General features: G+C 44.6%; 1 protein-coding gene and 1 long non-coding RNA gene across 2 annotated transcripts in view; one reads left to right on the top strand and one right to left on the bottom strand.

Annotated features, from left to right (window-relative positions):
• Positions 1-9,789: 9,789 nt before the first annotated feature.
• Positions 9,790-43,433, bottom strand: LOC102555049 (uncharacterized). Its single transcript, XR_359801.5, has 5 exons — positions 43,309-43,433; positions 31,543-31,636; positions 14,828-30,932; positions 13,764-13,979; positions 9,790-13,170 (listed from the first exon to the last, which is right to left on the bottom strand). It is a non-coding gene; the product is annotated as an uncharacterized LOC102555049 (long non-coding RNA).
• A 10,443-nt stretch (positions 43,434-53,876) lies between these two features.
• Positions 53,877-68,688, top strand: part of Nid2 (nidogen 2) — a 55,726-nt gene continuing 40,914 nt past the window's right edge. The window contains exons 1-3 of the mRNA NM_001012005.2: positions 53,877-54,127; positions 54,827-55,135; positions 65,002-65,234. Coding sequence (NP_001012005.2) covers positions 53,900-54,127; positions 54,827-55,135; positions 65,002-65,234 — 770 coding nt within the window. The 5' untranslated portion in view covers positions 53,877-53,899. The remainder of the gene's footprint in view (positions 54,128-54,826; positions 55,136-65,001; positions 65,235-68,688) is intronic.

Below are 68,688 nucleotides of genomic sequence, written 5' to 3'. Positions count from 1 at the left end.
TGGCCTTGTTGGAGTAGGTGTGGCCTTGTTGGAGTAGGTGCATCACTCTGGCTTTAGGCTTTATGACCCTCATCATAGCTTCCTGGAAGTCAGTCTTCTGCTAGCAGCGTCCAGATGAAGATGTAGAACTCTCAGCTCCTCCTGCACCATGTCTGCCTGGATGCTTTTACCTTGATGATAATGGACTGAAACTGAACCTGAGTAAGCCAGACCAACTAATGTTGTCTTTACAGGAGTAGCCTTGGTCATGGTGTCTGTTCACAGCAGTAAAACCCTAACTAAGATGCTGACAGTGTCATGGGCCCTGGGGAAGAACCCACCACTGTTATTCTGCTTCAAGGACACAGTAATAAAATGACTCCCAGTGTACATTGATGGGGCATTGCCCCTCCTCCTTAGAGAAGCTTTTCACAACAAATAAATGGTAAGTAACACCAAGACTCACCCCTGGTCAGAGCAAGAGACTTTGGAATTCTCATCCCTTAAGGGGAACCTCTGGATCACATTCCCCCCTTCAAGGCTCAGGGATCTGTGTGGAAGAGGGAAACAGAAAGCTTATAAGAGCCAGAGGTGGTGGATGACCTCATGGAGGCCATGTTTTCTAGATGCAACAGGACAGACACACATAAGAACTTAGAGACTGTGACAGCAGCACACACAAGATCTGCAAAGGCTCAAACTAGACAAAATACCAGTATGGAGGAGTGGAGGTGGGCATGAAGTCCCACCCCTAGTCATGGAGTTATTGACAGTTGATGGTTGCTGGGAGAGGGACAGTCTGTTTTCCACAAAGGATTAACACTAGGCCCATCAACCACACTGCAGGGTAGCCCCCAAGCTCAGGAATAATTGGCCAGTACAAACTGGACACACATTCTCTCTCTCTCTCTCTCTCTCTCTCTCTCTCTCTCTCTCTCTCTCTCTCTGTGTGTGTGTGTGTGTGTGTGTGTGTGTGTGTGTGTGTGTTTGTGTGTGTGTATGTGTTCTCTCATTTGGGGGTTGTTTTGATTTCGTGTTTGTGTATGTGTGTTTGTGTGTGTGTGTTTTCTAAGTGAGATAAAATATGGGGTTGGGTGGTTAGAGAGACGGGAGAGGATCTGCAAGGAGTTGGGAAAAGAGATGTGTGTGATCAGAATATATCATATGAAGACTTCAAGGAATAAATAGAACAGATAACAACAATAAAATGTCTCTGTACACCTTCAGTACAGTCATTTTCTTCAGATTTTTTTCTGTAATTGGTTAAATATGGGAAAGTGGAATTCATAGATACTAAGAACTGGCTGTCTATACTACAAAAATCAGTAAATGTCATAAATCAATACTCTTTGAAGAATCGATTATTAAATATTTACGGTTGCCAAGACAAACCATTTAACTATTCAAGGAAAAGTCCAGGGATTATAGAGCAAGCCTGACAGAAATTCAAAATTATATAAGCACGGGCACCAGCCACTTCCCTTCCCTACCCTTGTCCACTGCAGAGCACCAGGTTTCTGGGAGCCAACTCTCCAAACTCTGGCTATGTCGGAGCAGGAAGCGCCCACGCACTCTGATTCAGGCCTGAGAAGGATACGGTACATTCACAGGATGGGACTCCTTCCATCGACAGTCCCCACACCTCTAAGCACAGAGGGAAACTTGAGCTATCCCTTTAAACTCACAATGAAAACAGGAAAGAGAAGGAGATCAAACGTGCCCTCAGTGGCACTTGAACTTGGAGAGGGGTGGGTCTGGATTCCTTAATTCTTTTTCTTCAACATCTGCAGCTGCCTGCAGCGGAATAGCAGAGGCTCTTTTGACACAGTTTTTTTTTTAAATGTCTGGAGAAGCAGTTCAGCCTTCAAAGGAGAATGATTAAAACAATTCCTCATGGAATATAAAATCTTTCACCCTTTCCAGGACATCGGCTTCACGCGTTATCTTGAATTCCGTTTGCTTACCTAAGTCATTCCCCTCCTCAGCAGTTCTAGTGATAAAGCAGGAGAAGAGACATGGCTCCTGATGGAGGTTTGGTAGGAGAACAGTCTTACTAAGAGAAAATAAACAGTAGACATCTTGTATTCACTTCCCTTCGTCCTTGGTGTAAGAGAAATAAGGCTCCTGTTAAGTTCGCAATGGTCTTCCCTCTGTCCTTGGGTATTCAGTTCCTCCTGTCCTATCATCACTATGTTAGTGAATACACCTTCAAGGAAAGATTGTTCTTTATTAATGTTTTCTTAGCATAAAGAGTAATGGATTTCTTTATGGCATTTTCATGCAGTAGTGCCATTAGACTTTATTCGCAAAGACATCTTCTACTTCTGGGACCTATCCCTCCTAAGAGACTGTGCAATGAAAGGATACAGTTCCAGAGTTTGCAGTGTGTGCTGGAGGACTGTGTCCTAACAGGCCTCTCCATATCTGCACACTAACCAGCATTTTGAGAACCTGCATTTTGACACACTTAAGCAAATGTAACCGTGTAGAGTCTTAATCATATAATGCACTTACATGTGCGCCGTAGATGCAGATTCTTGATTCCATACAGAAATATGGCACCTTCTGAACCCAGCTTTAGTCTTGGAAATAAGGATCCTTACTTCAAATGAATGGCTGCAGCAGGTGGAGACAGGAGTTAGGGGCAGGAACCCAGAAATGCTCATGTTGGCAGAACTGGGAAGAAATGGGAGCACAGAGGGCCCAGCACTCAGTGCCCAGGGCATTCATTATTAACCTGGAGAAGAGCGTCTCACGTGGCGTTCCTGTAGACATTTTATGAAGCCATTTTGCAGGGCAATAAGAGATTTGAAAATCTCAACTCTCACACACACCTGAGTGTACCCAGCTGCAGCAATCCGTGGCCAAGCTTGAGGGGAGCAGATTTTTCTGGATCGCATATGAAATCCACCGTGATGCAGGGTTCTTATTGGTTCTTGGCTTTGGCATCTGAGGCAGAGCTTGTTGCCCCCCCCAGGAAACTGAGGATGAAAATGAAAGTTATCCCTTGTTTATTAGGTATTAATCTCTGTTCAGAATTAGCAAATAAACCAAGCCCTAGCCCGCGCTTACGTAGTCTATGAGCTAAGAATGATTGTTAGATCGTTGAAAGATTGAGAAAGAATCAAAAGGAAAACAGTAGCTCTTACTATGAAACTCAGCTTCTAATGTCTTGAAATCAGCCTGTATTGGAGAACAGGCAGGGTCATTAGCCGAGTACTGAGGCTGCTTTTGTGCTGCTGCTAGAGAGCTGAGTGTCAGCAATGTGACAGATCTTGGTCCCAGGAAAATAAGAGTATTTAACTTCCGGCCCTAATTCTTCTTACTACTGATGGTGTAGTTCCCCACTCAGGAAGCTTGAAGCAGGAAAACCCAGCAGTGGTGGGTATTCAGCCTGAGATATCTATTAAGAATGTATTTAAAAAAAAAAAAAAAGCCCAGGGGCTGGAATGCAGTTCAGCGGTGCTTGTCTGGTGTACACACAAGACCCAGACAGAATGAGACTCCTAGAACTTGGAAAATAAAGATGCTTCCTGATTCCTCCATGAATAGATTTAGATATGTAGCCTCCAGCGGTATAATCACCTTATCAAGGGTCTATCCATGGCAAACGATGAAGGAGAGGGAGGGCGGCAGGGAGACAGTACTGAGCCCGCAGAGTCACCTAAGTTTAGAGCTGCTGCTGAGTCAGGCAAGGTAAAGAGGAAGGGACTTAATAAGGGATCAAACAAAATGGGGTACAGAGCTAATCAAAGAATTCTCAGCTGAGGAAGATCAAATGGCTGAGCAGCACCTAAAGAGATGTTCAACATCCTTAGTGATGAGTGAAATGCAAATCCAAACAACCCTGAGATTCCACCTCACAGCAGTCAGAATGGCTAAGATCTCAAACTCAGGTGACAGCAGATGCTGGCAAGGATGTGGAGAAAGAGGAACACTCCTCCATGGTTGGTGGGACTGCAAGCTGGTACAACCACTTTGGAAATCAGTCCATTGGTTCCTCAGAAAATTGGACATAGTACTACCTGAGGACCGAGCTATACCACTCCTGGGCTTATACCCAAAAGATGCCCCAACATATAAAAAGGACACGTGCTCCACTATGTTCATAGCAGCCTTATTTATAGTAGCCAGAAGCTGGAAAGAATCCAGATGCCCTTCAACAGAGGAATGGATACAGAAAATATGGTACATCTACACAATGGAGTATTACTCAGCTATTAAAAACAATGACTTCATGAAATTGATAGGCAAATGGGTGGAACTAGAAAATATCATCCTGAGTGAGGTAACCCAGTCACAAAAGAACATACATGGTATGCATTCATTGATAAGTGGATATTAGCCCAAAGGCTCAGAATGCCTAAGATACAATTCACAGACCACATGAAGCTCAAGAAGCAGGAAGACCGAAGTGTGGATGCCTCAGTCCTTCTTAGGAGAACAAAATACTCACAGGAGGAAATACAGGGACAAACAGTGGAAGGAAGGACAAACAGAGACTGAAGGAAGGGCCATTCAGAGACTGTCCCACCTGAGGATCCATCCCATATGCAGCTACCAAACCCAGTCACTATTGCTGATGCCGAGAAGTGCTTGCTGACAGGAGCCTGATATGGATGTCTCCTGAGAGGCTCTGCCAGAGCCTTATTGATACAGATTAAGATGCTTTCAGTTAACCACCAGACTGAGGACTGGGACCCCAATGGAGGAGCTAGAGAAAGGACTGAAGAAGCTGAAGGGGTTTGCAACCCCATAGGAATAACAATATCAACCAAACAGACCCCCCCCCCAGAGCTCCCAGGGACTAAACCACCAAGCAAAGAGTACACATGAGGGGACCCATGTTTCCAGCCTCATATGTAGCAGAGGATGGCATTGTCTGACATCAAGAGCAGGAGAAGCCCTTGGTCCTGCGAAGGCTCATTTCCCCAGTGTAGGGAATACCAGGGTTTTGAGGTGGGAGAAGAAGCATCCTAATAGAAGCAGGGGGAGGGGGAGAGGAGAGGAGGGAACCTGGAAAGGGGATAACATCTTTTTAAAGATGTATTTATTATATATAAGTACACCGCAGCTGTCTTCAGACACACCAGAAGAGGGCATCAGATCTCATTACAGATGGTTGTGAGCCACCATGTGGTTGTTGGGAATTGAACTCAGAACCTCTGGAAGAGCAGTCAGGGTGCTTAACCACTGAGCCATCTCTCCAGCAACATTTGAAATGTAAATACATAAACCATCCAATAAAAAAGTCTCTTAAAAGATAGGAATCAGGGGTTGGGGATTTAGCTCAGTGGTAGAGCGCTTGCCTAGCATGCACAAGGCCCTGGGTTCGGTCCCCAGCTCCAAAAAAAAGAAAAAAGAAAAAAAAAAGATAGGAATCAAACAAAAACAAAGCAAAACAGAAACCTGACTGGGAGATAGCTCGGCTGGCAAACTGCTTGTGGAAGCTGGGACACAGTGCAGGGGAGAAGGAGACCTGAGGCTCTCAGGGGCTTGGTAATTGGTGTGCTCCAGCTTTAGTGAGGAATCCCATTTTCTTCCTTCCTTCTTTCCTTCCTTCCTTCCTTCCTTCCTTCCTTTCTTTCTTTCTTTCTTTCTTTCTTCCTTTCTTTCTTTCTTTGTGGTCCATAATTTCTTTTCTTTTATTCTTCTCTCCTATATTACATACCAACTGCAGTTTCCCCTCCCTCCCTTCCTCCCAGCTCTTCTCCCTCCTCCTCTCTCCCTCAGATCCCCTCCTCTTCCTCCTCCTCCTGTTTTCCATCAAAAAGAGGAGGAGACAGAGGAGGAGGAGAAACTGGCCTCACGGGGATATCCATTGACAAACCCCTTGTATCAAAGAGGGACATGGCCACCCAGCAGGAAGAAAAAGGTCCCAAGCACAGGCAAGAAGGGTCAGAGATAGCTCCTACTCCCACTCTTGGGAGTGAGAGATCTCGTTCCGAAAAATAGGGTAAAATGTGATTAAGGAAAACACCTAACATTGGCCTTTGACCTCCACACACATGCACTCATGTGCACCCTTATACACACACACACATACGGACACACACACATATGGACACATACACAAATGAAGAGCAGTGATGTGTTGATGGTCAAGTTGAATTAGACACTTAGCATCTATCATAAAACTCTCCAGCTATGAAATAAGGACAGCCTGGGAGGAGGGGGTATATCATTAGCACTCTGGTGAGTATTGTTCAACTGTAGTGTTAGTCACTAATGTCGAATCCTCCAGAGAAGCAAGCACGGGCCAGTTTCAGTTCAAGATTTACCCCTATCAACCTGAAGCAGGTTTTCATTGAAGACCAAGGATGGGACTTCGCATTTCTCACTGACTGGCCAGGAGAGTGGTACCTGGATTGAGAACTCCATTTTTAGCACACATGGTACTGAAGATAATTGTAATTAAGACATTGTATGAGAGATGATTAAATGAGCTGGTGCCTTTTTTGGGGGAAGGTAAAAGGAGCAGCTTTGATACGGTGTAGCAAGGACTAGATGTGAAGCAGAGGGCTTAGTTTCTCCCCACCCCCCACCCCACCCCCCGGAGCAGAGGACCGAACCCAGGGCCTTGTGCTTTGCTACGCAAGCACTCTACCACTGAGCTAAATCCCCAACCCCAAGGCTTAGTTTCAAATGTGGTTTTGCCCTTATGGGCCATGCATTTTCATTTAAGCTTCCTTGTCTGTGAGGCAGAGGGAAGGCCTCATCTGCCAGCAAGAACACTCACTCACCCAGAGAAAGTAAGCTCCCCCATCCCTCGCACTGCATCGAACACACACCCAGCACACACCCCACACACTGCTCCTTCTCTCCCTCTCTGAAGGAGTGTCTGGGTGTCCTATACGTGAGTGCCCAACAACATCATGTTTTCCAAGGGCAGCCAAGATGATATCGCTGGATAGGTATTTTCCTTTTCCTTGGAGAAGACGGAACAGTGCTGAACTTGCGGAAGAGTCCAGGCAGGCACGGCAGCGCAATATCTACCTCTGAGATGTCTTTGAAGACAAGTGGGAAACCTTCCTAATATGTCTCCAGAGCATCTGCTCTCTATTCGTTTGATTCTCTGATTCTGTCACCCATCCTGAGACCAAAAGAAACAGAGCTTTTTAATTACCTTTTGTGGATGGGGCACTAAGAGCTGAACAGTGGGCCTTATGCGTGCTGGGGAAATGCATGCCACATGCTGAAATATATCCACAGATATCTTTTTTTAAAGACTTATTTATTTATTATATATGAGTACACTGTAGCTGTCTTCAGACACACCAGAAGAGGGCATCAGATCTCATTACAGATGGTTGTGAGCCACTATGTGGTTGCTGGAAATTGAACTCAGGTCCTCTGGAAGAGCAGTCAGTGCTCTTAACCGCTGAGCCGTCTCTCCAGCCCCACAGATACCTTTTGACTCTTTGTTTTGAAACAGGGGCTCTCTAAGTAGCTCACACAAGTCTTGAACTTGAGATCCTCCTGCCTCAGTCTCCTATGGAACTGAAATTATAGGCCTGTACCCCCAGGCCTGGTTCTTCTACAAAGCTTACCTAGAAACAAAACTGTCTCTTTGCTTAGATAGACGTGTACTCATCAAACATCACACGACACCACCTCAGTGATAGAAAGCAGGAAAAAAGGAGTCTATTTACAGTGAGACTTGGGCAACGTCTACGTCTTATGCAAGCCACCTACTGTTTCATTGATGAGCTCATTGCACGTTGTAGCTAATCAGTAAGAAGTACTTCCTGGGTGAGGATGATGCCCATCTGAAGACAATGAGGTGGGCAGGAGGGATACAGGGTACAGACGTCCGCAGTGAGGATGCCGTCTGCAGGACACAGGGAGGCACTGGCTTCAGCTAAGTGCAAATGCCATTCACCCTGAGCCTTCATCTCACGTTCTGGGAATCTTGAGGGGATGGCAACTGGGCTTTTCCAAATTGAAACAGTGACTTCTCTGGTGTGCTTGGTGCAGAGATTCTGTTCCCATCATTCTGTTCAGCAATGGCGATGATCTCGAGGTACACACAGCTTTGTACCGGAGAGAGGTAGCTAATGTCCCACAATCTGAATACCGCTTAAAGGGAATGTGTTCAGTGACTTACAGGGTTGCTCACCCACTCCTCCTTCCCTTCTTCCTCCTTCACTCTTTTTTTCTCTTTTTTTAAAGTACTTTGCTTGAGACAGAGTCTTACTATGTTGCAAGCTAGCCTGAAATTCACTCTGTAACTTACCCTGGCCTTGAACTCATGATCCTCCGGCTTCAGCTTCTTGGGTATTGTGATTATTAGTGTGCCCGGTTTATATGGTTTAAAAATAATCATTATGCCCAAACCATTAGATTTTTTTTTAATAAATTATTTCCAGGAGCCCCAAGAGCATAGAAAAAGGCAGAAAGCGTCTAATCTGCTTCGGCTATCCTGCATTTCCGTGTGTTTAGTCTCCTGGGAACCGTTTTCATTCCATCACCAGGCAAATAATAGTCCCACATGCACTGGGTGCCTGCCTTCAAACACTTGTAATTAAGTCAGGGGGGCGGATCATACACATCCAGAATGGAAAATGCTAGTGCAATCCTAGTGTGTAAAGCTGTTAAACATCACTGTGTTCCTGTTCACACCATGCAAATCTGATAGCAGCTGGCGGAGAAGGCCAGGCTCTTTGAAAGCCTTCCCCTAAACAGATTTCGGAATGCCCACGTAGGCGCACTGTGTCTGTGTCGAGACCGAGGCTGGTTATTGAAGCCATGGGGAGTGACAAAGCTGGGGTTCCAAGCCTCTAATTCTGAGCGCCCTACACAGGTATCTGCCCTGATTGTGAACACGTGTTCATCCTACCTGGTCTTTACCATGGTAACGCACGCAGGCCCCCAACCAAGAGGCAGGCTAGACTTCTCCTTTGGAACACTGGTAACACTTTTTTTTTTCTTTTCTTTTTTTCAGAGCTGGGACCGAACCCAGGGCCTTGCGCTTGCTAGGCAAGCGCTCTACCACTGAGCTAAATCCCCAACCCCCTGGTAACACTTTTACGTTGGCTTCGGTCTGTGCAAGACAGCCTATTTCTTCAGCAAATTCTTAGTTGACGTCTGCTACGTGGCAGACTACAATATGCCTCAGCAGACTTAGGAGACAGTGGTGAATGAGACCATCTTCCTTTTCATGGGAATCATATGTTAGTGCAGGGGAAAGACAATAAACAAATGCACATCCCTCAACACAAAACAGAGTCTTCCATGAGGGGCCCGTTCTCTGCAGAAAGAAGCACCCATGTGCACAGAGAATTAAACACTTCAAAATACCAGAACCCCCTGTACATTCACGCCTTGGTTAACCTAGACCAAGTCAGGAAAGAGAGTCTTAAAGAGATGTCTGATTAATTCTAATTAAAGGATGATTACTCAGACACAATGAGATACATTAAATGTTGGTAGACTGGACAGTAAACCGTCCAGAGCAACTTTCTTATTTAGGAGTCTCCTGGTCACCCCATTTGTATTAGCTTCTTGAATAACTCCGTTTTGAGAGGTGACAGAGGGTTAAGGCTATCCTCAAATAGAAATACCGCACCGTACATTATAGTCTAGGAATCTTTGAAGCCCTTAGTTGGTCTCTTCCTAGCAAATTACCATATGAGGTTTCTAGTAAAATGCAGGGAATCAGCAAGTAACTTTGACTACTTGGAAAACCTAGATTACCATGTCTGAGGAACAAAGTACACCTTCACTTGTCAAGGACAAGGACGATTTAGGATGAATAGACACAGGGTTATTCACAGAGATCCATTTCATCAGAATAGACACTTGCAGGAATCTGATTTAATTGCTCTAATTTTGGAGTACAAAATTCCCAGGAGAGTTTTTTTTTTAATCACGCAAAGATTTTTGCATAACATTCTAAGAAAATAATTGGGGTGTAATTTACATAATTAGTTGCTTATCCCCTTATTTTCTCACATCCTTGGATCCTCTTGAGACTCCGAGTAGCCTCAGCTTAATTGGTTAGGGCAGTGATAGATGTCAATATTTGTGTGTATGTCTGTCTGTGTGTATGTGTGTGTGTGTTTGTGTGTGTGTGTGTGTGTGTGTGTCTGTGTGTGTGTCTGTGTGTGAGAATCTGTATGTGTGTCTCTGTGTGTGTATGTGTGTGTGTGTGTTTGTGTGTCTGTGATTGTGTGTGTGTGTGTGTGTGTGTGTGTGTGTGTGTGTGTGTGTGTGTGTTTTAGGCTGCAGATCCAATTTAATATTTAGAAATATCTGTAGTACCTGCAAGAACCTCTGAAAAAAAAATAGGTACAGAGAATTACATAGAAGAGGTAGTTAAGATATGAGCAGAAAGGATTAAAATAAAAGACAAACTATACATCCCTTAACCTCATCACAGCAGTTGCCCTGAAGGGGTTGAAAGGCAGCTAGTTGTCTTCCCGGATGTCCTTTCCCATCCACAGATGGTGGAGAGGGACCTGAAGTGACTCAGCTTCTTAGGACACTTGAGTCAGACGTACAGTTGTTCTCTGAATAAGATCAAGGCAAGGACCCTGTGACGGTTTGTATATGCTTGGCCCAGGGAGTGCAGGATTAGAAGGTGTAGCCTTGTTGGAGTAGGTGTGTCACTGTGGGTGGAATCAGTCTTCCACCAGCAGCCTTCAGATGAAGACGTAGAACTCTCAGCTCTGCTGCACCATGCCTGCCTGGATGCTGCCATGTTCCTGCCTTGATGATAAGGGACTGAAACTCTGAACCTGTGTAAGCCAGTCCCAATTAAATGTTGTCCTTATAAGAGTTGCCTTGGTCATGGTGTCTGTTCACAGCAGTAAAACCCTAACTAAGACAGACCCCAAGTACATTTCCTGGGAAGCACGTGCCCAGAGGTAGGGCTAAGAACTTAGGAACAGCCTCAGACAGGAAGTGACTAGTATTAGACAGGAAGTGATGGCTAGGCTTGGATGCACAGTCTTGTAGTCTCAGCATTCATTCCAGAAGTTAAAAAAGGTGGAGAATTTGAAATCAACTTTGACTTTAAAGTGAGATTGACTCTAAAAAGAAAGGAAGGATCAGGTATGGTGGGCACCTAACTTTGATCCCAGCACTCAGAGAGGCAGAGGTAGGTAGATTTCTGTAAGTTCAAGGCCAGGCAGTGTGCAGAGTAAAGGTCAGTCAGTGTTACAGAGTGGGGCTCTGTCTCAGAACAAAATAAAACGTACAAATAAATAAAAGTTTAAAGAAAGGAAGGAAGAGAAATGGAAACCAGGGAGAGGAGGCACATTAGATGTTGCCAGTGCAGTTCTGAGGATGACAAAATCAGGTTCTATTTGAACACTGTGTCCTAAGTTGATGTTGTGGAGTAAGTCCAGCCATGGACATTTAGAATTTAACTTTTTATCCGTAGGACTCTTGACCACATAGGTGACCATAGGTGACCAGCCAGAATGGTCCAAATAGGCGCCATCAGAGGGAAAATCTTGCAGGTCTCATGTCATGATGCTATGCAGTGAGAATTTATAGGTATTTTTGACAGATCAATCATTTTGGAAGAGTGGAACAGCTCTGATTATTAGGCACCATTGGTTCATTCTATATGCTTAGGACTTCAAAGCAATATTACAATGACATTTCTTTAAATGGTTTTTTTTTTTTTTCCGGAGCTGGGGACCGAACCCAGGGCCTTGCGCTTCCTAGGCAAGCGCTCTAGCACTGAGCTAAATCCCCAACCCCTTCTTTAAATGTTTTAACTGTAAACTTGAGATTTTAAAAAAAATAATCTAGCTTTTCCTGGATTATGATTGTTAAAGTAAATTTGATCATCTGTTAAATCTCCTAGGTTAGAAACTGTTTTCGGCTCATAGTTTTCTGAAATTTGAAGTGATTTGAGGCTGACCCACTTCCCAAATTACTTCCTGATCTGTAAGTGTAAAAACGTAAAGATGTGGCTTCTTAAGGTATCAAGGAGTGTGGGAAGTATTCGGAACAACCAATGTGATATCTTACAGGCGGAATAAATTGTTGTTTTTAATTTGGTTGATTTTATTATGTATTACAAATCAGTTCAAACAACCACCTTAGAATTACAGTAACCACACCAGTGGGTCCTATTCATTGTGTCTAATGCTTGGCCAGTGTGTTTTTATTTAAAAAAAAAGATCCTTCATTACAATTATAGAAATAAATGTTCGACAGTCTCTAAAATATATTTTTCTAATTAAAGTCATTGCTTGAAGTACCCAAAGGAGTTAGACAGCCCTACAGTTTTTGTTATATGTCAAAACCATGAATAGTGTTGTGACTTAGATCTCTGCTCCATGCACATTCTCACATCAGAACTAAAGAAAGTAATGTTGGTAACAGAATTTCTAGAATCTGTACACAGTAAATCTATATACAGTAAACCTATATACAGTAAGGGTATCTATATATAGTAAAATTTTACAATTATTCTTAAGATATAAAAAGTCACCGAATAATTTTCTATTAGAGTTATCGTCAAAGTTAGACATTTCAGAATAAAGTATGCTTAGGGCTTTCCTGGAGTATCAAGAGAATCATCTGTCTGTTTCAGAGAATACAGAGGGCTACTGGGTGGGACAGAGCAGCATTTAACCAGAGCACAGTGATGCTATACATAGCCATCTGTTTGCCAAGGGGTGCTTGTTCTGTTGGACAAGTGCAACAGGCAATCAAGGTAGAAGGCTTGTGGGTAAGAGAACATCAAGGAAGGCAATGGGCTTAAGATATGTCCCTGTGTTTTAATGAGAATATTTAAAATGAACATTGTCATTAATGTCCGAATATGGGCACTGTCAGTCATCTCTGTAGTTCATAGCGTTAACTAAAGTACAAAGAATATTAGGCACCCTTATTATGTTAGTCACGTTACTTTCATAAGGTGAGGGGATAAATCCTTTACCCAGAGGCCATCTAGAATACTGAAAACACGGTTAAAAGGCAAATTAATCTTGATTTTTAAAGTGCTGTGTAATGGGTGTAGCTTTAGGAGAGACATAAGAAGATTTTGCATGTGTAGGGTGGTGCTTAATGACAACACTCCATCTCTGTGACAACTTGGAGTGCGGATGGTCCGCACTGGTGACTGTGCAAGGCGAAGAGTGGCTGGACGAGGCTCGTGTTGAAAATGGAAAGACTGGGACATACATGGCACAGGAAGTGAATCGATGACTTGGAGGATGCCATGAGTGCCTGGGAGAGAAACGCAAAGGTCACATCTGCCTTTCATTCCCAGGCTGCTGGAAGAAAGAATGGACAGGGGTAGAGAGCCCTAGTACCAAATCAAGAAGAGATGGCATGTGGGAGTTTAGGAAGGAGAGAACAGAAGGAACAAGGCAGTTGTTCTCTGTCTATCCATTCATTCAATATACCACCTCGTTCATAATAGAGCTAAAGTCAGCTATAATCGTACAAGCTTTAAACTGAGGGGGGAATTGGTAAAAAAAAAAAAAGAAAAATAAGCCCAGCAAATATGAAATCCAGATGTGGTGTTAGTATATAACTTTGCATTCTTAGATACTATTTTGTGAATACTGGGCTGATGGTGTGAATCTGGCACAGGACTGCTGAATGGCACATGCAGACCCAGAAGCACAAAACCCACCCTACACGATTAGGATTGAACACCGCCGCCCCTCCACCTTCCGCCGCGGACTCCGCCTTCCGCCGCCGCCTCCCCCGCTTCCCCCACCCCCCGCCTCCCTCCCCCCCCACCTCCTCCCCTCCCCTCCTCCTCCTCCTCCTCCTCTTTTTCCTTCTTCTTTCTTGTTTTTTTGTTTGCTTACTTGCTTGCTTGTATTTTTTTGAGACAAGTTTTATTCTGTCAGTACGGACAGTACTGGGATTTGCTCTGTAAACCAGGCTGGCCTTGAATTTGAGATCTGCCTGCCTCTGCTTCCAGAGTGCTGGGATCAAAGGCCTGCGCCACCACACCCTGGATCCCTTTCATTTCTTAGTGGATTTCTTGTTTTGCTGGCTCACTCACTCTTCCTTCTCCTGCACTGAGAGGAAAAAAGAGAAAGAGAGAGAGAGAAATCGGGATATGAGTGAGGAGAATATTTTAGTGAGATTTTGGGGAAAGGGGTTTTGCGGGGACAGTACTGTTTTTGTGTTTTGAAACAAGTTTTTTTTTGTATCCTGGATGCATTATACTTGCTATATAGCCAGGAATAACCTTGAACTTATTATTATTTTGCCTCCTTCTTCCTCCCAAGTACTGAGATTACAGATGTGAGCCACCAGGCCCAATGCATGTAGCATCGTGAACCTCACAGATGCAAGATAACCACTAGGCCACATCCCCAGCCCCAAACATTGGTTTGGACAGACCATGATGAATGAAAGAAGCCAAAGAACAGCACCAGGCTTTTGACCATCACCGCTAATCCACGTCTTAGTGATGCTCCCCCTCACTGCTAATCCACGTCTTAGTGATACTCCTCCTCAGCTCTTGAGGAGAATGGCCAGGGTTGCTTCTGTTCAAAAATCTCAGCTTATTATTGGGATTTTTCTCCTTGGATGCAGACTCTGAGACCGGGATAAGACAGGCTGGGGCTTAGTGGTAGAAACATGAGGGAGTCACCTGTAGGGAAGGTGGACTCGTAATGTACCTTCCAGCTGTGTGCTACCAACACTACCAACACGAGCGGAGCACACACACCCTGTCCTGTGATTAGGCCAAAAGCACAGGGGTCCTTGAAACTTTGGAAGAGAATTTAATCTACTTGGATCTACTTGGAATAGCACACTGAGGGCTGACGGATCAGTGTGTGTTCACTGTTGATGTTACAGCATAAGAAGCCAAGCCAAGCCAAGCAAGAACTGTTAGGAGGGCTAACTTGAAACTTACTTCTGGGTAATCTTGATGCTGCTGGTCCTCCTAAGGCCCTTGTGGTCCCAAGTGGATGCTGTGTGTCTTAGGAAGTGGAGTATTGGGGAGATCCCTGGGAGGCAAGTCCTTGTCGGGAGGGACCCTGGCCTTTCCTCTTCTCCTGGCTTTGCCTTTAGTCGATGAGCTGAGTCATTTGCTATAGCACCACTCCAGCCATGATGGCCCAAAGAATGAGGCCCACTCCATCACGGAATGTGTAAAGGAAACCATAGTTGTGAGCCGTAGGAAACCTTTTCTTCTTTATAATTTAATTGACTCAAGCATTTTGTAACGATAACATGAAGTTAACAAATAGTTTCCACATTAATAAACATGAATAACTACATTCTTAAGAGAACTCCAAGAACATTCCAAGGACCTTGATTTCTTGCCATTCCCTGAGACATTCAGTTCTCTTGGACTCCTTACAACCGTGCATCTTCAAGAACTAGAATAGTTGTGATCCTGACGATGAAAAGAAATGTCGTGATATTCTCTGGCTCCAATATAAAAGGGAGATAAGAAAGTTTGGCTAAAGGTTGGAAGCCTAAGCTGTGGCACAGCCCCTGCAGCTGGACTTGCTACCAAGGGAGCTCATGTCTTATAGACCTTAAGACCAACGTGCCTTATGTGCTTCTACCAAGATGGACGGGGCTATGCAGAGGAAGATGAGAGGAAGGTACATCTAATATCCTAAGTGACCTACACGCTTCCCAAAGGGAAAACAAGGATCAACAGGGCTCTGAAGATGAACTATCCTCTCAAGAGCTTTAGAGATGCACACCACCTCCATAAGCTTCCTTCTACCTCAAGTTCTTCCTTCTACCGAAAAAAACAGGTCCTGTTGAGCATACAAGGAGTGGAGCTTACCGTCCTCCATCCATTCCACTGGAGGGAGGCTCCTGAACCATCTAGGGCGATTAAAATCCATTTCAGCAATGCAGGAGTAAGCCAGGAACTGACTCTGAGCACACTGGTACTACTCACAACTGTCAGGCCCTGACTTAAGCCTCTGGGTTCACATGGAAGGCCCTGTACTTGATCCTGAGGACTTGGGGTGCTGTAGGAGAGAGGCGGGATTGGAGAAAAGCAAGGAGACAATCTGACCAACAACTTGCTCACAATCCCAATATCTGCCTGCAGCACAGGCCCGAGAAGCCCCATGTTTGTGATTGCCACACCTGAACAGGGACCCTCAGGCACAGATGTAGGGGAATGTAGAGAGTCTCTTCAAAGGAAAGAAAATTGTTCTAAAAACCTGATAAGCACGATAAGAGCCATAGTGTTACTCCAGAAATGGGGGATGAATCCCGCCCTGTTTCTCAACGAGCTGGCTGAAGACTGAAGAAAACCGAGGTTGCCTCAGCTGCTCTCTGCTCTGTCGTCACCTTAGATCTACACCACAAACTCATATTTTCAGCTCTTTTTTTCTTTCTGGCATCTGCTTGAACCTTATCAACGATCAGGTTGGGATCTTTCTTTGAGGACCATCTGAGCTTTGTGCTTTGCGACTACTTTTCAGAGCGGTGGTTTGAGGCGCAAATCTTAGGTAAATACTTCGGAGAAACTAATTGGATCAATGGTCTGTCTTAAAAAATTGGCAAATGACAGAGCTAAAGAAAGTCAACGCAGCCTTTTGTTTTTAAAGCTACCTTTACGGCTAACTATAGATTTATCTGTATTGCTACATACGCCTCTGTCTTTACATTATTAGTTACAAGGCACCAAATTAGCTGACGAGTAAGTGGTCATATAAATTTGGTAAGCGGTCCAAATTCCTTTTAGTTCATAGTGTAAGTTTTAAGGCGGGCATCCTGTTTCCGGCAGCCTCTTCTAGGCCTGAATAAACGGAGTAAGGGCAAGGGGCAGAAAGAAGAGATTTAATAAATGTAGCCATGTTGGAGAAGCAAAGAGGTCTGATGGTCTCGGGTCTGCCTTGGGGACTGGGAAGCTTAGATCAAAACCAGCTTCAGAGACGTCCATAGCAGGGACTGTAACTCACGGTAGAAGAGACAACATAGGTGATTGGTTCAAATCCTGGCCCCGGGAGAAGAAAGCATAGAAAAGTTAAGAGTTCAGGGGTTGGGGATTTAGCTCAGTGGTAGAGCACTTGCCTAGAAAGTGCAAGGCCCTGGGTTCGGTCCCCAGCTCTGAAAAAAAGAAAGAAAAATAAATAAATAAACAAGAAAAGTTAAGGGTTCAAAAACAATGCTTCTAAACTTCCCCTGGGATGTGCTCAACTTAAATTTAAGTTCTTAATTTCACATAGAGAAATAAAATTAGAACAGTGGACAAGAGGCGTGCATAACTGGGCCGACATCTTGGTAAAACCTGGTTAATCGCTGTCTCGGTTCTGGTTCTTCGAGGTCGTCCAGTGTCAACCCTGTAGTCTGAAGGGACAGACTGGTTCTCGGATGACAGCTCCTGCCCAGGGTGTAGCTGAGGGTTTGGGGCTGCTTCCGTTGTTCTGGGATCTAAGACTGGGACAATGACATCTCTGGTTTAACGAGCTCATGTAAAGCAAGTAACCTGAAGGGATGGAAATGAACAGCAAGGTAGGGCAGAGATGTAAAACTTCAGTCCTGTTTGGGGTTTAAGAAATGTAGTGGGGCCTCATGAGACAACTGGGCCTATGTGGGTCCTGCCCACCAAGCCTGGGAAGCTCGCTGAGTCTGACCTGACTACTGGGGCCCACATGGTGGAAGGAGAGAATAACGCCCTTCAAGCTGTCCTCTGACTTCTACACATGTGCCATAGTGTGTGCATGTCCACACAAATGCACACACACACACACACACACACACACACACACATACACACATACATACACATACACACAAATGCACACACACACACACATACACACATACACACACATACACACATACACACACATACACACATACACACATATACACACACATACACATACACACATACACACACATACACACATACACACATATACACACACATACACATACACACATACACACACATACACACATACACACACATACACACATACACACACACATACACACACACACATACACATACACACATACACACACATACACACACACATACACACACATACATACACATACACACACACATACATATACATACACTCACACATACACACACACACACACACACACACACACACACACACTACCAAAGACAATGCAAACAATATTAAAATTCTCCCAAAGGTCAGATGTGGCCAGGTTAGATACTTATTTTGCCAGTCAGTCTTCTCTCAGCATCAGAAGGAAGCTTGTTCCAGACCCCCAGGGTTAACTTTTAAATTCAGCTTTTCAACAACAGGAGCCGAGTACCATCCAAAAGGCTCAGGGAAGAAATTACAGGTAAAGAACAAGCCCAAAGTGAGACCCTTAGCCCTGAGAGCATCTCCATCTCCAGTGAAAACTGGTACAGCCTGGGTTTCCTATTGAATAAATTCCCAGAGAGCCATCGAGGCTCCCCGGATAACTCTTGACATGGCAAAGCAAAAAGGAAAAAAGATGTTAAGTTCCATTCCAATCCTGGAGCTTTATTCTCTACCTTAATCGATAATCTAGGACGTGTGTGTGTGTGTGTGTGTGTGTGTGTGTGTGTGTGTGTAAGAGAGAGAGAGAGAGAGAGAGAGAGAGAGAGAGAGAACAGGAAATAATCTACGTGTGTATAGAAACAAGTGTTGATGAGAATGTCCCCCAAACCAAATGAGCTCTAGCCTTGAAGATTGCCCTGCACATAGCCTAGGAGCAAGGCACGACATTGGAAGTTCTCACTTAAAATCGAGAAGACATTCCTAGAGCCATGTTTTACTTCTCCACCAAAACTAGTTGGGTAGGATGCTTGCAAATTACGGCAACTTGGGATGGCAAGATGGCTCAGTAGCACAAAGGTGCTTGTCACCAAGTCCGGTGGTCTGAGTTTGCTCTTTTAAGTTGTCCTCTGATCTCCACATGAATGTCATGACATTTTTGCACGCATGTGTACACACACATAAATAAATGCAAAAAAAGTCGTAGTGGCTAAAGCCGCACTGGTTGATGCGCCTTGCCAAGGACATAAGTATCTTCAGGTGACATGTACAGGTTTTCAGGGTTGATAGAGGCTGGCCCCACCAAGATTTAAAAGAATTCTCCACAGCCTTAAGAACATCTCAAAGATGCGGCTGTTCACACCTGAAAACTGTAAAGTTCTAAAGACTTGAAATTTGTCTTCAAACAAAAAAACTGTATTTGTTAACTTAAAATACAAAGATGAGTCTTATTTATAAAACCACCTGCAGTATTAACCTTGCTGTATGTCTTGGTTTTCTTCTTTGGGGCGTGTTGGTGTAAAAGACAAGCAGTTATTACAATTTCACACTATTACCCTAAAAAGAAAAAAAGAAAGAAAAGATGTAGAGGCCAGTGGTTAGGGCTGGAGAGATGGCACTGCTCTTGCACACAGGTTCAGTTCTAAGCAGTCACATCAAGCAACTCAGCCATGACTCCAGAGGATCCAGCGTCCTCTCCTGACCCGTGTGGGAACTCACACCCACATGCACACCTCCCCCAACATGCATAATTTACAAACAAATTTTTAAAAGGTGTAATTTTTATTTTAAAAATACAGATGTGCATGCGTGCGTGCGTGCGTACATGGATGTGTGCGTGTGCATGTGTACATGACGGTAGCTATCCTGGTAGGCAGAAGAGAGTACAGACTCCCTTGGAGATGGAGGTAGAGGGTGTAAGGAGTCCAACATAGATGATGGGACCTGGACTTGGGTCCTCTCTAGGAGCCATATTCACTATTACCCCTCTCTATCCCCCTATTTACCTGTAAATCTATCCCATGGTCATGGCTTTCCTAGTGCTTGCCCCTTGGGAGGTTGTTGATCGGTGTAATCAATCTTTGGACCCTATCTCTCTAACCAACATCCTTACAGAATTTGTGTTCTAGAGTACAGAAGGGTCAGACTAAACTCCTGTGATACAGGGATTACAGCCATGCGGACGGAGGCGGCCAGGCAGGCCTTCTTCCTCATCTATACAGAACAGGGAGAGCCCTGTGGTTCCTCTCAAGCTGGGAGATATCCCTGAACATAAAGGCAGTGGTTATAAAATAACAACGGGTCATCACCCTTCAGCTCCCTGCCCCAAAAGATTTCCGGTTCCACGGCTCTCAGAAAGAGTTGAAATAGGCGAATAAGGTGGAGTGCAAGGTTCAAGATGCATTTTAGAAAGGCAGAAAAATGAGCACACAAAGGAAGCTTCCCGCCAAAGAAATGGGCTAGACACCTCAAGACAGGCTACGTAGACCAGTCTGGAGTCATTGGCACACGTTCAGTGGCACTGCATTTCCTGTAGGTGACTCACTGTGGACTTCACATAGAGAGCATGTATGAGAAAGTCTATACTGTACAAATGATCCCCAAACCTGCACCATGTGACAGGAATGTCCCCCTACTGTCCCTGACCCCTCACCCGCCCATGTGTGTACCCATGCTCTGTGCACTGAACTGCTAACGCACCTGTGCTTCATCCCACTCCCTCCCTCAGGGATAAGATCTCTCTTCACAAATCCTTCTGCGTTGCCTGCCTCTTTCTTCGTACCTCCATCCAGTCTGCTCCAGGAAACAAGAACCTGGAAATCCTAGTGGGTGCCCACGGAATCCTGACATTAAAGTAGTAATTTTCTGGTCAACAGAGATCTGGAGAGGAGGAGGGAGCGCACTATTACCCACAGGCTTGCTGGACGGACTTGAGCCAGGCAGCCTCTAACCTCCAGCGGGGGAATGATGGATTATAGCTCGCTTGGCAAGCTCCTTGCTTGCAGCTGGGCTCTGCGTGAGCTGTAACAGTCAGCAAAATTTGGAGTGGAAATATCCGGGTTGCTAATCGAAGTCAGATTCAGATGTTTGGACAGTCAGCAGAGCCAAGGCCAAGAGTTTTTATTCTCATGTTACTGAAGTAAAGGGGCTGACCAGCTTAACTCCTTGCGTGGACAGATGTCATACCCTCCTCTAGCAAATCTAAAGTTATCCTCAGTTACTGTTTCTGGTTTACCCCGACAGTCTAGAGTCAGCCGAAAGGAAAGCTTACACTGAGAAATTGCCTAAGGCAGATTAGCCTGAGGATCTGTCAGTCCAGGACTGTTTCATTTAGTAACTGATTCACAGGGCCCAGCCTACTATGGGCGGTACCATCCCTAGGCAGGTGGGCGTGAACTGCATAATAAAGCAAGCCAGGCATGGTCCTTGGAGTGAACAAACAAGCAGCATTCCTCATGGTGTCTGCTTCCAGTTCCTGCCTTGATTTCCCTTCATGTATTGTGACCTAGCCAAACAAACCCTTGTCCCCGCCCCCCAAGTTCCTCTTGCTCATGTTTGTTGCAGAAACAAAATGAAACTACAATATTCAACTAACAGACACGTGAGCAACCAAGATTCCATGATTCTAAAGGCTGTGGTATAGAACAAAATGTTAAATAATTATTATTATTAGTGGTGGTGGTGGTGGTGGTAGTAGTTTTGGGAGACACAGTCTCACTATGTAGTCCTGTCTATCCTGGAACTTGCTGTGTAACCAAGACTGGCCTCAAACTCACAGAGATTCACCTGGCTGCCTCCAGATTGCTGGGATTAAAGGCATGTCCCCCAACATGCCTGGCGAGAACAGATCGTTTAAATTGAAAATTTTAAAGACATAAAAAGTAGAAATAAAATTCCTGCAGGACTTCTAACTTTATGAAATGTATCTTCTTGATGACCTCAGCTGTGTAAATTCACTGGAAAGTGTTTTCTAAAGTAAACCACTTATTGCACCTGATATACAAAGCTTCAACTGTGAGTAACTAAGATACTGATTCAACTGGTCCAAGCGATAAGGGATGGTTATCGGAATTATCAGTGCATCTGTAAGGTTTCTTTGTGTCTAAAAGACATCAACAAGAATTCATGAGTTTCTCCACTCTCTACCACACTGTATCAATCACAGCTTCAGACTGACCCCTCTAGGGGCTGGAGAGATGGCTCAGAGGTTAAGATCACTGGCTTCTCTTCTAGAGGATCTAGGTTCAATCCCAGCACCCACAAGGCAGTTCACAATGATCTACAACACCAGTCTCAGGGAATCCAGCACCCTTTTCTGGCCCCCTGGGCACCAAGCATGCACGTGGCACAAACATAAATGCAGATTTACAAAAAACAATGTACAGGGCTGGAGAGATGGCTCAGTGGTTAAGAGCACTGACTGCTCTTCTAGAGGTCCTGAGTTCAATTCCCAGCAAGCACATGGTGGCTCACAATCATCTGTAATGGGATCTGATGCCCTCTTCTGGTGTGTCTCAAGACAGCTACAGTGTACTCATATATAAAACAAATCTTAAAAAAAAGAAACTGCACACAAAAATAAATACAAAAAAATCCCAGCATTCCCTGTCATTTAGTCATCACTGGTAATAAAGTCATTTCCTACTTTTTATTTACCTTAGGATCAAAGATGACATCTCAAAGCCACACAGCCACCCACTTCTTCATAACTCACTAATCAAGAAAGTGACTATGTCCACACTCAGACAACCTCAAAGTACATGGGACCAGTGCAGGGAGGGGTAACCACATCTCCCATGAAGAACTATAGCTATAATTTTATACAATGTCGAAGCCACAGATAGTTTTTGTCAAGACTCACTCCTTTGTTGCCGTTTTGAGGCACGGTCACAGGCTCTAGCCTAGGCACACACGCAGCTCACTCTGGACCCCAGGCTTGCATTCCCGGTACCCTTCTGTCTTAGTGAGGCTTTTGTTGCTGTGAAGAGGCACCGTGACCAAGGCAACTCTTATAAAGGCAAAAGTCGGGACTGGCTTACAGTTTCAGAGGTTTAGTCCATTATCATCATGGTGGGGAGCGCGGCAGCATGCAGGCAGACATGGTGCTGGAGGAGCTGAGAGTCCTACATGTTCATCTACAGGAAGCCAGGAGGCTCTCTTCTTTAAACAGCCAGGAGAATGCTCTTTTCTGTACTGGGCAGAGCTTGAGTACTTGGAGGAGACCTCAAAATCTGCCCCTATGGGGTTGGGGATTTAGCTCAGTGGTAGAGCGCTTGCCTAGGAAGCGCAAGGCCCTGGCTGGGTTCGGTCCCCAGCTCCGAAAAAAAGAACCAAAAAAAAAAAAATCTGCCCCTATGGTAACACACTTCCTCTAAAAAGTCTACACCTCCTCCAATGAGGCCACACCTCCTCCAATGAGGCCATACCTCCTCCAATGAGGCCACACCTCCTCCAATGAAGCCACACCTCCTCCAATGAAGCCACACCTCCTCCAATGAGGCCACACCTCCTCCAATGAGGCCACACCTCCTACTAGTGCCACTTCCTTGGGCCAAGAATATTCAATCCACCACACCTACTTCCTCCTCCCTTGTGTTAAGATTTTAGACATGAACCACCACTGCTGGCTAAGATTCACCCTTAAACCATCCTTGTAAAATTTTATTAGAGGGACTCATCTTTGCAGAGAGAATTCCTAGTATACTGCAGTAAAACCATATCCTTTGGACAGAGAATCTGTGTTTTCGTTTTAAATAGGTGATGTTGGCACAGATCAAAAATGGAAGGACAGGGGCTTTACTGACTGTGAACCATGGTTCTAGGTTAGCCTCGGGATGCAGTATTCACAAAGTGAAGTTGGAGAAGGAGAACTGAAGTCTGAGAGCTTGCAGATGAATGGGGGAAATGCATTTGAAAAGAAGTGAAGCCACCCAAGCCCTAGATGCACCATTGATAAAATTTCACAAATTCCAAAGAAGGATTTCACTGTGTGGAATCTTGTGGATGGAACAGAGTAAAACAGTTTTACTTATCTTTAGCTTCCACAGCAATGGCGTAGTTTGGTAATGCTACAGGTGTGTACTGTGTGACAAAACTTTTTTTTTTTTAAGGTTTATTTTATGTATGAGTACACTGTAGCTGTCTTCAGACACACCAGAAGAGGGCATCAGATCTTATTACAGATGGTTGTGAGTCACCATGTGGTTGCTGGGAATTGAATTCAGGAATTCTGGAAGAGCAGCCAGTGCTCTTAACCTCTGAGCCATCTCTCCAGCCCGTGACAAAACTTTTCCTGGGGGCATGCAACACACACATCTGCTCAAACTAGATAGGGAACTCACAACAGACCAAAGTACAGATACTGTTGGGGTGGAAATCATGGCTTGCATCTGGACAAACCACACCAGGTCAACATGGTTCCATGTGGAGAGGTTTACTGGGATAGTGGAGACTGGGGTGTAGGGGAAGGGGGAGAAAGAAAAGAGAGGAAGAGGGCAGAAAGGTCTGCCTTTTTATTTGAAATGTGACCTAACTGCTCCCAGGTGAAGGTGGGAGCTGAACCAAAAGTATGCTGGGAATGTATGGTCATTGCCATGGCAACAGATTCACAGGTGACCAGGTGATGTCATTGCTGGAGGCAAAAGCAGTTCTGACACCAACAGATAGCAAGCACAGTAGGGCAAAGGTCCGAGCTCATTTCCAAGTTTGAAAGCTCACCACAACCCACCAATGCCTGACCTCAAAACTCCACCAGTCCTTGAGTTCAAAAACTCAGCAATCGGGGTTGGGGATTTAGCTCAGTGGTAGAGCTCTTGCCTAGCAAGTGCAAGGCCCTGGGTTCAGTCCCCAGCTCCGGAAAGAAAAAAAAAAAAAAACAAAACTCAGCAATCCCTGAGCTCAAAAATCCCACCAATCTCTGAATCTGAAATTCTACCAATCCTTGGCTTTGCACTGAGATCCCACCAATCCCCACCCTGGAAATCCCCACCCTGGAAAGCTCCCCCCTACCCCAAGAATCCCTACATTAAGCCTGCCTCCTGTCTTGTTACCTGCTGCTTCTCATCCAAGCAGAGGCAAGCACTCTCTTGTGTCTCTCCCAATAAATCTCTCAGGTGAGGTTTGTTGTGCAGTATGACTTTGTGGCATTCCTTGGTTCCCAACTGCTAGGATACCTTTACCCTCAGAGCAGCAACACTTACACTGGGGAAACCTTTCCCCTTTAGAGCTGCAACACTTACAACTGCCAGAGTCCACATTGTTGAACCAATGAGTTTTCCTGGGGTTACTTACAGGAATATTGGTTAAGGGTTACTTACAGGAGCTGAAATGACTCAAAGACAGTTGCATCACGCAGGCCCACCCCAGCATGGCTAACAGCTTACAAAGTTGGGAAACCTGGAGCACGCAGCACATCCTGCTGGCAGCTCAAAAGGTTTCAGAGTGTCTTTTCCAAGGGGCTCCAGTCTTAATATATTCCTGGCAGCTCGGCTGGTTTCTGTTTCTTGCAGGCAGCTGGTCTGGTCTCAGAGTCTTCTTTGCAGCTTTTCTGCTCTCAGAATCCTCTTGGTAGCCCTCTCTTATATGAGAGGAACTCTCAGCTTTTAATGTTTACTGTGGTAGGGAGAGACCTAGTGAGTCCGCTCAGTTTTAGGGACTTCCTAAAACTATTTTGAGTTGTTGACCTATCTACTTAAGGAGCTTCCCTGCAGAAATGTTCCAGTCTTAGAGGAAACTATTATACAACAGTGTACCAGAAAAGCTCTGTAGAAGACTAGAGGCTTAGTGTCTTAGGGTTTTATTGCTGTGAAGAGATACCATGATCATGGGAACTCTTATTAAAAACAAAACAAAACATTTCACTGGGACTGACTTACAGTTTCAGAGGTTTAGTCCATTATCATCATGGCAGGAAGCATGCAATGTGCCCTCAGATATGGTGCTGAAGAAGGAGCTGAGAGTTCTACATCTTTATCTGCAGGCAGCAGAAGGAGACTGTGCCCACAGTGGGCCTGGATGTAGCTTGAGCTCAGCTTTAGCATAGGAAACCTCAAAGCCCACCACCCCACAGTGGCATACTGCTTCCAACAAGGCCACATCTACTCAAACAAGGCCACCCTCCTAATAGTTCCTCTTCCTATGAGTCAAGCATTCAAACACATGAGTCTATGGTGGCCATTCCTGTTCAGACCACCACACTAAGCCTGTAAAGTGCCTGCTGCACAAACATGAGGACCCTAGTTCAGGTCTCCAGCACACATTTAAAAATCAGGACGTACTCATATACATCTATAACTTCAACGCAGGGAGGCTGAGATAGGCAGATGCCCAAAGCTGACTGGTCAGCCAGTCTAGTCAATCTGGGAAACACTGGGATCTTCAAGAGACCCTGTCTCAAAAGATAAAGTAAAAAGTGACCACTTGGGCCTTTACACACATGCACACGTGCATACGCACATGCGGGTGCTAGTATGTGACTAATATGACCAGCCTGGGGTGGTACACTGAACATTCCAGGCTCCTAGCAGCCTTGCCAACAAAAGGAGGCAGACAGCAGTGACAAAGAGGAAGTATTAGAACTTCCCTAACAAGGGAGAGTCTTCCAGACGCTTCCTTTCTGCCTCCTTCCTTCCCCAGCCCATGGGGTGTGGCTTCCGGAGCCTCACCAGGGTCTAGAATCAGTCTTTCCTCTCCTGTTCCGGCCACTCCCTCTGCATGCTTTATAGCAACTGAGAGCAAGGGACTCCAGGGCCCATCCCAGAGCTGCCCAACTGGAGATAGTCTTGAGCTCCTACGAGGTCAAAGATTCCATCAGGGGTGAGACCTTGCTCTCTGCATGAAGAATAAACTGAAGGGGAAGCTTGGAGAGTTGGACAGGAAGCCAGCTGTGCAGTTGTCTAGGCTCTTCCTGCCACAAAGCAAGAGTATTGCAGACAGCGGTCTTCCCGGGCATTCTCTGACCCACAGTTTTCCTATGCCAGTATTCCCTTCACCCCCGTCTGTTACGTTGCAAGGTCTTAGATACTTTTGTTTTTAAGGGGAAAGGATGAAAGCCTTAAGACATTTACAAGATCCTATTTTTGGCACTGTATCAAATTCTGGGGGAGGATGGCCATGGAGACAGGGTGGGGTGAGTTCAAAACGTTTCTAACATGTTCTGGCTTTGGGCCCAACATTGTTGAAAACTGCTCAGAGGAGACCTAGAGCACTTGGATTTGGGGCTTTAAGACTATCTTTGTTTAGATGTTCAAATTTGTTTAAATAGTTTCTCAAACAGAAACAAGGAAAGAACTTATTCAGAATTTTTCCCCCATAAAACAAACCCTTTCCCAAGCCTGGCTGACCAAATCACTCCAACATACTCTTCTTATCTTTATCAACTGTTTATCCAAAACAAGTAAAAGATGCAAGGTTCAGCTGGGATTTGTATCCTCTAGGTTTTGAACGGGCACTAGCAATTTTGTTTGCTGTTACATTTTAAGTCCTTCATGTATCTTATCTCTTCTTTTTAATGATCCTTTTTTGGGAAAAGGAACAAGGTTCAGTATAAAGATCAGGCTAGCTTCAAGCTTGTAGTCTTCCTGCCTCAGCCTTCCAAGTGCTGGTATTGTACCCTGACCTCCAGCCTGGCTTTTGACAGTCCTTTGCCTTATATTATACCTGTTCCTCAAGTACAGGCAAGAAGCTGGAGGCTCAATTGCCTGAGGGAGCTGATGTAGCAGGGCGGGGGGGGGGGGGTTCTTTCTTTCTTTCTTTTTTTAACAATCTATTTACTTTTCATTTTATTTTACATGTATTGGTGTTTGGCCTGCTGTATATCTGTGTGAGATGTCAGACCCTGGAGCTACAGACACTTGTGAGCTGCCATATGAGTGCTGGGAATTGAACTCAGGTCCTTTGGAAGAGCAGTCAGTGCTCTCAACCACTGAACCACTGAGTCATCTCTCCAGCCCAAAGGCAGGGATTCTTAAACTTCCCTGCTTGAAACCCTTTTCACTTGAGAAATTTTTACACGAATCTTGACATACACATAGATAAAGTAGTTAAAACCCAGAGCTGTATGGATTTGACATTTACATGCCGACGCATAAAGGCCAGATAACATTAAAAGTCTTTGTCTTCTGGAATGAGACCACTGTGTTGCTAGGAGAACAGAGAACTATAGGAAAAGCTCTGTTCATAACGCACAATAGTCTTAACTCTGAGCCCAATCGCTTCACTGGGCTCTCCTTAGTCTTGCCAGAATGACACATGCACAATACAAAGTACTCGAATCTGTTACTGTTGCCAAACATTGGGTGATCGCCAACTCAAGAAGCTGTGGTTTTAGATTTAAGGGCTGATGAGGCATGGAGCTGGGATGCAAGTGTGGGTGTCTCCTTCCAGCCTGGCAGTGTGCTCCAGGGAGAGTTTACCAGTCGGGGTACTGGTAGGGAAGAGACTGTTTCATACTGCTTGTGGTTCCCATGATACAAATATCCCACCATTGCTGATCTCCAGCCACTAACTTGATTGCACTGAACATTTCTTGTGAAGAAATGTTACCAAATGTACTCTTTCTGACATCAGCTGTGGCCAGCTCACCAAACTCACCTTGTATGTTCTATCAACTTGTCATCAAATACCCTGAGGAACCTGGCATACTTGTCTTGTCACTTGACCACTCCTCCTGCTACACTCATTCCCACACAGGTCCTTCCCAGAACACCGCTAGTGACAACCCATCCAGGCATCACCCTGGAGGTTTACATGGTGTTTCTACCTTGACTTGCCCATAACCACTTCAAGGAGACACTACTGCTTTCCTTACTTCATTAAAAGAGAACTTAGAGATCCAGAGAGTTTTTGGTGAAGGTCACACAGAATACAAGTGCCAGACTAGTGCTAGCCAAACGCTTGCACCTTGAAGGTGACCTTTAGAGAAGGCGCTGAGAAGTTAACAAAGACCGGAAAGAGGCAGTTTCAGTCAAGTACTTTGGGCAGATGTTGTTTCCCTATACGATACCAAACATTGGGTTCTTGTATTGGTGATGGCAAACACTGCAAACATCAGGATACTGGCTGTGTTTACATCTTTAAAACACCTGGACGGTCCATGAGTGTGTGGTACACACCTTTAATCCCAGCACTTGGGAAGCAGTCAGGCAGATATCGGAGTTTGAGACCACCATGGTCTACAGAGTGAGTTCCAGGGCAGCTAGGACTATATAGAGAAACCCTGTCTCAGTTAAAGCCAAACCAAGATCAAAACATAACCAAAACTCAAAATCAAACAAAATTTTAGACATTTTATTAAAGCAGTTCTGACAGAAAAACAGATGTCTAGAATTGAGTCCACGGTCAGCTACCAGAAGTTTCATCTCTGAAACTATATACTTTTGAGTCTGATGGTCAAAAAGAGATAAGCTGAATTTATTATTTCTTAATTAATTTTGAGACGGGGCTTCACTATGTAGCTCTGGCTGTCCTGGAACTCACTATGTAGACCACACTGACCTCACAGAAATCCCCCTGCCTCTGCCTCCTTACTACTGGGATTAAAAGCATGCACCAACATATCCAGCTTGCGAAAAGTATTTTTAGATTTTTTTATCTTATTTTATGTGTATGAATATTTGCATATGAATGTGTGCATCAACATCTGTGCCTGCTGTCTGTGGGAATCCAGAAGGGGGAGTCTCATCCACAGAAACGGGGGGAGGGGGTGTGGTTCTAAAACTACAAGTGTTCTTAATCGCTGAGCCACCTCTCCAACACCTATAACTACTTTTTAAACAAAATTCATGGGCCTTAAAAGCATGTCTAGGGGTTGGAGAACTAGTTAAAACAACCTGCCTCCAACCAATAACAAAATAAAAAAATAAGAAAAAGGAAGGAAAGAAGGAAGGAAGGCAGACAGACAGACAGACAAACAGGTGTGGTGGCCTGTGATTGAAATTCCAGTACTAAAAAGATAGACCTTGGGGACTCATTGGCAGCCAACAAGGCTATGAGCGCTAGGCCAGTGAGAGATCCTTTCTCAGAGAGGGGGAGGGGAGGGGCAGGGAAGCACAAATACAGTCACCCACCCCACCCACCCATACACACACTAAGAAAGGAAGGAAAAGCATGCCTGAGGTCTACAATAGAGGTGTGGTGGTGCATTCCTGTAGCCACAGAACTTGAGAGGTTAAACATGGAAGAAAAAGATTTTGAGGCTAGCCTGGGCTACATAGCAAGACCTTGTTTGTTTGTTTGTTAAAAAAAAAATGGTGGGGGAGGAAATGTGTCAACTAGTTGTTCCCACAGTGCTGAGAGGCCCTGAGTTGCTCATGGGCCTGGCACTCCTGTCCCTCTGCAGCCTTTGATCAAGTTGTTTCTTCTGTTTCTTCAGCTTTTTGATTTCTTCTGACTTTAAGGTTTCAACAGATGGACTAAATATTGCTCAGGCCCCTCTAAGGGGGTCCTCACCTAGCATGAAATTGGGCCCATCCAGAAACAGGTCCAAGGAAGTCTTTTCTCCTTCATAGCTATGCAGAAACCATGAGCACGCTTAAATGCTTTGCGAGAAATCAAATCCTCCTCATTCTGCTCTGACCAGAAAGAATGTCGAGAAAGAAGAGCCTGGTTCTGCTTCCCTGTGGATGCGATAAAGTCTGAGACTTGCAAAGGAGCTTAAGTAGAACAACTTGTGTTAGAAGAATTCTTGGGTGCACTTACTATAAACAAAGGGTCCTTGGCACGAACAGAGAACTGAACAGCTGCAGCTGCAAGAGATTTGCTTAGACAACCAAAACATTAAATACTCTTGAGACAGGAGATAGGGGGGGGGGGGGAGAGAGAGAGAGAGAGAGAGAGAGAGAGAGAGAGAGAGAGAGAGAGAGAGAGAGAAGAGGTCCATCTTTCTCATCTGTGTAGCCCTTCTAGGATTAAGTCTGCCTATCTATAGCTAAAAGAACACTAACCATGACTGGATTTTCCCTTTATATGTCTTTCAGTTAAGTAAACACCAGGGTCTAAGGTTAAGTCACTAGACATAAATCAAATAAATGAAAACGAGGACGCTGGTGGGACTTCAGCTCCCCTGAGGATATTATACAAGCTAGTGGGAGTGACTGATGCAGAAAGAATTGCCTTTTAATGAGATTACTGTGGGTCCACATTGGAATCAGCTTGCTTGATGTGGAAAAGCCAGGGAGGCCGGAACACAGCGTCATGTATTTCTTGGTCCTCTTGCTCACCCTCACGGTACTGCAGCCATCCAGACGGAGTTTCCTGAGGCATCACCATGAAATCAACAGGACTGTGTTTCATGTCTCCACAGAATTCAATTAATCATATGTTACTAAAATAACTGCCACATGCTCAAAGCATGAAGTGTGTAATTCCATCATTTAGTGGGACAATAAATGTACAATTAACTGTGCCTATCTCTGCATAAAAGGAACCTTTGAAAGCATGACTGGATTTTCCTTTTATTTCTTTCGGCTTAAGCAAACACAGAGGTCTAAGGTTAAGATTATGAGACGACAGTGGTAAATTTTGCCCCAGATTTTACTAGTATATACTAAAAGTACTGTCGCTGTTATTTTAGAACACGGAATTGTCAAATTATGACTTTTCAACTTAAAAATAGTAAATTTATGTTCGACTAGAAAATATAAATAAAATGTGAATAAAACATGGGATTCTCACAAGGTCACCAGAGGAAAAGGTAGATTGGATCTGTATGTTCTAATATAAAACACTATATGAAATTATTATGAAATGACCTTAAAATGTTCTCAATTAGTATATACAAAATGCCGGCATTAAAGAAAATACTTTTATAAGAAGTATACACTACCGTGCCTAGAGTGAGGGCTCAATGGTCAAGGGCACTTACTGCTGGTCCACAGGATCTAATTTCAGTTCTCAGCGACCACATGTCAGCTCACGACTGTCTGCACCTCCAGCTTCAAGTGGTCCAACTTCCTCTTCTGATCTCCAGGCGTACACGTGGTTCACACATACATGCATACAAGCATAACAATTATACACGTAAAAGGAAATAAATGATAAAATCTTTTTAAAGCATATGCTAGCATACAAAACACGAGAGGATATGTTAACAGTAGCTATAACCAGAAACTGAAGTGGTTATGGGAAACTTGTATTTTCTATAAAATATTTCTATAGCATGTTATCACTGGGTTATTGTCTTGCTTTTTGTTTGTTTGTTTGTATGGAGGGTAGGTTGGTTTTTTTTTGAGTTAGGATTTCTTTATGCAAACCTGGCTGTCCTAGAGCCAGCTCTGTAGACCAGGCTGGCCTGGAACTCGAAAAGATATACCTGCCTCTGCTTCTAGAGCGCTGGGATTAAAGGCCTGTGCCACCACTGCCTGGCTTTTATTTGATTACTTAGGAAAGTATCTCCTGAGCCAGCATGAACTCACTATTCAGCCCATGCTGGACTCAAACTCTGAATCCTTGGGCCTCAGCTGGCATTAAAGGCATGTGTCACCAATCTTGGCAATACATTATCTTTTTATTTTTAATAGCAAGCATGTATCATCTTTGATATAAAATAATCACTACGTCAAACATCTGGATGTAGAGATAAGTCATGTCGTCTCAACACCAAATAATGATGATTACAATTAGAACAATACAAGTTAAAATCATCATGTAACACTTGTTCTGTACCAATCATCATGGCTGCATGCCCGGGGGAGGGTAAAATAGTGATCACACCAAATGCTGGAGCAGATGCAGCCAGAGCAAGTCATTTACACATCACTGGAGGCTGCAAGGGGTACGGCCACTCAGAGGTTTGCAAGTGTTGTTAAAAAGTTACACATACACTTAGTGAACGACCCAGCAATTCCACTTCTAGGAAAAGACCGACACTTATTTTCACACAAAAATCACACGCTATTATTTTTTATTGATTTATTCACAGTCATTGCCATCTGGAGGCAGCACTTGGTCCCTCAATTGGTAAATGTATAGCCTTGACACCCTGGTGTGGTGCAACACTTGGCCTAAAGTACAATGCTCCGAGCACATTTACAACTCCGTGAATGAAGGCCAAAGGCATTATGCTAAGTAAAAGAAGCCTGATGTCAAGGACTCTGTTCTCATTTATATGATGTTGTGGGAAAAGCAACACTGCCTGAGGGTTAGAGAATACAATGTGATGGTGGAGTACGAGGAAAGTGGAAGCCTTAGAGAAGTCCTTAGGGATGGAACAGCTAGCTGTGTCTCTTGACTGTAGTATTGCTCACAGGTCTCTAAGCATCTGTCGCTCTCAGAGATCTGTCCATCAAAATGAGTACGGCTGTATACAAACCTAAAAATACTGATTCAAAAAGAAACATGCTATCAAAATACACTCCATTCACGTTTTCTCTTTAGAAATCTCTTCACAAGTGAGCTTTCATTCTGTCGTGCGGAGGATGGGATCCAGGGCCTTGAGCATGCTGGGAAAGCTCTGCTGACAGCTGTGCATGCTGGGAAAGCTCTGCTGACAGCTACATCGCCAGGCTCCTCGCACCTCTGAAGCTATCCGGTGGCCTTGCTATGTCCAGTCAAGAGAAGCAGCTTTGAAACTGGCAGTCGCTCTACTGAAACCAGGAGGATGACCGAAAGTCTGGGAGTTCATAGTTACAGTTTGGAAAACTCCATACGACTGCAGAGGCCAACACTTCATCAGGGAAACTAGTCACTTGTGAGTACACCCCACGTTCAAGCCCTCACAGCAACCAACTCTCCTTTCATACTGGAGGAACGCCTCACCTTGTTCAATCATGTCTGCCTTAAGTCTGTACAAACGCTAGATAAATAGGTGTGTTACAGCCAGGGCAAGGTGTCTCTCCTATGACGGGTTTCTGGACTGAACTCAGTGTATCTGTTTAAGCTCAAACACGTAACTCATAATGCTACACTAGGCAGTACTAGAGTATCTGAGATTAATCTCCTCGGTTGTAAACACTGTAAAGTTAACACTGTTGTGTACACACACACACACACACACACACACACACACACACACAATGTATATATGCAATAATACCATTATTATTATTGTTGTTGTTGTTGTTATTATTATTATTATTTATTATACTACAGTAAAACAAAAGCACTGCTTTGGGTTGCTTCTCTTTTAAGTTTATGTGGAGAATAGAGGAGCAGTAAGACTGAATCCAGAGCAAGAAAAAGGGGGGAGGAAGAAGGGGATCTAGGTAACAATACAGAAGCAATGGAAAAGGAAGAATAGGGTTGGGGGACCTCTGGGTGAAGCTGGAAGGCTAAACTTTGTTAGATCCATTTCTTTTCAGACTCTCTGAGGAAGGATCCTACTTTATGCACAGTATTGTTATTGAGTACTATTAAAGAGTCGGGCCTAAGAAATTAGGCCTTGCAAATAAGATGTATAAACAAGCAGCTCTGTGTAGATAAGCCTGGGTAGTGAGTATGGCATCTTAGACTTTCTTAATTAAGTGGCCATTTCACACAGCTACTCACTCAAGGTCCAGGACAATGGGAACTACAATTCCTAAGTGCTTCCTATTGCTCATGGTCTACCCTTGTAATAGACCACCTCTTTCTTCCTGCTGGGAGCCCAGCAGCTTCGAACCTCTCTTCTGTTTCTTTGAGTCTGTAATTATTTACCATGGCTGCCAAGTGCTTCAAGTGCCACTAAAAGGAGGTCTTTGTATTCCTAAAGAGCATAGTTTCTGTGCATCAACTACAGCCACTGACTACCTGGGTGGCTCTGAGCATGTCCCCTGACCTTCCCACTAGGTTGCTGATGCAGATCTGTCTACAATGTTGGAATAAATTATGTAAAATAATACACATTAAAGTGTGCATTAGAAATCATTAACTTGGATTTTTCTCCTGCCTGGGTTGTGGGACTGAGCCATCCCTAGACCCTTGGACTTCCATTTACAGCTTCTGATGATCATTGTTGGGGATTTGGACTATAGACTGTATCTTTCTAAAGCACTTTGATACTAAGATGTGAACAATAAAGGCAACACCTTACTGAAGGAGGGTATTTAAAGGAAGTGTTTCGAGAGCCCCTGGGCAGCACCCCACGAGCGAACCTGAGCCTCGGGACCACAGGTAAGACCAACTTTTCTGCTGCAAGAAAGCTGCCTGGTGAGCTTGGGACACACGGAAGCAGAATTCCTCTAGGACCAGGCACGTTCTGTGTTTACCGGAAGTCCCACACCCGCGGATCCCGGCCCGCAGCAGCTCTCTGCTCCCAGACCCGGTGAGAAAGAGACCCAACCACCTGGTCAGGTGGGCACTCCTGAGGCTGCAGAGCGGAAGAGACCACCAACACTGCTCACCCCTGCCCACACCCCTGGCCCAAGAGGAAACTGTATAAGGCCTCTGGGCTCCCGTGGGGGAGGGCCCAGGAGCAGCAGGACCCCTGCCTGAGACACCTCCGGAACCTGAAAGAAACAGACCAGATAAACAGTTCTCTGCACCCAAATCCCGTGGGAGGGAGAGCTAAACCTTCAGAGAGGCAGACAAGCCTGGGAAACCAGAAGAGACTGCTCCCTGCACACACATCTCGGACGCCAGAGGAAAAAGCCAAAGACCATCTGGAACCCTGGTGCACTGAAGCTCCCGGAAGGGGCGGCACAGGTCTTCCTGGTTGCTGCCGCTGCAGAGAGCCCGTGGGCAGCACCCCACGAGCGAACTTGAGCCTCAGGACCACAGGTAAGACCAAATTTTCTGCTGCAAGAAAGCTGCCTGGTGAACTCAAGACACAGGCCCACAGGAACAGCTGAAGACCTGTAGAGAGGAAAAACTACACGCCCGAAAGAAGAACACTCTGTCCCCATAACTGACTGAAAGAGAGGAAAACAGGTCTACAGCACTCCTGACACACAGGCTTATAGGACAGTCTAGCCACTGTCAGAAATAGCAGAACAAAGTAACACTAGAGATAATCTGATGGCGAGAGGCAAGCGCAGGAACCCAAGCAACAGAAACCAAGACTACATGGCAGCATCCGAGCCCAATTCTCCCATCAAAACAAACATGGAATATCCAAACACACCAGAAAAGCAAGATCTACTTTCAAAATCATTTTTGATAATGATGCTGGAGGACTTCAAGAAAGACGTGAAGAACTCCCTTAGAGAACAAGTAGAAGCCTACAGAGAGGAATCGCAAAAATGCCTGAAAGAATTCCAGGAAAACATAAATAAACTAGCAGAAGCCCATAGAGAGGAGACACAAAAATCCCTGAAAGAATTCCAGGAAAACACAATCAAACAGTTGAAGGAATTGAGGATGGAAATAGAAGCAATCAAGAAAGAACACAGGGAAACAGCCCTGGATATAGAAAACCAAAAGAAGAGACAAGGAGCTGTAGATACAAGCTTCTCCAACAGAATACAAGAGATGGAAGAGAGAATCTCAGGAGCAGAAGATTACACAGAGATCATTGACTCAACTGTCAAGGATAATGTAAAGCGGAAAAAGCTACTGGTCCAAAACATACAGGAAATCCAGGACTCAATGAGAAGATCAAACCTAAGGATAATAGGTATAGAAGAGAGTGAAGACTCCCAGCTCAAAGGACCAGTAAATATCTTCAACAAAATCATAGAAGAAAACTTCCCTAACCTAAAAAAAGAGATACCCATAGACATACAAGAAGCCTACAGAACTCCAAATAGATTGGACCAGAAAAGAAACACCTCCCGTCACATAATTGTCAAAACACCAAACGCACAAAATAAAGAAAGAATATTAAAAGCAGTAAGGGAAAAAGGTCAAGTAACATATAAAGGCAGACCCATCAGAATCACACCAGACTTCTCGCCAGAAACTATGAAGGCCAGAAGATCCTGGACTGATGTCATACAGACCCTAAGAGAACACAAATGCCAGCCCAGGTTACTGTATCCTGCAAAACTCTCAATTAAAATAGATGGAGAAACCAAGATATTCCATGACAAAACCAAATTTACACAATATCTTTCTACAAATCCAGCACTACAAAGGATAATAAATGGTAAAGCCCAACATAAGGAGGCAAGCTATACCCTAGAAGAAGCAAGAAACTAATCGTCTTGGCAACAAAACAAAGAGAATGAAAGCACACAAACATAACCTCACATCAAATATGAATATAACGGGAAGCAATAATCACTATTCCTTAATATCTCTCAATATCAATGGCCTCAACTCCCCAATAAAAAGACATAGATTAACAAACTGGATACGCAATGAGGACCCTGCATTCTGCTGCCTACAGGAAACACACCTCAGAGACAAAGACAGACACTACTCAGAGTGAAAGGCTGGAAAACAACTTTCCAAGCAAATGGTCAGAAGAAGCAAGCTGGAGTAGCCATTCTAATAACAAATAAAATCAATTTCCAACTAAAAGTCATCAAAAAAGATAAGGAGGGACACTTCATATTCATCAAAGGAAAAATCCACCAAGATGAACTCTCAATCCTAAATATCTATGCCCCAAATACAAGGGCACCTACATACGTAAAAGAAACCTTACTAAAGCTCAAAACACACATTGCACCTCACACAATAATAGTGGGAGATTTCAACACCCCACTTTCATCAATGGACAGATCATGGAAACAGAAATTAAACAGTGATGTCGACAGACTAAGAGAAGTCATGAGCCAAATGGACTTAACAGATATTTATAGAACATTCTATCCTAAAGCAAAAGGATATACCTTCTTCTCAGCTCCTCATGGTACTTTCTCCAAAATTGACCATATAATTGGTCAAAAAACGGGCCTCAACAGGTACAGAAAGATAGAAATAATCCCATGCGTGCTATCGGACCACCACGGCCTAAAACTGGTCTTCAATAACAATAAGGGAAGAATGCCCACATATACGTGGCAATTGAACAATGCTCTACTCAATGATAACCTGGTCAAGGAAGAAATAAAGAAAGAAATTAAAAACTTTTTAGAATTTAATGAAAATGAAGGTACAACATACCCAAACTTATGGGACACAATGAAAGCTGAGAGGAAAACTCATAGCGCTGAGTGCCTGCAGAAAGAAACAGGAAAGAGCATATGTCAGCAGCTTGACAGCACACCTAAAAGCTCTAGAACAAAAAGAAGCAAATACACCCAGGATGAGTAGAAGGCAGGAAATAATCAAACTCAGAGCTGAAATCAACCAAGTAGAAACAAAAAGGACCATAGAAAGAATCAACAGAACCAAAAGTTGGTTCTTTGAGAAAATCAACAAGATAGATAAACCCTTAGCCAGACTAACGAGAGGACACAGAGAGTGCGTCCAAATTAACAAAATCAGAAATGAAAAGGGAGACATAACTACAGATTCAGAGGAAATTCAAAAAATCATCAGATCTTACTATAAAAACCTATATTCAACAAAACTTGAAAATCTTCAGGAAATGGACAATTTCCTAGACAGATACCAGGTATCAAAGTTAAATCAGGAACAGATAAACCAGTTAAACAACCGCATAACTCCTAAGGAAATAGAAGCAGTCATTAAAGGTCTCCCAACCAAAAAGAGCCCAGGTCCAGACGGGTTTAGTGCAGAATTCTATCAAACCTTCATAGAAGACCTCATACCAATATTATCCAAACTATTCCACAAAATTGAAACAGGTGGAGCCCTACCGAATTCCTTCTACGAAGCCACAATTACACTTATACCTAAACCACACAAAGACACAACAAAGAAAGAGAACTTCAGACCAATTTCCCTTATGAATATCGACGCAAAAATACTCAATAAAATTCTGGCAAACCGAATTCAAGAGCACATCAAAACAATCATCCACCATGATCAAGTAGGCTTCATCCCAGGCATGCAGGGATGGTTTAATATACGGAAAACCATCAACGTGATCCATTATATAAACAAACTGAAAGAACATAACCACATGATCATTTCCTTAAATGCTGAGAAAGCATTTGACAAAATTCAACACCCCTTCATGATAAAAGTCCTGGAAAGAATAGGAATCCAAGGCCCATACCTAAACATAGTAAAAGCCATATACAGCAAACCAGTTGCTAACATTAAACTAAATGGAGAGAAACTTGAAGCAATCCCACTAAAATCCGGGACTAGACAAGGCTGCCCACTCTCTCCCTACTTATTCAATATAATTCTTGAAGTTCTAGCCAGAGCAATCAGACAACAAAAGGAGATCAAGGGGATACAGATCGGAAAAGAAGAAGTCAAAATATCACTATTTGCAGATGACATGATAGTATATTTAAGTGATCCCAAAAGTTCCACCAGAGAACTACTAAAGCTGATAAACAACTTCAGCAAAGTGGCTGGGTATAAAATTAACTCAAATAAATCAGTTGCCTTCCTCTATACAAAAGAGAAACAAGCCGAGAAAGAAATTAGGGAAACGACACCCTTCATAATAGACCCAAATAATATAAAGTACCTCGGTGTGACTTTAACCAAGCAAGTAAAAGATCTGTACAATAAGAACTTTAAGACACTGAGGAAAGAAATTGAAGAAGACCTCAGAAGATGGAAAGATATCCCATGCTCATGGATTGGCAGGATTAATATAGTAAAAATGGCCATTTTACCAAAAGCAATCTACAGATTCAATGCAATCCCCATCAAAATACCAATCCAATTCTTCAAAGAGTTAGACAGAACAATTTGCAAATTCATCTGGAATAACAAAAAACCCAGGATAGCTAAAGCTATCCTCAACAATAAAAGGACTTCAGGGGGAATCACTATCCCTGAACTCAAGCAGTATTACAGAGCAATAGTGATAAAAACTGCATGGTATTGGTACAGAGACAGACAGATAGACCAATGGAATAGAATTGAAGACCCAGAAATGAACGCACACACCTATGGTCACTTGATTTTTGACAAAGGAGCCAAAACCATCCAATGGAAAAAAGATAGCATTTTCAGCAAATGTGCTGGTTCAACTGGAGGTCAACATGTAGAAGAATGCAGATCGATCCATCCTTATCACCCTGTACAAAGCTTAAGTCCAAGTGGATCAAGGACCTCCACATCAAACCAGACACACTCAAACTAATAGAAGAAAAACTAGGGAAGCATCTGGAACACATGGGCACTGGAAAAAATTTCCTGGACAAAACACCAATGGCTTACGCTCTAAGATCAAGAATCGACAAATGGGATCTCATAAAACTGCAAAGCTTCTGTAAGGCAAAGGACACTGTGGTTAGGACAAAACGGCAACCAACAGATTGGGAAAAGATCTTTACCAATCCTACAACAGATAGAGGCCTTATATCTAAAATATACAAAGAACTCAAGAAGTTAGACCGCAGGGAAACAAATAACCCTATTAAAAAATGGGGTTCAGAGCTAAACAAAGAATTCACAGCTGAGGAATGACGAATGGCTGAGAAACACCTAAAGAAATGTTCAACATCTTTAGTCATAAGGGAAATGCAAATCAAAACAACCCTGAGATTTCACCTCACACCAGTGAGAATGGCTAAGATCAAAAACTCAGGTGACAGCAGATGTTGGCGAGGATATGGAGAAAGAGGAACACTCCTCCATTGTTGGTGGGATTGCAGACTGGTACAACCATTCTGGAAATCAGTCTGGAGGTTCCTCAGAAAATTGGACATTGAACTGCCTGAGGATCCAGCTATACTTCTCTTGGGCATATACCCAAAAGATTCCTCAATATACAATAGAGACACGTCCTCCACTATGTTCATCGCAGCCTTATTTATAATAGCCAGAAACTGGAAAGAACCCAGATGCCCTTCAACAGAGGAATGGATTCAGAAAATGTGGTACATCTACACAATGTAATAGCTATCAAAAACAACGAGTTTATGAAATTCGTAGGCAAATGGTTGGATCTGGAAAATATCATCCTGAGTGAGCTAACCCATTCACAGAAAGACATACATGGTATGCACTCATTGATAAGTGGCTATTAGCCCAAATGCTTGAATTACCCTAGATCCCTAGAACAAACGAAACTCAAGACGGATGATCAAAATGTGAATGCTTCACTCCTTTAAATGAGGAAAAAGAATACCCTTGGCAGGGAAGGGAGAGGCAAAGATTAAAACAGAGACTGAAGGAACACCCATTCAGAGCCTGCCCCACATATGACCCATACATATACAGCCACCCAATTAGAGAAGATGGACGAAGCAAAGAAGTGCAGGCCTACAGGAACCGGATGTAGATCGCTCCTGAGAGACACAGCCAGAATACAGCAAATACAGAGGCGAATGCCAGCAGCAAACCACTGAACTGAGAATAGGCCCCCGTTGAAGGAATCAGAGAAAGAACTGGAAGAGCTTGAAGGGGCTCGAGACCCCAAAAGTACAACAATGTCAAGCAACCAGAGCTTCCAGGGACTAAGCTACTACCTAAAGACTATACATGGACTGACCCTGGACTCTGACCCCATAGGTAGCAATGAATATCCTAGTAAGAGCACCAGTGGAAGGGGAAGCCCTGGGTCCTGCTAAGACTGAACCCCCAGTGAACTAGACTATGGGGGGAGGGCGGCAATGGGGGGAGGGTTGGGAGGGGAACACCCATAAGGAAAGGGAGGGGGGAGGGGGATGTTTGCCCGGAAACCGGGAAAGGGAATAACACTTGAAATGTATATAAGAAATACTCAAGTTAATAAAAAAATAATAAAGGAAAAAAAAAGAAATCATTAACTTGGCTGGTGGTGGTGGCACACACCTTTAATTTCAGCACTCAGGAGGCAGAGGCAGGTGACTCTCTGTTAGGTGGAGTCCAGCCTGGTCCACGGAAAGAGTTCCAGGGCAACCGGGGCTACACAGAGAGACTCTGAAAGAGAAAAGAATCCACTAACTCGGGGCTGGAGAGAGAATTCAGTAGTTATGAATACTTACTGCCCTTGCAGAGGACAGGGGTTGGTTTCCCAGAACCCACATACATGGCAGCTCATGGTTCTCTGTAACCACAGTTCCAGGGGTACAATTCTCTGTCTCTTCTGGCCTCTGAGGGCTCCAGGACTAAATGTGGTACACAGACATACATGTAGGCTAAAGACTCATGCATATAAAATAAAAAATAAATAAGTCATAAATCACAAACTCCTCTGCGAATACAAGGGTTGTGATAATTTCATAAGATTTTGAATGAGAATCTTTAGCAGAAGTATGTCTAAAGTTAGACAGCTGCTGGTGGGACGCCCTGAAACACTTTGGCTCTTAGAAAATGATTCAGGGTTTTCTTCATGCACATCTATGAAATGTGCCCAACTATGACATTTGGCCACTTTAAACTGCTTTCATGTACATAATCTCTACTTTTTGCCAAACTTGGATAGAGTATAGACCATCTGACCCCACACTGATCCTGCCCTCTGCCCTCTCTCCTCCCAGGCTATACAATTATTATTAGAAATAGGTATGTGGTGGTTTGAATATGCTTGGCCCAAGGGACATGGCACTATTAGGAGCTGTGGCCCTGTTATAGGAAATATATCACTGTGGAGGCAGAACTTTGAGATCTCATATATGCTCAAGTCTGGCCAGTGTGATCCAGATCCTCCTCACGGCTTTCTTTGGAAGACAGTCTCCTCCTGGTTGCCTTCAGAGCAAGCTGTAGAACTCTCAGTTCCTCCAGTTCCATGCCTGCCTGGATGCTGCCATGCTTTCTGCCACGATGATAAAGGACTGAACCTTTCAAACTGTAAGCCAGCCCCAAGTAAATGTTGGGCTTTATAAGAGTTGCCTTGGTCATGGCGTCTGTTCACAGCAGTGAAAACCCTAAGACAAGACATAAGGATGATGTCAAGCCCTCATCCCGATCACTAGAACAAGGTTACCTTCAAGCTAGGAGGAGGCTGAGAAACTCACAGTGAGTGGTGAGCAGCACCTGAACTCACAGAGACGGGGCCATGTGCACTTTGTGAGGAGGGCGGGTTTTCAGGATGAGATAGACATTGGGCCTGTATGACAGGAACGATGCTGAGGACTCACAGTTGCAGTGACTGTGAGGTAAGAAGAGGTGAGAAACCCTGCAGAAAGTAATTCTGTGGCCATCACTCGCGAATCCGTTACTGAACAGTTCTCTTGTGGAGAACTGGGAATGCTTCGGTGACTAAAGCAGGCAGAATCTATGTCTCCATGCGTTTAGGAACTGGGGCCCTTGTAAAGTAACTCGGCATCAATGAGATGGAAACTGGGAAGTCAAAATGTCATTTGCAGGGGGTGTTTGGGGACACAGGTGTTTCGGTAATATTAAAAAGGAACGTTTTCTATCAGTTCCTGCGAGCCGGATCCGATCACTCTGGCTGCTACTCTACGACAAGGTCCACAAGCCGCCCTCTCCCAGCGGTCTGCCTTTTAGATGCCCTCTCTCCACTCGATCCCCTAGGCGGTAGTTACTATGCCTGGCACACGCGCACGCACACGCACTCGCCTCATTCTGCAGGCCCTTGTGTGTTCTCACTCCACGTGGGAGGCAGAACCAGATCCGCACGCTCCAACTGCCTCTCAGCCATTTCTTTCATACACTGTCCTCTTTAGCCCAGTAAATCAAAGTCCCAGAACCTTGTAATTTAGCAATTAGATTTACATGTTGAATTCCCAATCCACATTACATCCACACGACAAAGTCACTGCCAGTTAATAAGATTTAAACCGCCCACCTACACAACACGAAATCGACCCAGTCCACCTGGATCTAGATCATCCTGCTCTGTGGTCTCCATCTTGATTTTCCTCGCTCCTCTTCCTTCTCCCTCCTTCCTAGACTTTCCCCGCCTACCCCTCCTTCTCATCCAATGATAGGCTACAGCTTATCCCGGACCCGCCTTGCTGCATAATGACATCACCTTACACACAGCAGTGCAACAGATATCAGCAGAATGCAGGAGAGGGATGGACTGGGGAAATAGGACGCTCAATGTTCAACACGATGATGTGAAGGGTCAACATCTAGTCCAAGTTCTGTCCTCAGACAGAACAAGGCCTACATTAAACTCCTGGGCTTGGCTATTTCTGTAGTTTTCTAATTTCTCAAAGCCTAGCTGAGGAGCCACCCATTTAGTTGAATGCTCACCTCATTCAATCATTAATGTTTAGGAGGGTTTCTTTTATCCTTTTACATCAATGTGGGAAAGTTCACCAACAGTAATAATGGTCTTGAATATAAGATCTGTTTGTCAAGTCCATTTTCCTCATGAAGAACTATTATAAAAATTGAGGACCGGCATGAAGGCTCAGCAAAAGGCTTTTGCCACAAAGCCTGATGACTTGAATTCAATGCCTGGATCACATATGGTAGAAGGAGCTACCACCCACAAGTTGGCCTCTGACCTCCGTGCCCATACGTGTATATACATACATACACATAAAAGTGTGATGGAGATTTGAAACGGAAAGCCTAACCAAATTAATCTTGATTCAGCCAAGGTACCTTTAGTGCAATCCAAGTTGCTGTATCTTCTGCTGACCTAACAATACAGAGGGGGAATGGAAAGAAACGGTGTTTTGTTTTGACTGTGCCTAAAACCTCAAGAGTGCCCAAGAGAAGGCAAGCCTGTAGGATGAATAAGGTCCTAGAGGGATAGTACCAAAGTATCACCACACAGTAGAGAACACATGTAGTCAGAAACTACTTAAACAGAATGTGTAAGTCCTCAACACACAGGACACAGTGGATGGTGCGTGGGGTGCAATTCTTAGGGGGCCTACAGTGTGTAAAATACTTGACACGGGTGTTATGCAACTGTCTGGGATTCACTGCTTCAGTTCTAGCTCTGGATTACCTCAGCAGACCTTTGTGGAGTTTTTTATCTATAGGGTAGCTCTTTACCTCATCATAACCTTATTATGCTTTGGGGTTTTGTTGGTTTGTTTTTTCCTCCCACTATTTAAAGTTGACCAGAAGAAAAGAGTTGTGTTGAGGCTAAGCTAGTTGGTCCAGTTTTCTTCTTGGAGGCAGGCTTCTGGACATCAAAATACCTGAATGGACCCCCTCACCTCTAGATCCCAATGAGGGCTTCTCAATAGAACCCAACTGAAATTCTCCAATTGTCTCTTCTCAAAGTTCAGGAAAAAACAGTAGTGCCATTTCAGACCTCTCATAGAGGGAGGGGCATGTGGCTGCCTTAGTATTCTGTCACTTGTGATTATTATAAAAAAAACAGATTTTTAAAGTCTATTAGTGTTTCACAGTGAGGAAAGTAACAGTTTGTAGCATCCTATAGTTTTATAGCTTTACATTGTGTGTTTCTTCCTTTTAGGAGAAACCCTACCCAGTACAAGCCATCACATGCACAGAATGACCAATGAGTGGGTTGGTTCTCCACAGTCCTTGGTGTAGAACTGAGTATAGTCATTTACATTCTCTTGTGTACGAGCTGCAAAAAGCTTATTTGTTTGAATACTCAGTCACCATGGAGTTGAATTGTTTGAGAAGGATTAGGAGGTGTGGCCTTTTGGAATAGGTATGGCCTTATTGGAGGAGGCATGTTATTGGAGGAGTGGGTTTTGAGGTTTCCAAGTCCAGTGTATCATTCTGGGCTATATTAGGATGTACAGCTCTCAGTTACTGCCCCAGCACCTTCCTGTTTGCTTCTGGCCATGATAACGTGTACTGATTTTCTAAAACTGTAAGCAAGCCCCCAATTAAATGCTTTCTTTTACAGGAGTTGCTTTAGTCATGGTGTCTCCTCATAGCAATACAATAGTGACTAAGACAGGGTTTATATGACTTACAATTTCAGGTAACAGTCCATTATTGTGGGAAAAATCATAGGAATTGCAGGAATGTGAGGCAGGTGGCTGAAAAATATTCACAGTCAAGAGTAAAGAGAGCATATATGCATGGATCCTTACTTGGAAGCTTTTTTTACTTCTATATATAGTTCAGGCCCCAACCTAGGGAATGGTGCTGCCCATAGTGGGCTAGGACTTCCTACTAAGCACTCAAACATATGCGCCTTTGGGAGCCATTCTCATTCAAACCACCACAACCCCTTCTTCCCTAAATTGCTTCTTGGCAGGGTATGTTATAACAGTAAGACAAATAAGACTAGAACAAAAAATGGTACCAAGAGTAAGATAGTTGCTGGGTGCTGAGATTAAAAAAAAAAATCAAGATATCTACCACCACACCACAACCAAAACATGCCTATAGTCCAACATGATCTAAACAATTCCTAATTAAGACTCTCTTCCCAGGTGATTCTAGATTGTTTAAAAATGACAGTCAAAAGTAGCCAACACGGGGTTGGGGATTTAGCTCAGTGGTAGAGCGTTTGCCTAGCAAGCGCAAGGCCCTGGGTTCGGTCCTCAGCTCCGAAAAAAAAAAATTAAAAGTAGCCAACACAATGACCAAAACAAAGAAGAAAAGCAGCCTTAGAATATAGCCCCCCTTTCCATCACTGAGAAAGTGATAACTCCCTACTGCCCAGGATAATCTCAGAGTGTACGATATGACATTCCACTACCAGTGAATGATACCATCTCAGTGGAACCCACTCTTCATTTAGTATTTTATGTTGTGGTATAATGTCTGATGCTCGTGCTTGGAGGAATTCTGAGAATTTTGAACTTTGCAGTCATTCTGGATGACTTACCACCCCAGTTCCTGCTGCCGGATTAATGAAGCATAGCTATGTTTATGCGTGAGGTTGCTTTTCAGGCCATTCAGATCCTCATTTAGCTACTGTTAGCTGTTGGAGCCTGAGCAAGCCACTTAAAATTTCAAAATCTCAATTTTCTTATCTCATATGATGTGATGAAGATTGCGAATCCATTCCAATGCCTATTTTGTAATAAATTTTTAATAAGTTATGACAACATCATCAACAAATCTAGACTGCAAGCTTTTAAAGGGCATGGTGTCATATTTTCTCAGTCTAAAGAATCCAGATATTTAAAGTCCTCTAATTTTATGAGGTATGTCCAGTTGAGAGCACATAATTCTGACTTCATGAAAATCGGGAACACAAGAACTGGCTGGCAGAATTAGAGGTTCAGCTGTTGCCCATGTTTTGAGGGAGGTCAGAGATGAGATAGCATGGGCTTGAATTTTGCTTTTCACTCTTGCTGAGTGGGTTCTTGGTTAAGTCGGTAATCCCTCTCCACTCTGTTTCTGTATCTGAAAATGGGTCACGTTCACTGGATGAACAAAACAGTGGAAAGAGTGCCCAGGCCGAGCCCGGTACGTTATAGATGGCTCAGTTAAGGCTTGCTATTGCTATCATTGACTTCAGGAACATCGTTCTGGCTCAAGTACCAAGTTCTAGAGGAAGTGCTAGTGGCCAGCAGGTCACATGTAACATTAACAGGTGATTTGATTTGGGGAAAAGCACAACATATCTAGGCAAACAGCACAAAGAAAGCCAAAGACAACTGGAAACATGGCTGCTTTCACTACCCAGTGGAGACAGCTCACACTGATGTTATATTTGGGCAGCCATGAGCTCTTTCTGCATCATCAGAAGTACACCAGCATTTATTTACAGAACACTGTGTTAGGGCAGCTGGGAAAGTCTTAAAGGAAATGAAAAGTAGAACCTCAGAGAAACAGAGTCTGAGGAGGGAAAGACATCTGTCTGGAGGACATAGAGACTGATAAAATATAGGTAAGTATAACTTGTGTGTGGGTTCGCCTGTTGTTTTGTTTTGTTTTGTTTTTTAACTCAAGTCCCATGTATTTCTAGTAACAATCATGAATGTAGCAAGAATGCAAAGAATCAGGGAGTGGATTATCCAGGAGAAAGTGTGGGAGTTAAGAAAGCCGTCCGAGTAGTATTTTTTCCTATTCATGTCAGCAAGGGTTTACTGAACAGCCCTGTGTAGCAGGTCTGTGCTGTGAAAAATAAGACAGAGAGATACTATGTATCTCTGACCACATTCCAATGACTATGCAAAGCCAGCCAGGAATACATTTGTAAAGCTTTCTCTTGTCCTGTGATCAGAGAAACAAGCATTCTTAAGTGACTACATAAGGTAGATAACAGAGCACAGAGACAGAGACAGACAGAGTGGGTCAAAGATATACCATGACATGAAACTACAGTTCAAACCCTGGAGCCTTTGGAAATGACAGACCTAACTAGAGTACTGGAGAGTTTAGAGGAAAGGCTGAGAAACATATGCCCAAGTATTAGACATGGAGAAAGAGCAGGTTCTTTGGAACATCTGCAGGTGGGAATGGCAAGGAGCAGCATCTGCTGAGGTATACCAGGATCCAGCTGTTTTTGTGGATGGGGTACTGGAGAGAAACAGTTCAGTATTCTGAGGATGTAAGGCTGGAAAGAACAGGATATATCAGAGGAGATACAGAACAGCATTAGCTTTCCAGGAAGGTGGGAAAGCTCCACCCAAGCATGTCAGACAAAGATATACCATAGATTTGTTTAAATTTTATGGACAGCGCAGGGTTAAGTGTAGAGTGTATTAATAAGGCATAGGAATTCCTACATGTAAGAAAATCTTACGCCAGCAGCGGTGTGTTTTCTCTCATAGTGAAGGGGTGGTGACAGGAGGGCAGTGACTGATTCAGGTACTCTGCTCTCTGCAGTTTGGCTTTGTCATGCTTTGCTCTCATAGAGGCCATTCTGCCATAAGACGATGGTTGGTTGAGCACAGGACCTTGCAATTGTGTTTAACGATACAAGAGTGGGATCTAAGCCAACAGGTCCTTTATCATCCATCATAAAGGCCCTTCCAGAGACCAACAGCCTCAGCAGATTTCTGCAAGTCAAGTAGATACCCTCTCCAATGGCCACCTTTGTAAGAGAAACTAAGCAAGCAGTAATTCTCCTTGTATAAAAGGTCTGGGCATGGGAAACTGGGAATAAACAACGAATAAGTTAAGCTACCATTTCTTCTACCACAGGGAGCAGGTGAGATACAATGAGGACCTGCAGCAGGCTAATGGTAACAATACATGCCTTTAGAAGAAACGTGGAATTTAGAAATTCTAGTTCTTGATGTGGAGTCAGGGGCCATCTCAGGCGAGGCTCGGCAAAGGGCTGGATGTAAGTTTGAAAGCCAAAGGCTCAGGGCTGGGTCTGAGACTATAGCGGGAGGAGGGGCCATTAGAAGAGTCTGGACACTCCAGGACGTCATGGAGCAGAAAGAGCATCAGGCCTCAGTAATGACATGCTTTTAGAGCAGAGGCAGAAGACGAAAACCTTAAGGGAGACTATAAGGAGATGACTGGAGAAGCCAGGGGGGCAGAGAATTTCTAGGAAGAGGCTCCAGAAAGGCCAGAAATACCAAAGAGGTCTAACAAGGTAAAAGACTGGAAATGGCATAGAGAATATGATTTCATAGCTGGTCTCGATCTGAGCCATCTATTGGTGGAGAAGGGACAGTCCATTTCCCTGTAGTGTAAAGGAAGGCAGCTGGCTAGGTTAAATTCCTTCTCAGCAGAGCCTCTAAAAATGCAGAGGAAGAAAATCAGTGCAATAGGAAGTAGAGAAAAACATTAATGGCTTGCCTGGGGTATAGTTAGAGGTTAGGAGAAATGCCAATAAGAAGGGAATGGTTGAAGACACAGAAGACTCTTGTAGGAAGGAGGAAAGGCATTCAGGCATCTCCCCTTATCCATGGCTTTGTATTTTATTGCCTTAGTTATTCATGGCCAACTACCTGCAGCCCCCAAACTTACAGAAATAAATAATGCATAGGTTTTTAATACGTCTTATTAAAGCATCTTGTTCTATTCTTTTTTTTTTTTGCTAATGCCTTTAGGGTTTACTTTTATTATGATTTTTAACTATGTGTAGGTGTGTGTGTCTGCGTGTCTCTGGTTTCCACATTCCCTGGAGTTAGAGTATCAGACAGTCCCGAGTTGCATGAAGTGGGTGCCCAGTACCAAACTCAGGGGCTCCGTGAGAGCAGCAAATTCTTTTAACTGCTGAGCAGTCTCCAGCCCCTTCAGCTGCACCTAATTAACAACTCAATGCTGTCCTAGGGGTGCATAGGAAAAGCCCTAACACACAGTTTCAGACATCCAAGGGATGTGTTCAGCAATGGAAGAGGAAGCAACTGTAATCATGGCTGCCGGACCAATTTTAGTTGTCTGTCAGAATGGGGGCCACCATTCCTAGCTTTGCTGCATTTAGAATCTGAACAGTATGAAGCTTTTGAGTCCCAAGAAAAGAAGAGGAAGGCTGTTGGGAAAGGATCTGAATGTCCACCACACCAGCTTTCTGTATTTAAAGTCATAGGAAACCTACATGCTCAGTAACACCGATGACAAGACTGCAAGACTCAGTCTTCATACACTGTACATTTTACATCAAATACTATCTTGCGCGTGGTATTGCTTAGGCTCAACATAATTCCACATGAGCCTCAGTCTGAGAAGACGTGCTAATTTGCCCTATTCTACTTTTTCACAGGCCATCACACCAACCTTGGAATATAGTTGGATAGCAAAGTTATGCAAAGAGTGCCTGAGTACTACAGAAGCTGGGCTACACAGAGAGTGTGTTCATCTGACTTTGCATGGTGCATGCTTGTCTGATGATCCAAGGAGCTTACACTTCTGGTCTATTCTTGGATCATGCTCCTCTGACTAACCATTGAGCATGCTCCTCTGACTAACCATTGAGCATGCTCATCTGACTAAACATTGAGCATGCTCATCTGACTGACCATGGAGCATGCTCATCTGACTAACCATTGAGCATGCTCCCCCGCCTATGCATGGAACGTGCTCTTGAGAACTTGCATCTATCTGCACACAGAGGAACAGATGTGCTTTCATTTTCCTAAGCAAAATAACAGGAAGTATCATCATTCTTGAGGTCACAGTATTCATAACAGGAATGTGTGGAGAGTCAAGTGAGATCTATTGGGAAGCATGGTGTCTGGTTCAGTCCCTATCTTGAGGGGGATAAAATAATCTCAGTTCTCAAATGGTGTCAGTCACCATAAGGACCCAACCCAAGAGGACTCAACACTTCTGTAGTCCCTTACAACTTGAGCTTGAAAGGGGCCTCTGCCTCTTCAGCCAGCTGGGCAGCTCCACGGAAATTCTATCCTTGCAAACGGAGCTATAGGTACCAGAGAAGCAGCTCTTCCCTCTGATTAGTGGAACAGCTATGACAGAAATTGTCTTTTCCCCAAGACACAAAGTGACATATTAAAGGAGGGGCCTCTCTTTTGGTGCCATGGGGTTATTTAAAAATAAATTAGAGTAAAAGCTCCAAAGAATGTCTGTGTAAGCACAGTTCTAATTCAGGGACACAAGACCGTTCACTTCAGCCATCTCTCTGCCGGATTCACTTCTTGATCCTCAGATTATGTAGGAATCAAATCCAGTACTATCTTTACTTTCAAAGTCAGTTTGCCTGTTTTGCTGGTAAATACATGGTATGTTAGAGCCTTGTACTTATGCTTCAGTTTCCAAACCTAATTGTGATCGTGGGCCGGTAAGGTCGAGGACCAGGTCATGAAAACCCTCATAGCTTACCCACCAGGGTAAGCTTGCAGGAATATTGCCGAATGAATGAGAGACTGATGAAAACTGGAGAACAGTAGTGGGTGGGTTGCTAAGCAGCCTGGTAAAGAGGATTACAAATTAGGTCCCATTAGTAGAAAAGGTGGGGTGGACAGTGAGAAAGACCGCTGTTCTGGGCCAGCAAAACTGGGTCCTAGTCCCAGGACGGCTTGCTTGGTTTCACTCATTCAACAAACACTCCTCGAGTTTCTAGGTATCTGACAGGGTCAGAATAAGGCGAAATTTCTTCTCCCCAAACATATTGAAGGTGTATAATTGGATCACAAGAGAGATGTGGGAAGAGATTGCAACTTGGTAAGTAAGCGTGGGGCATGTGCTGGGCAAGAGGCTTCTAAATCAAGTTGTTGTCCAGGAAAGCATTCTGAAGACTATTGCTTCATGCCTTGAGGGATACAAAGGGTCATTTGTAGACTGGTGGAAAAATTTGCCCACCACAGGGAAGGGGACTAGTGTTTGAGTTATTCTGCATCATGAAATGTAGGAGGTGGCATTTGACAGCTGGTAGCATAGCCAGAGGTGAATCTAACCTAAGTCACTTTGCAAAGTAAAAATGCCATTGAGTCAGTACAATTTGCAGTTGAAGGTAGAAGTCTAGAGACAAGACAAAACTGGGTTTAAAGATAAGCTTTGACATACACCAGTCACGTGACAGTAATCACTTAAAAAAAACCCAAAAAAACCAAACACTCTTCAAGCTTAGCTTCCTTAGCACAGTGTCCTCCTGATTTGGTTATCTATTGATGTCCAGCAACTCCTCTCAAATGAAATGCCTTAAGACAACACATATTTATTAGTTCTCAGGGTCATTACGAATTAAGGATGTGTTATGGCTTAACTGAGGCCCTTACTTCAAGGGTCTATCACATGGCTGCAACCAAAGTCAACCAGGGTTGTGATGCTATCTCAAAACTCCACAAGCTCATTTATAGGACTCTTGGCAGAGTTTGGTTTCTTGCTGGTTGGTGAACAGAGAGAGGCTGTCTGGAGTTCTTCACTATGTGTTGCCCTCCTAATGCAGTATATGGCTTCCTCAGAACCAGTGGACATAAGGTGTTGGCTGGCAAGACAAAAAGGCCACTGAAGTGAATTCTGATCACTGTGGCCCCATTCTGTTGGTCAGAATTCACAAGCTAGCCTACCCTTCCCAGTTTGGGGTGGGGGTGGGGGTGGGAGGTGGGGTAATGGGGGTTTATACAAGGGAGAGAACACTAGGAAATCAGGCTGTGGGGATTCCATCTTGGATTTCGGTTTGCCTCTAATTTGTAGGCTAGACCACCAGTCAACGTTAGTGCTATTGTTATGCTGAATGGAGGGATGTCGAGACAGAGGAGGAATATACGGTGGGTGGAAGGGTAACATAAGGTGACCTTGGACAAGTCAAATCACCTCCTGCCTCTGAGACACCATTTTGTCCTCAGCAAAATGTAAATACTTGGTCCCAGGGGAGAAAATCTGAGAAAAATGTATGTGCAAGCTTCAGTTTGTTTTCTGTAGGAGCAAACATAGCTCTCTCCAGCTTGCGGGGACAAACTGCTCCGGGCCTTTTCTGTTGTGTTAATTCTGAGTCTTTCAGTCTGGTATGTTCAAGGATTTTAGTATTTGGCCCTTTGGGTCTTTAGGAATTACATGGCTGGGATAAACACAAAGAGAAAGCTGGTTTGGGGAGTCCTTTAAAGTATCTCTAAGGCTTTTTCTTTTTAAAACTATCTTTGCTTCTAAGGAGCCCGTTGGGGGTGGCCCTAGCTGAGAGAAAACGGACTGTACGTGGGAAATTTCACGCTCCTGATAATAAAATGGTAATAAAATCTCATCCGGCTCCCGAGGCTTAGCAGAGGGGATGTTTATGGTGGAGGGGGTTCCCCAACACAGGCGCAGCTGCTTTCCAGGTTGTGAGGTTTTCCAGTCCTACAGGGCAGCTCGGGTTACTGACTCTGTGGCCTCCTGCTAGGGCAGTTCCTTTACTCCCAGGCTTTGGGAGAAAACACTCAAGTCGTCCCGCCCCGGCGCCTGGCAGCCTCACTCCAGGCTCCAATTCAAGGGGATCACACAAAGTGGGATTCACCGTCTGCCCAGGGAAGGCAAACAGCTGGGGAGGACATTTCAGAGGGTGGCAGTGTCCTACCAAAGGCTAGCCAGCGCTTGGGGATGGAACTTGGGAGTCAGCCTTTCACAAAGGCATGCTTCTCAGCAGGAAATGTGGGTGGGGCAGAGCAGTCCTGGGATAGAGACAAAGCTCCTTTGAATCTTTATCCGAGGGCCTGGCCTCTAGCGAGAGGGGTACTCTGGACCCCAGGGCAGGGAGCAAACTCCAGTGTGTAATCTCATTACCCTCCCTCGCTCTGCCAACCTAGCTCGCACAGTCGCTTGCAGCCTACAGCTGCCCGAGCGCCCAGGTCCCTCCAGCCCATGAGGTCACCTCCTGCAGCGTCGTAACCCATACTGGAGAGTTGTGGGTAGCCCAGGAGTAGTCCGGACAGCCCAGACCAGATCCCGCCAACAGCCTCACCTTCCCAGGCCGGCCGCTCCACCAAACTACAGCGGTCTTAGAAAAAACATAATGAAAACCATATGTAGTGGCCGCTGGCGAACTTTCTCAGAGTCGCTGATTGGTCAGTGGCCGAGAGCTGTAGCCAATCAGCGCGCTGGGCGGGCCCGCATTGCGGACCAGAGGTCCGAGTTGGAGTCTGGCGGGCAGTGTGGCCTGCAGAGACTCGCGGAGTGGAGGGCAGAGCCAAGGAGGAGTGAGCATGTCTTGGGACCCGACAGCCGGGCGGCTGGCACCGCCATCACCGCTATCGCTGCTCCTGGTGCTGGTGCTGCTGTCACGAGTCGGGGCTCTGCGTCCTGAAGAGCTCTTTCCTTACGGGGAGTCGTGGGGAGACCGACTGCTGCCGGAGGGTGACGATGAAAGCTCAGCGGCTGTGAAGCTAGCAGTACCTCTACGCTTCTACGATGCCCAGTTCAGCAACCTCTACGTAAGTTCAGCTCCCAGAGGTGCGCGGCTTGGTGCGGGGTGGGTGTGGAGCAACTAACCTCCATGTTTAACTGTCGTCCCCGCTGGGGACCAGGCTTAGCAGCGGCGCTGCAGCGTCTTGATCCCTACTGTGGAGGAATAAGGATCATTTCAAGGGAGAGCTGGAACCGTCCCCCCTCTACTTTGCCATCCTAGGCAGGAAGATGAAGTTGAGGAGGCTGGTGGGGTCTGCGTTTTAGGGGCGGTGGGAGGCTGTGCACGCAGGCGTAGCTATCTTCTTAAGGACGCGGCGCCCAAGGTGTGCAGGGGTGGAGAAAGATGAGCAGATGAGCGGGTTCGAGAGCGGCCGCACCTGTGGGTCGCAGTGCACTTGGGTGAGGTGGGAGCAGGACTGTCGCCGAAGTTGAGCTTGTTACCCTGGATGTGTCTCAGCCTGCAAAGAGGGGGAAGTCTTCTTGACTCGAGCAGAACTAGGACCGTAGGTGCGTTCGACTGGTGGCTGCCCTTGATACTTGAGCGACCACCACTATTTTGCCCTTTAAAAAAAATGTTTGTGTGGGGCGGGATTCACGTGTCCCCTCCTGCGTGTGAAGATCAGAGAACAACCAGTTTTTTTATTCCTAGAACTCAAGTCGTCAGCTTTAATGGCAAAGTGCCCTTACCTACTGAACTGTCTCACCGCCCTGTGGTCTTATTGTAGGTGGGCACCAACGGCATCATCTCCACCCAGGACTTCCCCAGGGAGACTCAATATGTAGATGATGATTTTCCTACTGACTTCCCAGCCATCGCCCCATTCCTGGCTGACATCGACACTAGTCACAGCAGGGGCCGGATCCTGTACCGCGAGGACACCTCCCAGGCTGTGCTGAGTCTGGCTGCCCGCTACGTGCGCACAGGCTTCCCGCTGACCGGGTCCAGCTTCACCCCTACCCACGCCTTCCTGGCCACCTGGGAGCACGTGGGCGCCTATGAGGAGGTCAGGCGCGGGGCTGCGCCATCCGGAGAGGTAAGCGAGGGATACCCTGCAGCTGAACAAACTGAAGGGATGGGTTTGAGCTGGAAGCTAAGGCATTGGCTAGGAGGCATTCCCTTGATCTGGCTTGAACCATCTGAAACCAGTGCTTAGGCAGCTTGTGAGTGAGGTCTATTGTCTCTGGGAGCATTCTAAGGCTCTGCAACTTGGCTAAGTTACCAAAGAAAATCGCTTAGTAAAATGAGGGACTAAGGTGCAGATACTAAAGACCCTGGGGAAACTTAAGGTACTTTACATTTTTTTTTTCTGGAGTCACCTATAAGTACACAACTATTTCTAATATGTTCATTAAAAAAATGAAAAATTCAGGAAATTTAAAAAGTAACAACCTCTTATTTTCCTACCACCGTTAATTTGGGGAGGGGGGAGTATGGGCTGGGCGTGTTGTCACTCGCCTTTAATCCCTGCAGAGGCAAGCTGATCTCTGTGAGTTCGAGGGGAGCCTGGTCTACAAAGTGAGTTCCAGGACAGAATACAGAGAAACCTTGTCTCGACAAACCAGAAATAACACATATATTTTTGTGTGTACATTTCTAGTTATTTCTTCAGCATATTGTTGCCGTTGACAACAGTGGGTCCACAGTGCCCATATTACTGTTTCACTTGCTCGTTCTGATGTATAGTATGCTCTGGTCAGTGTATTTTTGTAACATTTATTACAACTGTATAAGATCTCACCCTTCCTAGTGGTCATTAAGGTTGCTCCCGTGACTTTTTTTTTTTTACTATAATCAATACTATAAAACGCTTTTCAATGTTTTTATTTTATTCGTTTGTGTGTGTGTGTGTGTGTGTGTGTGTGTGTGTGTGTGTGTGTCTTTCTCTGTGTCTGCTGGTGTTGGTAGGGCCAGAAGAGGGCTTGGGCTCCCTGGAGGTGTTACATACAGGCAGTTGTGAACTGCTTGACTGACAATGGATACAGAGATTTGAGCTAGCATGCTGAAAGGACTACAAGGTGCTCCTAACTGCTGAGCCACCTCTTCAAAGGCAACACTTTTTAAAGTGTCAAAACACTGCACAGCCTTAGCTGACATCACAGGAGAGTGAGCAAGCATGCCATGAACTTCTTAGTAAGTTCCCTGTAGCTTTCTCCACATTGCCTTTGTAACAGTTTACATAGTTCTGTCTGCAGGAGCCCGCTTTGCAGTCTCCCTGGAGAAAACACCAACTCTGCTCTGGCTTTGGTCTTGGCAACATGTGAAGCGGGTATGGGTGGGTGAGGGTAAATGGCCTCATTCCTGGTGTAGGTAGAGACAGAGTCCTCTTGTGAAATTCCACCTGGGTGTAAAATGCCATAGACCTGGAGCAAATCTGTGTTTGCTTTAACTCCCCTAGTGCCTCTGAGCTACAGAAGTGATGTCTTGCCCATTGTCCCTGTCAGAAAAAGAAGAATTCGAGCAAGAAGCATTTGCACTGAGGCTCCGGGGTCTTGAGACTGCGGTGGGTCCCAAGTGTTTTAGTGTTTATTTGACATGAAGGTTACAGCCCCAGAGAGATGAGTTTACTACTTAGGATTCTCATTTCATTAGCAACATTTCATTAGCAACAGTCTTTGACAGTTTCCTTTTGGTGTCCGTGCATGCGGTACCTGTGTCTCTGTGTGTGTCTGTGCATGTGTGCGCACGTGCATGCACACACAGACATTCATGCATGGCTCACATTTGTGTGGAGATGCATGTGTGTGCAGAGCAGAGAAGAACTTGGAGTGTCATTCCTTAGGCACTATCCACCTTTTAAAAATTATTTATTTGTTCTGCGTACGTGTGCATGCTCTGACACTGTGGTAGTCACAGCACAACTTCAGAGTCAGCTGTCTGCTAATCTTCCTTCATGGGGTCTGGGAATTGAGCTCTGGTCATCAGGCTTCCGAGGTAAGTGCCTTTAACCTGCTGAGCACTCTGTCCAGCTCCCTTTCACATCATTTTCAGGCACACCTCCCTCTAACCCAGTACTCAGCAGCTAAGCCAGGATTGATTGCTGGGTGATGAGGCTCACGGAGCTGCCTTCCTTCCTATGGGACTACAGATCTGGGACTGACAGACACCTCGACTGTTTTTGTTCAGCGCATATTCTAGGGGTCAAACTCAGGTGCTTATGCTTGAATAGCAACTCCTCACACTGAACCATTTTCCCAGCTCTTCCTTCAATTTTGCAGTTCCAGGGCTTGAACACAAGTCCTCATGAAGGTTAGCCAAGTAAGTCCTTCATGAATGAGCAGCACCCATAGGCACAGTAATTCTTTCATTACACCTTCCAGGTACTTGTGAAGTCAGGAACAAGGCAGAAAACACTTGCAGCAGTGGTCTTGGGAGACACAAGCCCTCAGTCTTCATTTTCTTTTTTTTTTTTTCTTTTTTTCGGAGCTGGGGACCGAACCCAGGGCCTTGCGTTTCCTAGGCAAGCGCTCTACCACTAAGCTAAATCCCCAACCCTAGTCTTCATTTTCTAAGCTGTAGATTGACATGGTAGTGCTGACTTTTTAGGGTTGTCATGAGAATTAACTGAGGCGATGTTTTGTTCCTGACGTGTATTGATCTTGTGGTAGAACTCCTTTATGTAAGGACTTGGTTGTTTTATTTCATTTTATTCTCTGTGTGTGTGTGTGCATGTATGTGTACGTCTATGTTTCTGAGCTGCATATGAATATGTATGTCTATGTATGGTGTGTGTGTGTGTGTGTAAACTATGTTTATGTTGTATATGAAATTGTATGTCTGCATGTTCATGATATGTATGTGTGTCCGTATATGTGCATTATGTGTGTGTTTGTATATGTGTATGAAGATGTATGTGTCTGTGTATGGTATATGTGTATGATGTGTGTGTGTGCATGATGTGTGTGCTTGTGTGTGTCTGTATGGTGTGTTTATATGCATATGGTGTGTGCACGTTGTGTGTGAGTGTATGGTGTTTGTATGATATATGCATACTGCATTGAGGCCACTTGTGTGTGCATGATGTATATGTGGTGTGTGTGTATGGTATGTGTGTATGACAAGAATGGTATGTGGTTTTGTATGATTTATGTGTGCACACGGCAGGCTGCACATGCAGAGCTTGGGAGAAGAACCTCCCGGTACCAGTTCTCTCCTTTTACATGGGTTCCTGGAACTGAACTCGGATTTCAAGGCAAGGGATTTATTAACCTGTTGAGCCTCCTCTGGCCCTCTCTATAAGGACTTTTTAAATGGAGGGTTTTCCAAATCACTTTTTTTCCCTTTGTTTTTCTTATCTTTTTGTAGGGGAATTTGGTGGGGAAAATTCTGTAGCTTTCTTGTTTTTTAACTTTTCCAAACATCCATATTGTTCTTCATATATTGCCATAGGCTGAATGGGCTTCAGGACTTGTTCCATTCGATGAGGTTTTGAGCACAAGATGTGTTTTCAATTACTCCTGTGGAAGGCTCTTCTGAATACTTTGAAGGCCCTGGGATTGAGCTCTTGCTTTGATAGAATTTTTTTTTTTTAATTTTTGAGGTAGATTTTGGCACACACTAATCTCCTTTGCCTGGAGGATTTTGTGATTTCTACATAGTTTTCTTACATCTGGTGTAGTAATCTTAATATTAGTCACTGGAAACTTGACATCAGAGGAATAACGTCTTTACAGTGTGAAATGCTTCTGTTGCTCTTCATTCCCTCCGGGACGTTCACATTGGGAGTGACGGAGTGTTCTACCTGGCGTGCAAGAATGGCATGGTGCAACTGTATTTAAAAAAAATGAGCAAATAAAGTGTTTGTTCATTTAGTTAATCTGAGATTTCTTTTTTTTTAAAGATTTATTTATTTATATGTAAGTACATGTAGCTGACTTCAGACACACCAGAAGAGGGCATCAGATCTCATCACAGATGGTTGTGAGCCCCATGTGGTTGCTGGGAATTGAACTCAGGATCTCTGGAAGAGCAGTCAGTGCTCTTAACCACTGAGCCATCTCTCCAGCCCTAATCTGAGATTTCTTAAACTGTCGCTTCATAGAGCAAAGAGGTTATGGCTGGAAGATCTGAGTAATGATGGGTACCGTTGTTGTTGTTGTTGTTGTTGTTGCTGCTGCTGCTCTGTGTGTTTTTGGTGTCAGGGGAAGGCTGTTGTGTTCTCACTGGGGAGGAGGGTGTTATCTAGAACTGAGTTAGATAGTATGTCGAAGGTTTTTGTTGATGAGGAATTTCATTTGGGTTGGAAGGACCACAGGAATGGGAACTGAGTGTGAGTAGAGCTTGCCCTAGTCTGGGCTGCATCCTGGGAGAGGGATGGCAGCGTGGAAGTTGCTTCAGAAAAGGATGGAAACATTGTATCTGTAGTCAGGAAGCAGAGAACGATGGGTGTTGTTTCTAAGCTTTCTTTCTTCTTTGTATGCAGTGCAAGCCTGAGCCCAGGGAATGGTGGTGTCTATATTTAGGGTGGGTCTTCCCTCCTTAATTAATCTAATCAAGATACTTTATCAGAGACATGCCTGGTGACTGTTTCCTGGATGGTTGTAGATAGTGTCAGATTGACAGCTAATAGTATGCATCACAGCTGGTCCCTGGATGCTTTAACATGGAATGGTGGGTGTTGAGTTGGTGCAGAGGTGACAGTTGTTGATCAAGAACTTTGGATTTAGCTGGAGCTTTTAATTTATGGAGCTAGAGTCCACAGAAATGGTACATGTGTAATTTATCACATGTCAGTGAAGACAGAGAGGATCGAGAACAACTAGATATATGAAAATGGGTTGAAAAAAGCTGCTTAGGTGTCCTTGAAGACTACATATGAAGGAGGATGCACTATGCCATCGGGGAAGCATTAGGCATTCTCTTAACTCTGCAGTACCGGGGTGAATTTGGAACACCCCAAGCACATCAGTGTCCCCACGGGAATGGGGAAAGAATAACACACAAGTGGTGATTGGTGTTCACACCAAACATAGGAGGCAGGAATCAGTGGCCTTACACCTCCAGAGAATGTGTCCTTAAGGAAGACTGAGCATCGAACTTTGTCCCCTGGAAGGAATCATCCCATTTCTAACTGTGTTATCATTTCGGTAAGGCTGGATAGACAAATCCCTTGTTGTAAACATGGCATTCTGCTGGCTGATGTTTTACCCTTGTTGGATGGTATGTTTTAGTTGTCACCTGGCTCTGCCAGTGTCCTATCGACACTGGAAAGCCATGTTCTGTATCTAGAAAGAGCGTGGAGGCTCCTGTGTGGTTTCTGCAAAGGCTTCTGGTTTTCTGTCTGAACAGGAAACTGGAGACCATGCAGCTAGGCAACTCTGGCCTGATCCTCTTTGTACTGCTCCCCACCCTGTGGAGAGCCCTCTCCTCCCTGGCACTCTCTCTTCCTCTTTGGGGAGGTGGGAGGCCTTGACTCTTGTAACAGGGTTTGGCTGTGCATCTGAGGGCTTCCCTTCAGAACCTGTGTGGAGGGCTCTTGGAAAACTTGTCTCTGGGAATGTGAGGGCCTTTCCCTTTGGAAACGAGTCAGACAGAGGGTGTCTGTGAGGAGGGGCTCTTCAGGACCTTCAGTGGCCTCTTAGCCATTCTGTGCGGAAGTCTGTAACCCTGACAAGGGGTCTCTTGATGTGTGGGCAGTTTTCAAGCAGCTCAGCTCTTCTGGAATGTACTTTGGGATCATAAACTATATTTAAAGGAAGTTTTTGTTGATTTTTTTCCCTCTGGTATTTGCCTGTTTTAGTGGAGACGAGGAAATTAAAAACTTGCCATTTGAAATGAGTGCTTCTCCAAAAGCTGACACAGAAAAGACACAGAGCAAATAAGGCACTACATGTGCAGATCTCCAGGTTAAAAGCCAGGCTCTCCCATCACAGCCTCCTCACTTCTCCCCAGACCTCCTCCCCACCGCCTTCTGATCTCCACATGTAGACAGCCCTTATCATATGGAATTTCTCTAAATTTAGAACCTTGGTTCTCCCTTATCTTGTGATGTTGATTGTGGCCACCATACCAGGAGCCTCCACAGTTGGTTATTTAAGGATGGGATTATTAGTTCCGCTTTTTATCTCCTACTTGAACTTTGTTGTGACTGAAATAAAGCTTTGGCAGCCTCTGGCCCTACCCTTACTGATGATGGATGACGCATGTTCTGCGTGTACCTGAGTTGGAAACTTAGAGGTTTTGACCTTTCTGGGGAGGGTCAAGCCCCACTGCTCAGATAGTTGAGGACTACAGCTGCAACAAATGTAGCATGTGGGGACTGAATTCATGAACTTTTTTTTAAAAAAAACAAGGAAGGTAAGCAGACTCTTCCATTTAGAGAATACAGAGGAGTTACATTGTTTTTTTTTTTCTCGAAACCATCTTACTATCTGCATTTCTTTGCCTTATTACCCAAACCTCAAAGCTGTACTTTAGCATTACGTGTCAGAAAGGTAAAAGTAACATTTGAGATGTTCTAGAACAAGACAGAAAAAAACACAAGGACACATTCGTTCCTTGTATTGAGTTTTGAGGTTCTTGCTGTGTCAGTTTGTCTTGTTTAGCAAAATGAAGAGGAAATGATACCAATAAGTGATTTCTTTTCCTTCTTGTCATGCACCTTCTTTATAAAGCGAGTATTCGTAAGAGAAATGTCTCCCCAGTTCCCTATTAAATTGTAAAGCATATATGATCTAGTGAGAGAAGCCAACTACAGAGTCTAAGACAGTGGAGCCTCCCTTAACTAATTCTTTGGTGGAAGAAGGTGGTAATGGCAGAAAAGGTCCCTTTGAAACTCAGTAAATGAAATATCAGGGAGTAATTCCACAGTCACCCTGGTGTTAATTCAGACTCCAACTCTCATCTAGGTCTGCTTTGGCTCCCACAGTGTTTATCTTCATTCATTGGCTGCCACTGTGATGCTACCCTACCCCACTCTGATGTCCTGGACACTCTCCTTTTTCTGTGGCCTCTGCCACCATGCCTGTCCCCAGTCACTCTCCTAAAATTCCAGTCCTGGCTGTTTCTCTCTCCTATAATTCAGGCTCTTGGGGCATAGTTTTTTGGCTCCGTCTTGACTGCAGCATCAAACATAATGTGGTTTAGCGGGTACCCAACCCCGATGAATTAATATTCAGATGGGTTAGTAAGTGGAGGCCGAAGCCAAACCAGACAACCAACAGGAGCCAAATACATACTGGAAAACCAACATAGTGGGTGCTGAAGGATGGAAGGGGTTCCACAGGGAATCACAGTCCTCAACCCCCAGGAGGCAGTGCTTGCTGGTAAGGATTTTCTTGGTGCAGGGAAATATGGACACAGCATCAAAGCACTTAGTAGGAGTGGGGACCCTTAAACACTGTGTAGAGGGCTTAGTGGAGCTGAGCCTGGGAAGGGAGATTGGGTCAGAGCAGGTGTCCTGGAATGGCTTGTTTGGTAGAGTTCAGATGACTGTCTATTGCAGGGGATGAGCTGTTGGGTCTGGCTGGCTTCCACCATTAATCATTGCCCGATCTTAAGCAAGCCCCTGGGTCTCTTTCTTCATCTGCAATGTGACAAGATAACTCGTGTTGTAAAGAGATTGAAGAGGAAAGGGAGTTTGGCTGTGAGATCAGTAAGGAGGCCTTTTGATCAGCCGCTTCCTGACTGAGTGTTGCCTGCAGTAGGCATTGGGTGGATGTGTGGCTGGATGGATGCATAGATGGATAGATACACGGCTGGATGGATGCATGGCTGGCTGGCTGGATGCATGGCTGGATAGATGGATGGAGGCATGGCTGGATGCATGGCTGGATAGATGGATGGAGGCATGGCTGGATGCATGGCTGGATAGATGGATGGAGGCATGGCTGGATGCATGGCTGGATAGATGGATGGAGGCATGGCTGGATGCATGGCTGGATAGATGGATGGATGCATGTCTGGATGGATGCATAGATGGATGGATGCATGGATGAATAGATGGATGGATGCATAGATGGATGGATGCATGGATGGTTGGATGGATGATGCATTCATGGACAGATGCATGGGTGGGTACATGCATGGATGCTGATATGATATATGGATATGAAAGCCACTGAGACACAAGATAAAAACCAGGACTGAGGGTATAGGAATGAGCAAGTTAATTTTGTTCCTCGTCCAGACCTCTCAAAAGAGTTTGGACTGGAGAAGCTTGCAACCTTATCACTTTTAAATACACTGTTTCAACGTTATTTGCTGAGAATTTCATACATTGATACAGTATATTTCAGTATATCCACTTCACCCCCTGTATTTGTTCTAATAATCCCTTGAATACAGTGAAGCCTACTCATGGGTGAGGGGCCACCACTGCAGCATGGTCCACCACTAGGGACTTCACCCCTAAAGAAAACCCTCCCCTAGCAGTTCTCAACTGTCAGAATCTTCTCAGCTGCACGCAGGGTTTTCGGTGCTGGAATGTTGAGTGGTTTGCTCTTCTGCTGGTCGCCAGCTGCTGTGTTTGTGAGAGTTCAACAATCGTGTCATGAGCACAAGCCATTGTTTTGATCCCATTCCTTCCGACCTTTGGCTCTTAAACTCTTTCCACCTCTTTTCTTTCCAATATTCCCTGAGCCTTGAGGGAACTTGATACGGGTGGGAGCATCTGTGGCTGAGCTCTCCACAGAGAGTTCGTTCTCGGTACTTGGACTAGTTATGAATGTGTATTAACTACTGCCCACTGTACGAAGATGCTTCCCTGATGACCACCGAGAGCTGCGTTAATCTATGAGTTTGTAACTTGTATAGTTGATACTATATATCCATTTAACAAAATAGAACTTATGCTTCACTCCCAGGGCTTATGAGCCTCTCTGCCATAGTTTTGTGATCAGATTTACAATGCCAGGCAAAAGTTTCCTCTTGTAGAGCAGACCTTAAATCCACCCAGAAGGGGCTGGGGATTTAGCTCAGTGGTAGAGCGCTTACCTAGGAAGCGCAAGGCCCTGGGTTCGGTCCTCAGCTCCGGAAAAAAAAAAAATCCACCCAGAAAATGACTGGTGATCCTCATAACATTCCCGCCACTTAGGGCGCACCCTTGAGCACATCTTGCCAGGGCTTTTGTTAAGTACTGTATGCTCAGGAGTGCTTGCGAGTGCAGGTCTGTGTGATTTCTCCAAATTCTTTGATCTACACTTGTGGTGTCATCAGGTATAGGATCTTACCATCACATTCTGATGGGTAGCCCTGAACAATGAGAATTGACAACTCTGGTATCGCCTCTGTGACATCCTTGACAAACAACTTGAGAGTGAGGTGTCCTACACCTGGCTCTGGGCTTTTTGAGAACTTGTGGCCAATGGAAGGAGAATTACCCACCTTGTAAGCCAGTTCCCTTTAAATGTTTGTTGTAAGTTGGCAAGTAGCTTTTCATATGGCTTTTGTCTTTTAATATTCATGGATGTTTTACCTACTTGTATGTCTGTGCAAGGCTGTCAGAAGTCCTGGAACTGAAGTTACAAGCAGGTGTGAGCTATTATGGCTGAGTAGGTGCTGGGAATTGAACCCGGGACCTCCGGAAGAGCAGCCCATGCCCTTAAATGTCCGTCTCTCTGGCCCTTCATATGGTTTTTTCAAACATCCTTAGTGTTGGTTAGTTCTTCTTCATCCTCTTCCCTGCAATCCTAAAGATTTTAAACCAATGTTTTATTTATGCATTATTTAACTATTGATCTAAATTGGTAGAAGAGGTTTAAAATAATAACTCATACTTTACAAAATTATATTTGTAATTTGAAGAGGGGATTCTAAAGGAGATTATGTTCAAAACCAACTTGGGGAAATTCTAAAAAGGATCTGGGCTCTGGCCCCTTGGTGGAACACCTTGCCTGTGTTCTGTTTTTCTTCTTTTGTTTATTTGTTTGCTTAAGGATGTCTGCAATTCCTTTTTGTCCACAGCTGAACACTTTCCAGGCCGTTCTGGCATCCGATGAGTCTGATACCTACGCCCTCTTTCTCTATCCTGCCAATGGTCTTCAGTTCTTTGGAACTCGCCCCAAAGAGTCCTACAATGTCCAGCTGCAGCTTCCTGCCAGGGTGGGCTTCTGCCGAGGGGAAGCAGACGACCTGAAGAGAGAAGCGCTGTATTTCAGCCTGACTAACACTGAGCAGTCGGTGAAGAATCTCTACCAGTGAGTAATGTGGGGTCTGTGCCCGTGCTATGCACTGGAAGGACATTTAGGAGGGACACTATCTCTAGTGACCAGAAACCATTTGATAATAACCTTTGGTGGCTTCTAAGAAAGGTGCTGGCTCAAAACCAGGAGCTAAGCTGGACCCCTGGAGCTTCAGGCTATCCAAGATGTAAAAGATCCTTTCTTTTTCCTGCACTGTCAGTCAGGCATAGAAACCAGAACCAGCAGCAATCATATGTTTTTGCAGAACCACTGGGGCTTGCTATGAAAAACATTGTTCTTGGAGCTACATAAAAATATCCAGTAATAACTGCCTTGATGGAGGCTTTTCAGGTTAATGATTTCTGGAGAGGAGGCATCATGATTCAGTCTTTCAAACAGGTATTGTTAAGGATTAAATTATGAGTAATATAATTGGGGGGGGTGGATGAGGCTTTTAGACGTCTCAGGATTCTCCTGGCATCATCACCTGAAATCATGCTGATTGGTTTGCCCACAGTGTTGCCAGAGACAAATCCATTTCTTAGTCTCCCCAGAGGGGTTATTCTGCTCGTGCTGGGATAGGCTATTCTGCAGGTGTCTGTCCAGTTGGTGCTCCTGTGAGACCTATTGGCTTCAGGTGGGCTCTTTTGTCTTCATATTCTGTAATACGGGCTTAGCCCACAGTAGTTACTTTGTGGCCTCTCATAGTTGCTTCTCAGTCACACTGAATCCAGCTTGGTTACAGAAACACACTTTACATGCACCTGTTGTGCTTGTCAACTAGATCCCGGCCAGATAGAGTGACTGAGCAAAAATTTGTTGATCACTTTATTTGCAGAGCATTGTGATAAAACACTTGCAGATATTATCTTAATTAAAACTCACTCAACTTAAAGGCAATAAGTATAACTATCTTCCCAGTTTTACAAATAGTCTTACAGAAATTGCGGAAGGTGCTTATGTCAGACTTCAATGGCCGAGCCATAGTCAGTACAACTCTGAAGTACAGATACAGGGGTGATCTCTTATGCAGAGTAGATAAGGTGTTTCTTACTCAAAATTCATGTTACTTGGTTGTTCATATTTTGTTTCATTTTATCAGTCACTCTGGTCACAGCTCCCTCTGCCCCTCTCCAGCAATTCTGATATTTCTGGAAAGCATCAAAGGAGAGACAGTGAAGAACCTGAGTGGGTGGATGAGAGTGTGTGTGTGTGTGTGTGTGTGTGTGTGTGTGTGTGTGTGTGTGTACACGCGCGCGCGCGCGCGCACGCGCGTGCATTCATGTATGCAACACATGTGTATGAATGCCTTTATGTCCTAGTAGGGAAACACAAATTTCTCCTGATATGCTTTTTGCACACAAACACAGGCACACACACACACATGGGCACACACACGCACACACACAACTTCTTACAGCTATGCAGGTACCAATTCTCATTCTAATACTCTGTGATTCTTGGTCCTTCTTCCCAGATGCTGTTGGTGTCTAGGGTCTGTGCCTTTTAAAACTCATAGTATTTCAAGCACTCAGCCCTACTTTCAAGGGCTCTACATACAAGTGTCCTATCCTGTTCTGTGATCCATACCCGGTGTTGGTCTCCATCTCACCTGTTGTATAGTCTAGACTCTAGAACAGACTTAGCTATTGGCCTTCTATCCTTTCTCCTCTTACCTCTTCCCCTGTAGCTTAAAGACTCTCTTTCTCTAGGTTGCACCTAGAGCCCCTTGGAAGGAGGGCTGAGTGCTTGAAATACTACGATTTTTAAGACACAGGTGCGTGCCAAAAAGGAGCAGCATGAGACATGACCAGAGTGATTGACAGATTTGGTGTGTCTCACGCTTAATAAAATGAGACAAACTACAGACAATGGAATAACATAAAATGCAAGTCAGAATTATCCTACCACTACTCTGAGTGACAACTATGCTACCTCCCCTTTCAGCGTGGGCTTTGCCTCCCATTCAGTGTTTCCATACTTAACACTGTCTCCTAGGCTTCTTTCCTCCAGATTCTGTCAGTATCATTGTCTTAAGGGTTGAAACATTGCATCATACATGCCCAGCATTGAGGACAACATTTATGAACTAAAGTACCTCAGGATCATGGTCCTAGCTCCCTCTGGATGCTTTGCTGTACCCCTCCAAGGAGAAGAACATTTTCCTAGTCCTGGAATCTCTTCCTCCAACAGAGGTCATACATTACTCATGTTTGCAGGCCTCTTCTGAAACATATGCATATTCAGGTAGAGAAGAGAGTAGTTCCTGGGAAGGGATTACCCACAGGCAGGCCAGCATGACTGTCCTGTTTTGTGATACAGTTTTTCTTTCTAGGAGACAAATTCTATCCGTGAGCATTCCAAACGACCTCAGAGTGGAGGGTAAATTAACTGCTTAGATTCCCACCAGGCACTGTGGCAAACGCCAGGATATTGATTTATATCTCATTAGAAGGCATTTATTTAGCTCCACTCTTGCATGATTTGTATTTTCCTACTCTTTGAAGCTTTGAAGCTGTCCACTTCCAAACTCAAGAGGTTTCCCAGCTGCAATACCCCTGCTGTGGGATGGGCTGGGACTCCAGGTTCTCTTCTTACTGATTGGTTTCAGTTTTTAAAATTACGTTACTGTGTGGGAGTTGGGGGTTGGAGGCAGCTGGTGGGGAGGTGTCTGGGTCGGAATCCAGTTTGTCAGAGTTTGTGCTCTCCCCCTACCACGTGGATTCTGGGTATAGCTCTAAGCTCTTGTAGGTAAGTGGCTTTCCCTGCTAAGTCATTTTTTCAGCCTGGAGTTTTGTCTTCTGTGGTGTGTTTTATTTGCAACCCTAATTTCTGTAAGCACCAACTGAGGGCAAGAGTTGAAGCTCTGCTGGTAGAACATTGCCTTGCGGACACAAAGCCCAGAGTTTTGACCTTGGTGCCACACAAACAGGGTTTAGTATCACACCTGGTATCCCAGTGTTTGGGAGGTGCAGGCAGGAGGAATAGAAGCTCAAGGTTATCATCAGCTACATGAGACTGTGTCTCAAAAAAATGAAAAGAAACCTTAGCAATTGAATATAGCAAATCGCAGAAGGGACGAACACTGACCTGATTGGGGAGGAGAGGGTTTATTTGGTTTACTGTCCTGGGTCACACAGTGCATTAGGGGAGCCAAGGCAGGAACTAAGGCAAGACGGGAACCTGGAAGGAGGCAGGAACTGGAACAGAAGCCATGGAGGAACATTATTATTGGCTTGGTTCCTCTGTCTTACTCAGCCTGATTTCTTACACAACCAGAGATGGTACCCTAGGGTGATATCACCCATAGTGAACTGCTCTTCCTCCCCCCAATCATTAAGCAAGAAAACGCCCCTCCCCCAGACTTGCCTTCAGGCCTGTGTGATTGAGGCAATCTCTTCTCAGGTCTGCATCAGGGTGACAAAATCCAGCCAGTACAGCAGAGTATCATGGATACACTTGGGTACAG

The sequence above is a fragment of the Rattus norvegicus genome, chromosome 15 (assembly GCF_036323735.1).
Source record: "Rattus norvegicus strain BN/NHsdMcwi chromosome 15, GRCr8, whole genome shotgun sequence".
Classification (NCBI taxonomy): domain Eukaryota; kingdom Metazoa; phylum Chordata; class Mammalia; order Rodentia; family Muridae; genus Rattus; species Rattus norvegicus.
Note: the sequence above shows the minus strand (reverse complement) of the source record. Positions and strands in the feature narration are given on the sequence as shown.